At 35.4% G+C, this 72,089-nt stretch overlaps 1 protein-coding gene across 1 annotated transcript; it reads left to right on the top strand.

Moving 5' to 3' along the window:
- Nucleotides 14,654–58,614, top strand: ZPLD1 (zona pellucida like domain containing 1). Its single transcript, XM_021070499.1, has 10 exons — nucleotides 14,654–17,094; nucleotides 32,590–32,810; nucleotides 35,947–36,128; nucleotides 38,487–38,559; nucleotides 42,590–42,687; nucleotides 43,589–43,669; nucleotides 47,653–47,824; nucleotides 49,037–49,145; nucleotides 56,214–56,243; nucleotides 56,642–58,614. The coding sequence occupies exons 1-10, from the start codon at nucleotides 16,878–16,880 to the stop codon at nucleotides 56,815–56,817; spliced, it is 1,359 nt and encodes a 452-aa protein (XP_020926158.1). The 5' UTR covers nucleotides 14,654–16,877; the 3' UTR covers nucleotides 56,818–58,614.

Here is a 72,089-nt window from a genome sequence, read left to right as displayed (position 1 = left end):
TCTGCGATCAGTTGGTTCCTGTGGCTGGTGAGCATGGTGCAATGAAGGCAGGATGAGGAGTTTGATCTTCTCATGCTTACTGCCTGGGGGTTTTCTTGCTAAAGTGTTACAGAAGATTGTACTGTGCTGCTCTGATTGTATTGCCATGAATTCATCCCTGTAAAGAGTAACTAAAAAGTCAGCCCTAATCTTTTGTTTACTCAAAAAATAAGTTACTAATTATCTGTTCTCTGCAAAAGGATGCCTTTTTTTCATCAATCAGGAAATACAAAGAAAAAGAGAAGAAAGTTTCAGTCTTCATTTCCATGGATTATTTATAACATGGTACCAGGGAGCAAGAGAAAACACTATTTTTATAAATCATTTTCTCTCAAGCCTCTTGAATATTTTTCCTTGCATTTCTCTTTAGTGTTAGGGTTCCCTTTGTGAAAAAATTTCCTCTGGGTACTAATTACTCTTTACCTACCTTCCTAATTTTCTCCTTAAATTCACAAATTTCTTCAAACAAGTATCTATTACCTCTACTTCCTTAATACATAATTTATAATAAACATCCTCTAAGACATAAATAGTCAATCAGACTCTATAAACCAGCTCTGAATCCTTCTTCAGAACATGGAATTATGTTTTCTCTCTTCATTGTTCTTGGGAGTAGTCCAGGCTGGGAATGCTGTTTTCCTTTTGCTTGCTTCTGTGAGGCCAGTCAAAACATGTTTGTGGGTAGGGAAATTCAGCCCATGTTACTACCTTGTTCTAAATTAGTGGGTTTCAAACTTGTGATTATAACTTGCAGTCACATATTTTATGTTGTGATATAGTATACACATATCTATTTGTAATGTAAAATGCACATATGCATTTTACAGAAATGGTCCATTCTATTCCATCTTTTACCACCCTCCTCTCTTCTATTTCATCAGAAATGCTGTTCTTGACCCAATAAACCAATATGTTAACCCAATAATCATTTCAAAATATTCTTCTAATCTAAACTCATGATTTTCAGGACAGCCTGTGGAGTACAGCATTTTCCTTAGGGGGTCAGTAAAACTCTCAAGGGGTGTGCAGATGGTTTGAAAATGAAGCTATTGTTTTTTCCATTGCTTTGATTTGTGTTTAGTGAAGAGAGTTAATTCATTTAGATTTTCAAATATCACATGTAGGAGAAAAAGAGATTATTTGATGTTTTTGAAAGATCTAATCCTGACTTTTCTTCAAATCCCATTTGTATTTTATCTTTTGCATGGAGTCATCCAGTGAATGGACCAAGCTAAACACCCATGGAAATTCACTCAGCAGTTAATTATGTATTGCTGGTAATTGTATGTAATTGTTGTGTAATTCTTTGGTTAGAGATGTTTATGTCAGGATGAGCTTTGGTTTTTCATACTGTTCTTGACAGACTGTTTACCAAAATAGCGTAAAATACACTCTTCTGAAAAGATGGGATCTCCATGCTTCTAAGGATTTATGTTTAACTTTGCCAAAGGTCCTGATGTGCTAGTTAAAATGCAACATTACCTGCAGTCTTAGCCACAGTGATACATTCTTCTGCTTACCTCCTTCCCTCTGCTCACCCTCCTCCCTCTGCTCACCTTTGTTTGAGATCCACTGTAAGGACAGTTTACCTTGCCTACTGTGGGCCACAGCCATCTCTAAAGCTTGCCTGGTGCTTCAGATCCCAGAGACCATTTTGGTTATGAGAGAAAGCTGAAAAGTTGTATCTAGAATTATGTCTTTCATTCCTAACCCTGGATATTGCAGGGTTATAATTTTGTTAGAATTATATTCATCCTCAGCTAAGACACAAAACTCATAGGCTGTCTTAAGAAGTGCTAGCTCTCCTCCCCTTTAGAATCCTCATTCCCCCAAATCTTGACGTCATTGATTTTCATCCTATAAATGCTAGGCTGATTGCTGCCCCTTTCTCCGAACTCTACTAGATAAAGGATGAAATGCCCCTTTTCAAGGTTCTGTAACCCAGTTATAATTAGCCACTTAGATCCTTATTTCACAGATAATATGGAAGTCCAAGAGAAGCAAGCGAGTTACTCAAGTTATCACAGTTAGAATAAGTTACCTATAGGAACCTTGACATGAGTTATGATAAATTACAAATATACAAAATACTGAAATTATAGCATAATCTTTAATATTTTTCCATATTTCTTACACACAATTTTTTTTGATGAGTCATTTTAAAACAAATAGTACTGCTCCTTAAAAGTTAGGATTAATGCTTAATTTTTAACTGTTAATTACTGATTTTCAGAGTAAGAATTTGATATAATGATAAATTCCAGTGATCTATAAGTAATCTTTTAAATTCATAAAATAGAAACAAGTAATATTGTACTTTTTGAAATGTTTAAATACAAGGATTTAAATTTTAAGTTCTCCTTGACTTCAGCATCAGTTCTTGAGGAATGCTTTTGTGTGTATATGTTATTTGATCCAACTGGGTAAAACTTTGGTGGACCTTATTTCATCATGACCCAAAGAGTTGTGCTTTGTGGATGCAATTCTGTTAGCAAACAGCTGAGTTAGAGATACTAGATTTTTTTTTTTTTTATTTTGGGAGCTGCTTTTATTTACATCCTTTCATATTATCTATTACAAGCGTACACTACCTGGAAAAAATATTTAGCCACCTGGCATTAATTCCCACATCTAAAAAATAAAGGCAGCTCTGTTTGCTTCAATATATTCCTCAGAGTGATGTCATGTATGTTAATATTACATCCCCCTAAACAGTGCAACATGACAAAAAAATTATGAATGTTAATGAGAACAGGGTTAAAAATGTATTTGAGACAGAACAAAGTACTGTTATAAATCACCAGCAGCCTGTTTTATTTTTGTGATTATTGCTTCCTCAAGGCTTTTGAAATTTTTGAGAAGCAAACAAATATGTGGATGCAAGGAGAAATAAATAAAAGTATGCAACCAATAGCAAAGTATTTATATTTTTTCATTTAATTTTCATTTTACCATTTTTGTCTGTGGAAGGACAGAGCTGTTCAAAAGTGAAAGGGCTACTACCTTTTCTCAACACTGTCGAGATTAGGCTGTAAGAACTCTTACTCATTTTATTTCTTATAGAATGACAAGAGGTAGATATGAGGGCATTCTAGATGCAGCATTTGCTACCTCATTGATTGTCATAGAGTGAGAAGACAGTAGAAGATCTCTAAGTCCTCCATATAGTAAAGTCTATCTGATAAGGGAGATGACTTTAGAAAGAAGGCACTGGGGAATTTATCACCATTGTCCCCCGTGGTTGTTAAAATGTCATGGATTCATTAGCTTTTTATAACTGGGACTCCTCTCAGTCATCTTCTGGTCAGATACTTCATTTCACACCTGAGATAACTGAGAGTAAGACACTTTATGTGACTTCTGCAAGACACAGACTCTGATGAAATGAGGACCAGAGCCTAAGCCTATGGTAATATTTATTCAAAGGTATGTTAGTGTATGTTTCATAAATGTCACAATATATGAATTAATGGGCAACACGAAGACAAAAATATTTCAGTAAGCCTCTGGGACAAAATTGTTCAGATGCCCAGCCTATAATTTATGATCCCCCCAAAATTTTTCCCCTAAGAAATCTTTCATTACCCCAAAGTCATAAAGATATTCCCCTAAATTAATCTCTAGAAGTTTTAATGTTGGTAATATAATTAATATAGAGCTGAAGTGTTGCCCTTTTAATTAAAAACTTTTGGAGGGCAGAAGCACGTATTCATAAATGCATACCCTGTGCTTTTAGTGAAGTTGCCTCAAGCGGGCATGTATCATCAAAAAATTCAACTATATAATCTTGGGGGAGAAAAGAGCAATGCAATTAATTTAAATAGCATATGCAGTCTACCTTTATTCCAGTAAGTAAATTTGTTTATGACTCCATGTAAATATGAGCTGGACACCCTCACTGATATCTTCAGCTGGCCTTAGTTCCTCTGTAACTCTGAGTGTTTAGATCTCAACATGCGGTAATTGATTTCAGCATTTTAAGATGTGATTCTATCTTGGCTTTTATTAAGGCTTCCAAAAAATAAAACCAATCATTTATTCTGTGTTTAGTGTGAGAGGTGTTTTTTGATGCTCTGTATTGAGTAATTGAGAAATATATTCTGGGATTTATAATGGTTAGTATTCAATTAAAACTGTAATTGAGACCTAGCAATTATTGAAGACACTAAGCTCAAGTTCTGACTATTTATGTGTATGTAAGTATAAGTAGCCTTTAACAATCATTTTTAACAGGTCTTTGAACAATATTTGATTTTATATATAAAAGTAGTTAATTGATGTACAGAATAGGAAATTAGATGTACCAAATTTTAAAAGGCAGTTTAATATGTTGAAAGGAGTTTAATAGTGTGCTATAATAAACCATCTAAAGTATTTACCTAGTGCTGAAAAATAGATTTTGCAATTTTTTCAACCCTACATTTTCTTAAATATCTCAACATATATTTAATCTTTGTAGAGTGTCAATTTTGTATAAAAAAATCTAGATTGTTTCCTCAGTTATACATCTCAAATCAAAATAAAAGGACTAACCTCTTAATTAAATACGTCAAATTCTCAAATACATTTGAATTACTGAAAATACCATCATGCATAGATTGTATGACATAAGAAAATGATTCTCTAATTTTTGATTATGTTAAATTCTTTGTGCCTACATTTTCCTAGGGTGAAGAGATGCTTATCCACTTGGAAAGGAATTCTCTTCTAAGCTATCTGCAATTGTTTATTAGTGAGAGGTTTTGACTGGGGCAATGGATATATTCTTATTAGTAACCATCATCAACATAACCTTTTTTATAACCTATACAAAAACTTGATAAACTAGAGAAGTTAGTCTTACTGTTGTTATATCCTCCATGACTCATCCAGTCCATGTAATCCACATTTCTAATGTTCTTTAGATTCATGTTCATATCACTCAGTGTTTCTCTCTCTAATCTCAACCATATAGCTCTTATTATTTGATTAAATTTTGCATTTATTGATTTTAAATATTTAAATGAATTTCATCCAGCTTTAAATATTTCTGGTTTTGACGGACTCTTCCATTTTCTCACATTCTTCTGTGCTGGTGGGACTATAGAATTTTTAAGAATGTAAAATGCTATCAGAGCAGGCAGATTTTCTATATCACAAGAAACTAAAGGGATTTAGCAACTTAATGCAGTGCATGCAACTTTGCATTTAGTGTATTAGCTCTTTGGTCTCTATTTTTGGATCCTGAATTAGGGAAAAAATAGGTATAAAATACACTTTTTGGTGAATTGGGTAAATTGAATGTGGAATTGGTATTGGATACTATTATGAATTAATTATAATCTTTTTAAGTTTGGTAATGGTATTGTGGTTATTTGGAGAGGGTCCTTTTTTTCTAAGAGATGTGTGCTAAAATACTGAGGATTGAAATGTCTGAAACTTAATAGCAAATGATTCAACAATCACCATCACCACATCACCACAACAACAGATAGATGGACAGAAGGTTGGAAAGAGAAAGTAGAACAAAGCTAGGGGAAGATAGTATCTATTTGGAAGCTTCACATCTCGAGGGTGTGTTAGATTTCATGTGGCCTGAGCTTCTGAGAATGTGACCCTGATAATATAGATTTCATCTCCAAAGATAGTAATCTACTCAGTTGGAGAGGGAAAAGTAGCTATGAAGAGCTCATGGATAATGTATACTTCTGTGCAGTGTTTTGTGTATAAAATTCATTTGTATCTTGAATACATTCAAACGAAGTAATGTATATGTATTTGTGGCTGGGTCACTATGCTGTGCAGCAGAAACTGACACAACATTGTAGATCAACTGTACTGTAATAAAAAAGTGAAGGTTTATTATTTCTCTTTAAGTGAACTCAAATTATGCAAGAGACTGATTTTTGTCCACGACAGGAAACACTTAACCTTACCATTTCAAGATAACTTTGGTTAAAAATTTAGTTTCTTTAGGGTTAACCATTTATAGTCAATATTCTCCTCATCCCCTTCTTAACCTCCTCATGTTTTTCCCATGGAAAGGGTGGGTAGGGAGACAGTATAGTGCAGGTTTAAGAGCACTGGTGCTGGAGCTGGATAACCTGGGTTCAGATTCCATCCTTACAACCTCCTAGGTAAGTGACTCTGCACTTCACTTTCCTCACCTGGAAAATGGGGACAATTATAGTACTTATCGCATAAGTTTGCATTGAGAAGTAAAAGGTAATTTTGATAAATAGTATTGAATAACTATTAAACAATAGTTATCAATAGTAATTACATAAATAAATAAATGATAAAAATGTATAAAGGATCTGATGAACAAGTAATTGCCTGGGTAGCCTCTTAGGGTTATGGGGAAAGCTGCCAGAGTGAAAAATTAGCAAATGTGCGATCCAGCATTACTAACTACTTAAAGAATTTTAGGCGAATTAAGATCATAAATGCAGGTGTTAGAGAAATGATCTCTAAGGAATTTTCCAGCCCTAATGTTTTATGATGTTACAGGAGAGATGTAAGTTCCAAATGAATGGACAAATACCAAAGCCCTTTGAATAGTATAATGGATATGATAAATTAATGTTACACAAATCATCCCATGACATACACTCATAATATGCTGAAAGGAACAGGCTCCTGGGAGGAAAAAGACCAGAAATGTTGCTGCTTGCTGGCATCATTTTCCCTTTGGCCTTTGGCATTCAACCTGCTCAGCCATACTCATTGCTTATCTTGCACCCTTATCCTTTCCAAACATGGGAGATTAATCTCAATGCTAAGGTCTCAAGTGGCCATAGGGCTCTGTCACCATAGAGACAGAAGAGGAGGTTTTTGACAAATCACCTGCAACAGTGGAGATTGCAGAGCCATCCTGAGATTGATTTGCTTTTTCAAGACAAAACTGGAAATTGAAATATTATGTCACAGGCACTGTGTCTCCAGGTCACTACACACCCCACCTTGTTCCTTGCTATCTCTGATTTGCCTGTTATTTCCATCATAATGGAGCAAGCCTAGCAATGTGGGAATGGAACCAGCTCCTATTGCTGTCTGATGCTCCAATGGGATTTCGATGTATGTACATGTTGAGAAGATATTTAAATGATATTTGCGTCCTGCACAGTCAGAGAAACAACATTTCCATACTGGTTTCTTTGATCTCTTAAAAACCAGTTATCATAATGCAAGCAGATGTTTGAATGAGTATAAATAAATCCAGGTGTCTCCAGCCTACCCTACGGGGCCTCATGTGGCTCCACTGGCTTATCCAGGTTTGCCATTCTCCTGATCTTATGGGCACAGTTATCACATTTCAAGTACCCTTGGTTTCCAACCACAAAATTAAAACAAACAAATAATATACCCTTTCTACTCTGATGGTAAGGGATCAGTGTTAGAGTAAGGGGGAAAAAAAGGCAAGGAGAATCACAGTTTCTCCTACTGGAAAAATCAAGAAGTTTATATGCCATGGGTTATTAGAAGCTCTGGGGCAAAACAAAAGACATGCTTGACTTTAAACCAAATGCCAATGTCAAAATGCAGATAGCAACACGTTGTAAATAATTAGTAGGTTGCCAAATATATTTGAAGCAAATTGGAAGTGGGGGCAATTCAAGAGGGAGCCAGAATCAGAAAAAACTTCACAAAGGAGACATTTGACCTGGAGAAGAAGAGCATTTGAGTAGAGGAGAGTCCATATGAGAAAAAACGAACAAAAGTGTGTTGCATTCTGGAAGTTGTGATAAGAACATGCTAGAACATGTATTGAATGAGGTGGGGGTGGATGAGGAAGAGGTGAAATAAACTAGCAGGGATTGCTTTAGAGTCATATTGAAAATAAAGATGCCAATGTGGATACAAATGACAGGTATGAAGCATTTGATATCTACGTGAGGGGTAGGATCGGTAGAGCTTGAGCTACAAATAACTGTAAAAACTCTAGCTGAAACGTAGGGTTAAAATATAGGAAAAAAACATGATTTGATGAAAAGTTAAGTTTTGTGTATATTGTGTTAGGTAAACCTGTAGGACTTGGATATGGAATATTTAGGCTGGAAATAAAGATCTGGATGTGAGGAGAGAGAAGAGAGCTGAAAATCTGATGACAAGAGGGGTGCAGGGACTGGAACTTTAAATTTGTATAGTTTAAACAGAGTTGGGAGGTTCCAAGGAGAGAAAGATGAGGCAAGTGATCAGTGTGGTAGGAAATGAACAATTAATAAATGAAGGAGAGTGTGCAGGGCATGAATACTAGGACAGGAAAGCATTTCCCAGAGTGCGTAAACAAGATTGAAAACATCACAAAGAATTCCAGCAGTGAGAGAAACTAAGAAGGTTGTTGGATTTGGTCATTAGAAGATTACTAGTACAAACAGAAGAGAAATTTCAGGACAAAGATAGGCAAAAGCAAAATCCCTGGGGGAGAGTGGACGAAATTTAATGAACTAGAGATTTAGAATATATTCATCTTTAAAACACGTTTCAAAGTAAAGACAAGAGAAACATGGTAATACCTTTGTAGACTGAGGAGATTATAGGTGAGGGAAGGTAGCCAAGTGAAAGGAAAACTTGAAGTGTATAAGTGTCAGTTCTAACCACCAAGCCTTTGATGAGCTCTTTGTAGAAATTTTGAAAGAGAAAGTTTCTCAGCTATTCTAGGTTGTTACCTTGGCTTCCATTTCTCCAATTATCACTTTAAGCTATTATGACCACCTAGGACCCTTGAGCACAATCCCCTTGATATGAGGCTGTAACCTCTATCCAGGCCTCAAGGAAGGGCATGCATTGTACTTTTCCACATGACCAAGGCCAAATAGGTAAAGCAGTCTATTAACATGTTGGAGTAACTAAAGAAAAAAAATTGTAAATAAAAATAGTTATTATTTTATATGTTAGCTACTTAAAAAATTCTTCTTTTGGCATTGGCAAGGGTATTTAGTCCATTATCATCATAAGGTCCTAACTGGCATTCACGAGAATTCTCACCTGTTTAGACAGCATCACTGCCCTTGCTATGCCAACCGCGGCTGGCATAGCTCCCAATTTCTTTGTGGATTTTAGTACAAACTTTAGGCCCAGTTTTCCAACTCTGATTCTTAAAGCCCAGATGTTTGAGAACCAAAATATTCTTTGTTTCTACCAGTCAAAAACCATGGATTTTCATGGCCATTTCCTTTACTTTGAGTTAAAATAATGCTGTTTGGGAGTCAGAATTGAGTAATATTTTTCTTTTAGTGTAGGTTCTGTTCTCATTTTCCTAAAAGAATCAAGAGAGGGGGACAATGGAAGAGCTCAGGAAGAAACTCATTCAAAATATTGCTATATGACTCAAGAATCCTGCATAAAGTTGAGGAATTTTAGGAATTTCAGGGGTAATTTTGACTATGTGAGGTAGCTGTAGATCCTAACTGCCCAATGAAAAGCTATCCCTCTGTATGTGTTAGAAATAGTCTCCTGTCAGTACATATTATACTTTCTTGAGGCACCCTTTTCTTTCATAGCACTTACCAAATATATTTTTAAAAATGTTTTTATGTATGTAATTATTGACCTTTTTCTCCTCTCTTGTTTGTAAACTCCATGAGGGTAAGGACTATGTTTGTTTTGCTCACCACTAGACTGGTTTCCAGAGCCCTGAGTCTGATACTTAGTAACTGCTCATAAAAATTTGTGGAATGAATAAATAAATGAATGAATTACCTGAGGAGTATGAAATAATAGAGTACTAATAGAAAGGGGGCCTTTTGTTCTTAGGCAAGAATTGACTAAAGTATGAAGTTACCTTTATTGTTGTTGGTATCCATGAAAATATCTTTGATTTTTTTGGAAGCGGAATGATATTCAACCAGAATATAGCATCATAGTGTCCCTTCTGATTGCCTGATTCCTGTGTTATTCTTGCTCATATATATTTTATATGTCATCTCTTTTGAGAAATATTTTCATTCCGCAATGATCACACTAATAGTTGTTTAATTAATTTGATAGAAATCAGCATTTAGGATAAATGGTTAAGTTATCACTTTATTAATCTCTTGTTATTCTATTTGATGAAAGGATGAAGGAAATCAACATACTAACATATCACCAAAGCTATTTCAGAAGAATAAAATGTACACATATCTTGAAAATGAATGTGGTGAATTATTTAAAAAAGCTTTTATAGTGACTTAGTTCAATCTGTTAGTACCCCAAAAACTAAGGTGCTAGAATAAATGTTTTAAACTAAACACTGTAGATCATTTTAATGCAATAGATTACTCAAGAAAACCCTCAGCAGAAAGACAAATGAGAGAGGTGGGAAAAGGGAAATAAATGAATGTTCACTGTGTATCAGAGAAAATTGAAGTAGGTTTTACTTCTAGGAACAGCCTTTAGCATTCATATTTCCTCATGGTATACATTAGCATCTTCAGGGTCATAAAACTTCTGAATGTTTTCTCGATGACATTTTCCTGTTTCCTTCTTTGTTTGAGGCACTGTTCTGAAATTACACACTGTGTTTTATTCTTTGTTTAGAAAGACAGGATATTCTATGTTAAAGAATGTATATGTACATAATAATAGATGTTTCTGATGAAAGATTTATATTTTCATTTTCCTTTAAATATATACGTTGCCTCTAGTGTTCCAGTGCAACATAGAAATAAATAGAACATAGAGCTTCCGTCTAGACACCTGATCAGAAAACATGTTTCTTCATTAAATAGTCATGGTCTCCAGCACATTAAAACTGGTGATTTTAGAGGGTGAACAAATATGTCTTTTTCTTAGAGGCAAGAACATATAACACCATGAGACCTGACTGAGCAGGACAGTACAACTTCAGTGGCTCTTTGCCCCAGATCTTATCTGAGTCCTGTAAGTTGCTTTGAAGGCTGAAGTAGGGTTTTATTCCTTTAACTTCAGCTTTGATCTCTTAAAATGATCTTTCTCATGCATTACTTACTTCTCTCCTTTCTTGAGAACTCTTCAAATATTTCTAGTCATTTAAAGCTTAATGTATTGTTTCTGATCTTTTCTGAGGAGTAGGCTTGGGTGGGTCATACAGAAGCACAAGGAAAGAGCTAAAGCCTCCCTTCGGGGACAATGTCTATCAGAGCAGCTGGTCAATAAATGCAGAGGAAGGCTGAGAATGAGAGGTTTGGGGTAATTACCAATGCCTAAAAGCCCATTTCATATTTCTGTGACTCTGTATGATAAAGCAATTCACTTTGGTTTACTACAAAAAATGTCTTAGATTAATGATTAAACATTTGTAGAAATGATTTTTGGTTTGAATTTCTATTTTCTTTTCCAACTAGAAAAGTATTATACAGAGTGGCCCATATGAAGGCAATAAAATTAAGGAAGTATGAAACTTTGATAAATTGTTTCTGCAAAAGTTATTTCTCAAGAGTAGATAAAAGCACTTTCAAACATGTTCACTTTTTCTCTGGTCACAGAAGTGCATTAATAAATTACTTTTCTTGGGTGCTAAGAGCTACCTTTATTCATCTGAAAAGGTTAATGCAGCTGTTCAAAGTGTCCAAGGTATTCCCAGCGAATAATTTACCCACTAAAAGTCTGTTTTATTTGGGAAATGCTTAAAGAGAAAAAAAAAAGTGCAGACAAATTACACAGATAGATTTGGTAGTTCATAACTGAAGTTGTTTTTTCCCCTGAGCTTCATTTATCAGGATTGGTTCATATCCCTGATCAATTAAAATTTCAAAACCCCTTCTCTTCTACCCCAGAACTTCCTACCATTCCTTTTACTTAATTTTTCTCCATAATGCCTATTGTAAATATACTTTACAGTTCACTTACAGATTTTGTTTTCTTCTGACTTCCCTCACTAGAATATAAGTTCTATGCAAATAAAATACTTTCTAATTTCATTACCTCAGCTCCTCTGTACTATACCAGGAACATGTAAGCATTCAATAGTATTTGATAAATGAATGCAGGAATACATCGATGTTGATCAAATTGACTAAGTAATTGCCACATTTCCATTTGACATACTCTTATGAGGATCATTTTCTGGATGGCGGTGCCACATAATAGTTGAAGGTGGTTTCTGGAGTCATCGTGCATTGAATCTTGGTTCTCGCACTGGTTGTCTGTTTAACCTTGAGCAAATTACTTCATATTTCTGTGCCTTGGTTTTTTCATCCTCAGAATAAGGAGAATAATTTACCTGTTTCATGCTTAGAAAATAAGCTTAGAAAAAATGGTTGGAAAGTGCTCAAAAAAACATTCTGGTACATAGCCCTTAAAACTCACTAGTTAATTAAATCAATATGTGAGAAGAAAAATATTCTTTATACACTCATTGCCTAAGTGAAATAGAGTCATGACAATTATGTAGATATTAAAAATATTTTGCTTCAATCATCTGAATCATTTAGTTCAAAGCATATTTTAAAAATACATTATTAATATAATTTACTTTCTGAAAATTGGCAAGACATTAATTTTATTTATTTGACAAACTCTAATTAAGTCAAAATATTACAATAATTCCAAAGATCAAGCTTGGTTTGAATTCTGCTCTGCCATTTACTAGGTCCGTGACCCTAGGCAAGTCAATTAAAAATCTCAGGCTTCAGTTTCCACATTTGTAACATGGGTAAAAATTAAAACCATGTTAGTAGTTGAATATTAAATATAGCACAGTATCTGACACATAACAGATCTCAATAAAAGGAGGGTCAAAAAATTATTAAATATATAAAATCTAGACAACAGTATATGTGACAGAACTATATCAATTTATTTAAAATTGAGTGAGAACTAATTGGAATGGATAAGCAATGGTATCCTGTTGTATAGCACTAGAAATGATATCTAGTCACTTATTATGGAGCATGATGGAGGATAATGTGAGAAAAAGAATGTATATATGCATGTGTGACTGTGTCACTTTGCCGTGCAGTATAAAATTGACAGAACACTGTAAACCATTCATAATGGAAAAAATAAAGTATCATTAAAAATAAATAAATTATATTTTTTGAACTCCAACCTTAAGCAAATAAACTAGAGATCCATATTTTGGAAGAAATTGTCATTTTAAAAAAGAGAATTTAGTATGAGAAATAGTGACTTTTGACAGCAAATGCCTTAGCATATGGCTTCCTTTGTATCACTCAGTATAAAACACAGAGCTTTGTAGTATCAGTTTAAGACATGTAAGCCTCTTAAAAACACCATTTCTGAATTCCTTAAGATTTAAAGTTATACATAACAATCCTCTCCCTTCCTTATCCCAGTCAATTTAAATTTATGAAGTTACTGAGTTAAGAAATTTGTAAAAAAACCTTATGATACACATCTTCAAGGTTATTGATATATAAGAATGTGTTACTAATGTTTTGTAACATTGGCCATGTTAGGCCATCTTGTATATCACTGTTAGCACTAAAATAGAGGCATTGATTAATGCACTTCATTATGGTGGAGAAGATGGGAAATTCTTCTGCTCAGTTTCTCTAATCAGAGTTTGCTGGAGCCATAACAGGACAGCAAGCACTTCAGGGCACTCCAGGGTGGACCACAGACATATCAAGGCTGGAGTATACACATCTATGATTACACCTGCTTAGGAGCTTGGGAGGCTGAACAAAGAGGACATTATTCTTCAAAGAGTGTAGAGAGTATCTACATAGTCTCCAAATTCCAAGCAGTCCCATTTCAGAAAAGAATTTTGAGAACTATGACGAGAAACATCTCTAAGCCTGCTACTGTGAGTTGATGCTCAGGTTTTCTATCTTAAAATGCTGGAGATAAGATTGAGGACAGGGAGTGTACAAGTTAATAGTTCATCATTTTGTCTTAACTTCCAGATATAATAGAAAGAGCCTTCCAAAGTCTTTAAAATGCCATGAGTACTGCAAATGTTATATGTGGATATAGCCTATTTAAGTGATGTGGGGGTACTCTAGAATTCCCTGCTTAATGTACCTTAATATTAAAACACCAGTAATGTAACATTGTAATATACTAATGTGATTCAACTCATAGAGACTGTTACTAGCCTATGGGACACCTTTATGTCATGCAGTCTAGTTCCAGAGCACCTGGCTTAGCTGAAGGAGCAGAGGCCTTGTCATCATCCCTTTCCATTGGATTGAGAGTGCCTTATGCATGTCCACACTATGCTATGTTCTTTATGTACTTGTAGTTTATATAGTCTTATGATCAGCATCTTGGTTTTCAAATGTCAAATCTAGAGAATGACTGAGGGGGGATTTGAATTTCTATCTGATGATATCAGAATCAATTGATTTTCTATTAAAGCAAGCTGCCTTCTACCTCTACTTTCTTCTTGACAAAAAAAAAAAAAAAAAAGTTTTTGTTAAGGTTTTAATTTCTATGGTGGAGCTGTAGATTTTGTTTAAAGCGTAGAGATCTGGAGTTCCTGTCGTGGCTCATCAGTGAACGAAGCCGAATAGCATCCATGAGGATGTGGGTTTGATCCCTGGCCTCATTCAGTGGGTTAAAGATCCGGTGGTGCCATGTGCTGTGGTGTAGGTCACAGACGCGGCTTGGATCTGGTGTTGCTGTGGCTGTGGTGTAGGCCAGCGGCTACAGCTCTGATTGGACCCCTAGCCTGGGAACCTCCATATGCCACGGGTGCAGCCCTAAAAAGACAAAAAACAAATAAACAAACAAAAAATTCAAAGTGTGGAGATGTGTCTTTTGGAAAACCTTAGATCTAAAGATGTAAAGTAGAGGCTTTACCATTGTGATTACGTGCTGTTTCAAGTAGCACGTTTCTTAACTATTTTTGGTAAACATAGATGTGTCCAGTTCCTTTTGTAATGATAATTCTCACTGTTTTCACAATGAGGACCGCCTCTCCCTTTTTAAAAAACAATTTTCTCCCTCACATTATCCATATTATCCAATACATCCCTTAAGCAAACTGCATTCACTATGTAAGAATTTGTTTTTCCATTTTTATTTGAAAAGATCTATTAAAGGGGACACAATTTTAAAAGCTAAGACAAACTAATGATAAATGGCACCCAAATAACACTAAATTTGTTTAATAACAAATTATGATATTTTGGAAGCTTGTGCAGCACACTATCATCAGAAAGAACTGGAGATGACTTCTAGTTCCTCCACTTGTTTTCCATGTCACTTAAACATCCTGAGACTTATTTTTCTTTTTTAATACGTGGAGTAGTAGTTTCAATATCATCCAGTGTTTGTAAGGATATGAATGAGACACTAGAAGTAAATGACCTGGCACACAATGCCTTCTTGGTGCAGTGTTCACTCAGTAAGTGTTATTTTTCTCCTTTGAGAGAATGTAAAAGCTAGAAAATGTTTCTGAATAAAAAAATAGCTCACCAATGGAAATTCCTGACTAAATCCCTGGGGATGGGAGACCTCTCTAGACTGAAAGACAACAGTATGGTACTAGAGTCTCCAGTGCCATCCAGGATTAATGGCACCCATCATGAGAAGGGAGTGGCGGGGCAGAGCATCACTGCATGGGGTCGGGTGTGCCCTGCAGAGACACGCTGCTGTCTTAACCTATCAGTCTTTCAAAGACCCCAAAAGAGCAAGGCTGTCTTAGTCTATTTGAAGTGTGCTGAGGAGCTAGACATAGGCGTGGCCAAGATAGCACAGGGTCTAGGTGAATCTTTTGTTTATGGAGTGTCCAAGGGAATCAGAACTAACCAGACATGTGGTTGTACTTCCAAAAGTTATTAGGTTTGTGCCTGACTGGTATGCTATTCTGACAAAGGAAGGAAGCTCCTGCTGAATTAATATTTTTTTCTGTCTATTTTGGAGAGGAAACTCATGCTTTCCTTTCCCACATCCTTACCAAAATGACTCTGTTCACCATAAACATGTTGTACTAAAATGATGATTCAAAAGCAAGATGTATTTCCTTCCTTTTGCTAAAGACTTGATTGATTATCTAAGGGCAGATCTTTAAGGACAGCTAAAACATCATTTTCCCCCCAAACCAAAGCTTTAAAAATGCAGTAAATTATTTGAGAAAACTATTTACAATCTTTTTTTTTGTTTTTTATGCACAGACCAAAACCGCCAACCCCAAAGATTTTTTTTTCCAGTGTACAAACTCTGCTTTGAGAATAAGTTGGGCACTTCTGGAAGATATTTTAGCTTTATCAGGCCAGTAAAAGGCCATCTAGGGAAAAAAAAATAAACACTACACTGATTAGTGTTTAAGTATTAAAGTCAATTTATATTTATTTGTTCAACACACACTGACAACCTAAAAAATCACCTTCCATTACATTCTCTAGAAATACAAGTTTTTCATATCTATGTATTGGTTGTTATCATCCAATAAAGAGCAGTCATTGGAAGAAGCATAATATCATTTCACACATAGTATTTTTCTGATCTCCCTTTTGCTTTATTCCTGTGTTTCCTTAAAAAAAAAGATATACAAACTGTTGATTTTTGAGATGTAGGACTATCCTGGAATTCCTTTGTTGAGAGGAAATTTTTCTTGATTTTATTTGGTCATTAAGAATATTGAGAATTCTCTGAAAATCAACTATTGACTGTTAAATCTCTTGACTATGGATATTGGTACTTTAGAGTGTTATGTTGTCTCCAGATTGGTCAGTCTGCCTGACTATGCTATTCTAATCTGTGAAATACTTGGTTTGAGTTCTTCCTATTTATAATAAAAAATATTTCTTTGGCAAATTTTATGATTTCTGTCTTATTTCTTCTACTACAAAAGCCTAGCTTTCTCACCCTAAACAAACTGGAGTGAAAGAGTGAAATTTTTGAAGTATTTTAACTAAAGCCTCTGCCTCCTTGTTGATAATGATTTCTGATAATCATTATGCTTTTAATGAGTTTTGCCTGCATGGATGTGGACTGCCTGCCTATCTACCAGTGAGTTGAGATCAGCCTCAATTTTCAGAGAAAGTAAGAGTGAAGGTGATATCCACATGAAAAGTAATTCTTTTTTAGGTTTTGCAATGGAACGGATATGGTTGCTGTTGTTTCTAACAATTAGAGTGCTTCCAGGATCTGCTCAGTTCAATGGCTACAACTGTGACGCCAACCTCCACAGTAGATTTCCTGGTAAGTCTGACACAGTCTTTCTCTAATTGTATTTGGAAAGAGTGATTGTATTTGAATAGTAAATCATTTAAATACATATGGAAAATGAGGGGAATATTCATCTATATTAAGTGGATATTAACAAATGGCAAATGACAAAAGACATTTTTCTGAAGTTGTAATTTGTAACTACATTAACATACAAAGTGTTCATTGTAGTTTATATTAGTATAGCGGCTGCTCACAGATCTGAAAAAATGTTGGCTAATGGTTGATCAAACTGGGAGAGGCTAATTTCATTCAGACTTTGCCTGATGATTTTTTTTTCCTCATAAGTTAATTTGAACTTTAAAAACTGCCCTTATATGTTAATAAATTTGTTTGAGACTAATACTTAAGAAATGGACTGTGAAATATTATGCAATACCCAAAAAAATACTATTTCACTGAAATGTTAGCCAGCTTTAGAATGCATCAGTATTGTGGCAGATCTGATATTTTGACCATATTGATAGATGTGTCCTTACTGGTTCCTAAAATCTGCACATTTTAGAGGTAATTTAAAGATTCGTTTAAGTATTCATCTTTTACAGCACCTAAAGTTATAGAACCAGTGTTGAATATTTACAAAAGATTAGACTCTTTGAAACCTACTTCTCTGTGTATGCATTGCAAACTGAAATACCTTCTGCCGTGTTTAACATTCTCCCGACTTGCCAGTACTCATGTGTGTTTGGAACATGCCAGGGCAAGGACACGCTTGCACAGAGCAGTAGTTATATAGCTGATGTGAGGTTTCTAGTTTATTTGAAGAGAGGTATTTTGGCTTGTTCCATAATAAAGACAAGAGTATGTAGGAATGTCTTCATGAGCTCAGACCTATCATGCAAGTATTGCTCACAGTAAGTAAAATAAGGAGGCCAGGATGGGCAGTGTCTAAGAGTAAGTCTAGAATGTCATGTTAAGGTAGGGCTCTAAATGATTTTGAATACCACAAACGTTAGTGGTTTCTTTTCTTTTCTTTTCTTTCTTTTTTTTTTTTTTTTACTTTTTTATTGTGGAAATTTTCAAATATATGTGAAAGTACAGATGAGTAAAAAGTCCTAGTAGTAATCATTCAGATTTGTTAACTGTTAATGTCGATAAGTTGTGTTTCATCTCTCCTTCTTACTGCCCCATCTATGAAATATTTTAAAATAAATTCATTATTCATGTTTCATTTTGTCTATATACCTATATATCCAACTGAAAAGAACTTAAAAAAATCATTACACTTGTTTATCTAATAAACTTAACAATAATTCGTTAATATCACTTAATACCCTACCAAGTTGCCTCTAAAATACACACATGGCGCATTTGTTGATGTGTCCTAAGTCTGTTTTAATTTATAGCCGTCCCTTGTTTTTCTAAAATGACATTTCTATCTTTAAATAATTTGGTGATTTGTTTTGTAGAATCCTGACACTCTGGATTGGTTGACTGTAACTCTTATGTGACATTTAACACACTTCTCTTTTTCTGTATTATCTGCCAACTAATTAGACCTAGAGGTTTGAATAAATTCAGGTTCAGTTGTTTTGGCAAGGATACTTTGTGTATTATTTGTGTAACGAAAGTGTTTTGTCTTTATTTTGAAGGCAATGACGAGCCATTGTTATCTTTTTAAATGCACCTCTTAAAGGATTTTTTGTGGTCCCATCTGTTTTAGAAAACAGAGATTGGGGAAAGTATGCAAGACAGAATCAGGTTAGACTAGAGGCAGGGAGAAATGCACCATGGCAGCAGCAGAGGGAGCAGGGGAAGGAGATGGCTGTTATAAGATACAGTATTTTGTGGTGGGTTCACCAGAACTTGAGAACTGATTTGATTTGGGAGGTAAGAGAAAGAGAAGACCATAGGATGTTTTGAACTTGGATAACTGGATGTTGGTACTTTTAACTGCCACCAAAACTATAGAACATTTGCATGTATTAGAAAGAAAATTTGCATTTGAAAATAATCACTCTGAGCTGCTTGTAGAATGTAGAGGGGTGGCCTTTTCCCAGAAGGAGGAAATGTGCACTTAGGCCTGAGAAGAAAGGTTGAAACCAAAAATAGCTGTGTGAGAGTTAATCCCTGTGCAGTGAGTGAGCAATGAATGAGGCACAGGAAAAGAAAAGGTGTGGAAATAGACTACTATGTCAACTCTGGTGGTGAAGGAAAGAGAAAGCCAGCAATTTAAGTGAGAAAGAGGCATTTTTGGATTAAAGGATTAGAGATTCCTAATATACATGATCAGAGGCAAAGTATTCAGAGACTGGAAATACTAACAAGGAAATAATTGATGGAAACAGGAAAGAAAATATGGAAGACATCAAAGGTACAGGTGGAGGAGTTAACCTTGGAAAAGTAGATGCTGTTTCTTTGATTCAGGAGAGAGGAGAAGTAAAAGACACAAACAGAGAAGTTGAGAGATGCGAATTGTGTTCATTTCCTCAGTAAAGGGTAGGCAGAGGCCCTCAGAGAGTGAGGGGCCCAAGGCCCAGCTGGTGTCTGGGATTGGTGGATGGAAAAGAAAGACAAATTGTAAGAGGCTTGCTTTGCAGAAAGGATCTGGCTGATGCTGTAGTTATTATACTCATACAGGTAAATAAAACATGTAAATGAGCCAAGGAGTGACAAGGACAACAAGAGGAAGTATTTTTCATATGGTAAATTTTAAAAAATTATGTTAAGACTTCCATTTACAATGGTGCCCACTGACCACCAGTGTCAAAATCACCTGAGGTAGTTGTTAAGTGGACTCTACTGCTTCACCTCAGATGTATAGTGTCAGAATTTCTGAATACATGCTGAATATCTGTATTTTAAACCCTACAGATGAGTCTCATTATGGTTGAGAAAAACTGACAGCATATTCTATTATTTTCTTGAGTCCATTATTCCAGTTAACAGTATAGTCATATGTTGGGGAACCATAACTATAGAAACAAAATCTTCTTTCCACAAAGACAGTAGAGTTTATCATTGAATAAACATTAAACCAAAGTGCGATACTCAGCCTGGGCAATCCACTAAGACACTGCAAAGACAGAAGGGAGCCTCACTCTTTTATAAAGTCAAGCAGAGGGAACCCATTACATACATGTTTTCAAAATAATAACTAGTCCCTAAGTAAGAAGAACTGACAGCATCATTTGCCACATATAATTCATCCTAAATTTACCTGGTGATTGGGGTGACCATTTGTGTTAGTGTATTAACTTTATCCAGAGGAAAACTAAAATTCTCCTATCTTTATTAAAGGAGGTAATTTTGTAATTTGGAGAAAGGCTCCTACAGAAGTTAGGCTCCCGCATTTCCCAGACTATGAGATAAGGGTTCTATTTTTCTTGATGTTTACATCTCTAAGAGAGGGTTCCCAGGTCCTTCAGAAAGACATCCCTGAATCATAAAGCAGACAAAATTTCTACCTAATTTTCAAAAGGATTTATTTTCATTTCAAGGAGAAGAGAAAGCACTTACAAGTTTTCTGCTATACAGTCTCTTCCTTTATTACAACAGGGAGAATTAGCCTATTATTTTAATTTGTATTCGTCCCTACATGTGTTAGCACTTTCAGTAGTCTTGGGCTTAGACAACAAATATCCAGACTTTCCAAACCTACACATAAATACACATAAATGCACATACACATTATTGCAATTTAAAATTTATATTTAAAAAATATCTAAAATTCAGATAAATCAAAATTCCAGGAGAGGCTTTAAGTTTATATGGTATACTTTTCAAGTAAGGTTATTTCTTGCAGGTTGTTTGCAAAAACAGACTAGGGTGAGTAAATAAAGCCTAAAGGTTAATTGCTCACTTCCCTCTTGACTTGTGGCTTCTTTTCCACATCAAGATCACCCTTGATGTCATCTGAAGCTCTACAAGCTGCTCAGATACTAAGCAATGGACTAGAATGAGAATGTGTCTGGCAAAGGAGAGGAGCTATCTAAATGCAAAGTAATGTTAATAATGGGATGAGAGTAATCATCTCACCCTATCTGACCTTTGCTCTTTCATGACATTAGAATTATTTTCTTTAATTTCCATGGCATTTATCCTTGAGCCAAGGGGACCACCATGGTCTAATTCATTTTAAATTTAAAGGGATACCATTTAATTTTGAAGGTAGTTAACTCTTGGCTATCCAAACTAATAGAGGGAGTAAACTCATGCCCCACTGACATTGTAATTATGCTTTTCTCAGAATATAACAGAAGCTGATGGCTTTTAGAGTACAAAAGAATTATTTGGCCAAAGTGAAACATACAGATAAATGAATTGGGCCTCTGCAACTAATGGATACCTTCGGGAACTAGCCCCCTTTTTGGAGGATGGCAGTATATGAGGGTCTGCTTAAACTTTCAAGCCTCCAAAGAAATCTTTAATGGTAAAGGTATAATCAAGGAGAGATAAGGTTTATGACACCAGAAACTTTGTGGCCTGATTGTTTTATGGTGAACTAACTAGTCATGAGAAACTGAATGTAAGTCAGTGTTATATAACTTGTCATTTTGTATTCTATTTGAAATAACACTAATAAGGAATAAATTCCATATTCAAAATGCTAGGCACATTATATAATTCTCTTTTATTTCATACCTATATCTTACAAAACTTATTAATTTTCATTTATGATACAGAAATTGAGGTTTAGAATTTGTCTAATATCGCAAAACCAGCAATTGACAGAAATATAAAACTAGAACTCTTTCCATCAAACCAGGATGCTTAAAGTGAATTTCAAATACTATTTTAAAAAAAAATGATGTATCCAGAAAATCAAATAATCCAATTAAAAATGGGCAAAAAATCCTGAATAGACATTTTTTAAAGAAGACACAAGGATGGCCAATGGGTACTTGAAAAGATGACCAACATCACTAATCCTCAAAGAAATACAAATCAAAACCACAATGAGATGTCACCTTAGACCTATTAGAAAGGCTATCATCAAGGCAAGAGGAAACAAATGCTGATAAGAATGTGGGCAAAGAGAACCCCTGTGCACTACTGCTAGGGATGTAAATTGGTGTAGCCACCATGGAGAACAGTACAAAGATTCCTCAAAAAATAAAAAGAGAACTACCATAAATCCAGCAATTCTATTTCTGGGTATTTATATGAAGGGAACAAAATCATCATGTCAAAGAGACATCTGCACCCTTGTGTTCATCACAGCATGATTTGCAACAGCCAAGACATTGAAACAACCAAAGTGTTTATCAACAGATGAATGGGAAAAAAGGTGTGAGATACACACACTCACTCACACACTCACACACAGACACACACATTCACAATGCAATATGATTCACTTATAGAAAAGAAGGAAATCCTGCCATTTGTGACAACATGGATGGACCTTATGTTAAATGAAATGACATATAGAGAAAGACAAATATTGTATGATGTCATTTATATGTGAAACATAGAAGAAAACAATACAAAAACAAAAACTCGTAGAAAATGAGAATAGATTTGTGGTTACCAGATTCAGGGGTGGTGACATAGGAGAATGGATAAAAGTGATCAAAAGGTACACACTTCCTGTTATAAGATAAATAAATACTGGGGATATAATGTAAAACGATAATCGTAGTTAACACTGCTGTTACGGTATATTTAAAATATATTAAAATTTACTAAGAGTGTAAATCTCAATGTTCTCATCACAAGGAAGCATTTTTTTTCTTTTTTCCCCTTTTTTTTGTGTCTGTAGGAAATGGTGGACATTAATTAAACTTGTGGAATCATTTTATAATAAATGTTAAGTCATTATGCTGTACACTTTAAGCTTATATAGTGCTGTATGTCAATTGTATATCAAAAAACTGAAATTTAAAAATGATATATAAATGGAGAACCACAATAGAAACTGCCACAGTAAAGAATTTGAAGAATTATATGTTAGGGAAATTGTTTAAATTTTTCAGGACTAGCTTGACTAAGGAAATCTTTTTTTTTCTAGTAATATTTATTAATATTTCAGTGAATATCAATGTTCCACAGGAAATAAAATAATCACCTATTTCCTTTATAGAATTCATGGATGGGTCAAGAAAAACGAGCTGTCTAATTTTATGTTAGGCTTTGCTTAACCATTGCATTGTTCTGTGCCCACAGTCAAATTAAGAGTGGATAATGGAATAGTTATCCCAGGGGATATGTTCTGGCACTCTGTGTAGATAAGAAAGGCCAATTCTCCTGTCTTCCTACACAGTTGTAGCGCTTTGGTCTCCAAGTTATGAGGAGGATGCCCGCTTCACTTTGCACCTGTAACTGCAATTATTATACCAGATGAGGCAGAAGAACTGATCCAGGCAGCGATTGCTGATCACATCCTGATTAATCTTCAATGCTCAGTCATAAAATGTAGTGGAGAGAAGAGGAATTAGTTGTCAAGTTCAGGCCTGACTCTTTATTTTAATAACAAAGTTCTTTATTGAATGGAGTGTTCACTTCCTCTGCTTGTATAAGTAAAACTTACATGTTTTTTTTTCTGCTTGAAAAGATGGACAAACTCTTCTGGTCCAAAAGAATGTGGAGCACCAAGTATGAATAGAAGTCTGCAAAGTTCGCCTGGGACTGAGTGTGCATTTCCTATAGCCCTGGAAATAAGAGCTTGAGTTTACTAATGAGAAACACATGTGGAAAACTGAGGTGGTCAGGAAACTCTTTAATCAGAGAGGAAACCTGAATTATTATTATTATTATTATTTTGTCTTTTTGCCATTTCTTGGGCCACTCCCATGGCATATGGAGGTTCCCAGGATAGGAGTCTAATCGGAGCTGTAGCTGCCAGCCTATGCCAGAGCCACAGCAACACAGGACCCGAGCCACGTCTGCAACCTACAACACAGCTCACGGCAATGCCAGATCCTTAACCCACTGAGCAAGGGCAGGGATTGAACCTGCAACCTCATGGTTCCTAGTCAGATTTGTTAACCACTGCGCCATGACGGGAACTCCTGAATTATTAATCCACTTTAAATTCTTCATCAACTATCTGTATTTTGTGTAGATGAAACACTAATACTTGTTTTAAACATCTTGCTTTTTTAGTAACAAAACCTCAATATTATACAAAAACTCAAGAGGAAAAGTAATTTTTTTAAATGAGTTAACACAACAAATATAGCATCTGTTTTCTAAGCAATTTTAAGTTTATGTATGCCCAAATATTGCTACTCTCATTTTATATAGATAGAAATGGAAATGATATATAAATTACTTTTATAATCTGCTAAAATTATATCATTTTGGAATATCTATTGGAGTCTAGTAAATAAATTAAAGTTGACCCTTCATACCCACAGGTTCCACAAATTCAACCAACCTCAGGTTGAAAATATTTGGAAAAAAATGCCAGAAAGTTCCAAAAGACAAAACTTGAATTTACTGCATGGCAAATATTTACATAGCATATATTTTATATTTACAACTATTTATATTACATTATATTAGGTGTTATAAGTAATCTAAAGATGATTTAATGTATGCAGGAGGGTGTGAGTAGGTTATTGCAAATACTGTCTATGCCATTTTATGTAAGGAATCTGAGCATCCACAGATTGCTTTTTAATTTTGGTATCCGGAGGTAGTCCTAGAATCAATCTCCCATGAATACTGAGGAATGACTATCCTATATTTCCAGGTGAGATTTCTATAGTACCACAAAGTAATGCACCCTTCAGCAGACAGAAAAGGCTCCTCCTGTTATATTTAGTAGGTTTGGGTTCATAGGATCAGTTTTAAACCAATATGCTACCTTTAAGTGTATATAAGCCAGCCCATAGATACAGGTGTGATCGTATTCACAGGAATACCTGTGTCTGAACTGCACTGAGCCTTCATCTGCTCACAACAGACTCACCCACACCCATCCCATGTCTCTTTCAATTGATTCAGAGGGTGCCCAAAGCATAGTTGCCATTAGAGGTGACTGTCCTGCTCCTCTTTAAAACTGTTGTGGTTTGTGGAATGGGTAGTGGTGAGGTAGGAGAAGACTGAACCTCCTCCCAATTTTATTTCACATATTGCCACTTGAGCACTATTTATCATAGATTTATGTGGACTCAGTCTTACAAAGCCTTTCATGAGCCCTCATTCATTGTAATTCAAAACCACTTAGTTCCTCAAAAAAGAAGGGAATCAGACACACACTCATCCCCTTCATGATTACTCTCTCTCTCTCCTGTCCATTTTTCATTCAAACCTCTTCCTCCTGTAAGCATATAAACCATACAATTTGATGGGTGTTCTTAATCCTGCCAGATGGATTAAGGATTAGCTTCTGCCCAGTGAAAATGTATATAATTGTGACTTAGCAACCCGATTGGTTAAGAGACTTGTTTAGGGGAGGAAACAATTTCCCTGTATACTTCTAGGTCCTTGGCTGTGACCTCCTCTAATAAACAATAGATGCAGTAGAAAAATGAATAGAAGTTTGATAACATGTAAACCTCCTACATTTATGGGTGATACCCAGAAAAACTGAGTGACCCCCTGAAATGGCCCAAGTCACCACCTTAAATACCACCTCCAGATGCAGACAAGAGATGTTGGTGGGGTGGTGGAGGGGAAGCCAGTTATGGGAGATTATCAGGCAAAGCACTGTAAACAAGTATATTGTTGTTATGCAGATTTAAGTCAGTAGCCTCTTATTTGTAAGAGTTTCTGGTATGGAGAGGGAGGCACACTTAGTAATGGAGATTTCCCTTATAAATATAAATTCTCTTTCAGAAGGGTAACTTCCACCTGTTTTCAGAAATTCTCCTATATCTACTATTTCTTAAAAATAATCAAGTTAAGTTAATCCTTATGCCAAAGAGACATATTTTGGAGTGGCAAATTTTGCTCTACTTTACTTGCAACATCACATCACCTGGAAACTTATAAAAAAATGCAAAAAACACGTCCCATCACAGATCTACTGACTCAGAATCCGCATTTTAACAAGATGCTCTGTAATACATATTCATAAGAAGTGCTGATTGGAGAGTAATATGTTGTTATATAACCACAGTGTTTATGCCAACCCGAGCTGGCTGTCATGTACTTGCTTGGTATTAATGACAATAGTATCAACAAATCTATTGACATTAAGGAGAAATGACTTTAAAAATTCATTATTAATAATAAATCAAAGTAATTAATTGCCAAGGCTAAGGCTAAATACCTAAACAAATAGCAAAAATCCATTAATTTGATACTATTTAATGTGTTGAATAAGAAATTATCTGACAGTTATCATTTTAATGTTCATCTAAAACTCTGAAAACAGGAATTGTCTCAGGCAGTTGGCAGCATACTGAGAGGAAATATGAGTTCTGGATAAGCAGTTGAGATGAACTGCTATCATTGTGCCTGTATTTTCCTCGTGAATCTTGACAATTTATTTTAAAAAGTTAGGAGCCATGCATGCTGTTTGTGAAAGAGTTTAATTAAATATATTTTAATAAACATTTGCTGAGTATTAAGCACTCTGGGAAAACCCAGAGCTTTCAATGATTTCATAATCTACTGGGAAAACAAATAGCTACTCCCAGGTATGAAGTAAGTGAGATAGTAGACTCACAGTTAAGGTGATGTGGCATAGAGCAAAAGAAGATGATTATATTTCATTGAAAAAATGAGGAAAAGTCTTATAAAAGGACACCTTAGAAATTATTTTTTATTCTCAGCCCATTTCTCTTTCCATTTCTCAATATATATTTCATCTATTGCTGCTATTTATAGTGGACGTACTGAGTACTGGTGATTATCAAATTTATAGTTCTTACTCTTTTCTCTCCTCCAAATATTAGACTCTTCCAGTTGCCTTTTGTATATTTCTGCTTGAATGTCACGTATGTACTTCAGCCTCTGAAAAACTGAGCCCGTCATTTTTTTCCTTCCTCTATCTCTTACCTCAGTAAAAATGATGCTCAGGTTTCTAAGCATTAGTGAAACCTGAGCATCATTTTCACATCCCCTTCTCCTCATGCCATCACCTGGCCAATTTCTTATAAAATTTAGCCAGTTGGAATTATTTCATTTCTTTCCAACAATCCCTTCCAAACAACTCTGCCCAAGACGTGACTGTATATAACATGGAATTAAAACTTCTATCATATCATTTTCAGGCTGCATTGTAATCGTTTGCTTTTTGTCTGCTTTTTCTCTTTCTCCTTTATCCAACCATGAGTTCCTTGAAGTAAAGGAGTCTTATTAATGTCTCTATATTCAAAATCCAGCACAGAAACTAACACATAATATGTATACGATAAATGTTTTGGGGGGATGTTTTGTTGACATGCAATGTCATGCAGTTTAGATCTTGAAAATAAATAAGACCAAATAGCTTCTAGCTTGTATAAAATTAATGGCATTGATTTTGTCTTCAACCCCCTTTTAAACTTTATACACTGACCCACAGAATTGCTTTTCATACAGATTTTTACTTTTTCAGATCAATTGGTGAAGGAACATTTTGAGCCACTGCACTGAAGTTCTGAGTACAGTTCAGTTTTGAGGTGTTGCCAGGCAAATTATTTGAATACTTACATTGATCCGTGCCCTTATTATGCCAGGAAATATTTAGCCCCATCTGGATGCCATTGGATATAAGCCAGTTGAATATGGAATTGCTGAGAAAAAGAATAGAGTTATATAGACTTGTTAGATATGTGAATGATATGCTGAAAATATATTGTCATGTAGGGTAATTAGGAAAAGTGTAATTAGGTGTTCTAGGAATGGAACTTTATTGGAGATAAAGAAGTAGAGTGATATTTTTATTCACTAATATAGAATTGTATCCATCCCCTCTTTACTCCCTTTTAGATAATAACCATATTCTATGAACTCCAAATCAGGGTACATCTTTATATATGGTGAGGTAGATGGTAACAGGATGTTTAGTGTGACAGGATACTTTAATTTGCATAGTTTTAGAAAATCTGAGACAAATTCATTGCTTGATTGATAGGTGATAGGAGTGTAGAACATTTATTTTTATCTGAATTCAGTTGAATACTTCATTTTTTATTACCATGAAAAGCTTATCTTGGTTAAATATCTTGGTTAAAAATCACCCTTTTTTGGCAGCATAACTGCACATAAAATCTATGTGTAGGCCTGCCATTTTAAACATATTTAATCTCTTTAGACATAGAAATTGAAAACCAAACATGTGAAGGTATTTATTCCTGATTATTTCTGCCATTAGCTTGTATTCCTTGGATCGTTTAATAGTTAAGTATTGTTCAAAGGGATGTTGCAATTCAGGCTAGGGATTGGAAAATAAAAAGCTAAAAAAAAATTAGTTGTTGAGAGCAACTGTTGTTTAGTAACTCTGAAAAAAATTCTCTACTTTTGGCAAAAATTGCCCTTTGGTAACTTGATGTAGCATTTTTTTCCCCTTAAAGCCTCACAAATGGAAAAGTTGGGCTGAATAGGTGTCTTTAGTATCTACAACCAGGGAAAAATGTTCCTGGGAAGGGATAGTGAAAAGTGTTTAGAAAACTGGTTGAGAATGGATTTGAACAGATCTCTTTTCTTAGAAAGACTTTCATGTGTTAGCATTTCCCCAAGTGGGGTGAGCTTGTAGCAAATTATATTGCAGGGGTTACAAATCTCCAGTTATAAAGTAGAAAACACTAGAGAGCTCTATGTTTGGACAAAGCAATCAGTGCCATTGTAAATCTAGTATAGGCATCAATTAATTCCTTTCAAAAAAACAGTGAAGATAAAATCTTTAGCTGGTTTAAATTAAAGGAATGATACCTCTTTTTGCAACATTTAGCAATAAGTATTCACTTTGATACATTTATGGTATGCCAAGTTATACAGTGATATTTGTTCTCTTTTTCACTAGGCATAGCGTTCTTAGTGAAAGGTCTAGTATTTGAGAATTTGATTTCACTTTCAAGAAGACATTTTGTTACATTAAGGAGACCACTTTGTATGTGAAGGTTTGTGCTGGTCTTGCCTGTGCGCTCACCGCTTGGCCTCATTTCCCTCCATTTCCTCCTTTGCTTTTTAAATTTAAATGGAAATGAAACAGTCCAGCTCCTAAACAGCCTGAGAATGTTTGTTTCACACTTGTCATGATTCATGATGTCTCCTTTGTGTTATGAATTTCCCACTCTTTTATGTAGCAAACTCCTGCTGATACTTCAAAACCCAGATCAATGCTATCTTCTCCAGGAAGCTGTTCTAATTATCTGATCTCTTTCGATGCCCAATCTTTCTGTAAATGTGGGCCACATCTATCTCTTCCTGTGGACTGTAATCTACCTGAGAAAAAGGACTACTACTTTGAATGTCCTCAGAGCAATCTACTACTCCATACTTTATGTGATTTATTAGTTAATTACTCACTGGAGTACATCAGTGAATATCAAAACTTTCTGCTGTCTAGGACTTTTAATTTATTAAGAAGACAATTACACAAATGCATACATGATTCTAAGTCAACACATAGTGTAAAACAGTAGCACAATTTAGATTTGGGATCAGGAAAGTCTTTGGGGAAAAGACAGTGAAATTCGAGACCTGAAGGTTGAGTAGGAGTTACTCAGACAAAGATTGGGGATAGAGAAGCATCCTCAGCAGAGGAAAAAAACACCCATTTGAGGCCTTGTATAAACCTGTATTAGGCTTTTTAAAATGCTTGTAGCATTTTATTGAGGGGCAAATTTATATAAAATAAGATGTACCAGTTTTTAGAGTGCAGCTTGAAATTTTAACATATGTATACACTCATGTTATATACAACACGATTGAGATAGAAAACAATTTTAACACACTCCAAGCTTTCCTTTTTTCCCATATACCAGGCAGTTCTCCCACAGACGTAACTGCTGTTCTAGCTTCTATCAGTGTGATACTTTTAAATAACTGGGAAAAAAAAAAAAAAAAAGCTCAGTGAGGCAGATGTAGGGAGCAAGGGAGATGGCAGAGAGAAGATGAGAGCAGAGGTAGGCAGGTCATGGGTCACAGATAGTCTTGAGGACCTGATCCAAGACATGGACTTTTGGTCCAAATGAAACAAACAACTGTTGAAGATCTGAGCAAAGAGGTGATCTGACTGGATTCACATTTTAACAGCTGTACTAACCAGAGGACATTGAGGGTAGAAATAAGAAACCAATTAGGAAGTTAATGTAAAATTCTAGGGGAAAAGATAATGATGGCAAAGCCCAAGGAATAGCATATAGATGGAGAAAAGGCAATAAATTTAAGATGAAATTTGAAGTTTGCAGACAAACATTTGTCAAAATGAACTCATTCTTTTAGGAAAGCATCATTTGAAAATGATAGTTGCATTTAAACAGCTAATGTTGAAAGCTAATAGAGATATGTTCCCAATTTGAAGTGGTATTTGTTATCTTCTGTGTTGACACAGTGTATTTTATAATGAATTCATTTTATTTTCCACCTACAAAGGGAATATTGCTTGGAGTTTTCCATAATAACTAGCCTCATATTTGCCTTTTGGCAATGACAAAGATTTTCCATCTTTCTATCTTTGGCTATGAACAGACTTTTTTCTTTGTTGTATTGAGTGTAAAACCATAATCATACATAGGAAGTTATATTTTGATTTATTCATATCCTCAAACTATGACTCACTTTGCCAACAGAAAGCCAGTGTAGAAAGTAAATACTTCAAAGAAATATGCTATTGAACACTTTTACCCATAGATTAGAATTGATGTATTTAAGCAAATCAACTTTATGCCAAAAAATCATGAATAACATTTATGTATTACTTAGATGACTATCCTGTCATTTACCAAAAAATTTTTTTGGCTTGTTTTTCCTTTTTTGAACAATAAAGACAATGTCTCCAAACAGCCTAATCAGTTTTACTTTGTTTTTCAATTTTTGAGAACCAAATGTATGTTTTAGATTCCTTATCTCAGTGATAAATGCAAGAGTGTTAAAAGAGTGGTAAGGTTACTGTCTTAATTTCTTAAGTTTGCTGTAACAAAGTTCCACAAATAGAGTGACTTAAAACAACATAAATTTATTTCCTCATAATTGCTGAGGCCAGATCAAAATCAAGGTGTCCGTAGGGCTGAGTTCCCTCTGAGGCTCTGCCCAGCTTATGGCGGTTTGCTGGCAGGCTTTGCTGTTCCTTGGCTTGTAGGTATATCACTTCAATTTTGTCTTCACATGGCATTCTTCCTGTGTCTCTGTCCCTTCACATGACATTCCTTTTGTAAGAACACCAGTCAAATTGGATTCGAGCCCCACCCTACTCCAGTATGACCACCTCTAAACTAAAGGGAGGGATACAATTCAACCTGTAATAGTGACCAAAAGCAGTAAAAGCTTCTATCACTAGGGAATTACTCAGTGTCAGCCAAACTCTCCATTTTCTATGTATATTTTCTTTTTCTTTCTTTCTTTCTTTCTTTCTTTCTTTCTTTGGTCTTTTTGCCTTTTCTAGGGCCACTCCTACGGCATATGGAGATTTCCCAGGCTAGGGGTCTCATTGGAGCTGTAGCTGCCAGCCTACACCAGAGCCACAGCAACACGGGATCCTAGCCATGTCTGCGACCTACACCATAGCTCACAGCAATGCCGGATGCTTAACTCACTGAGCAAGGCCAGGGATCGAACCTGCAACCTCGTGGTTCCTAGTTGGATTCGTTAACCACTGCCCCAAGACGGGAACTCCCTTCTACATATATTTTCTTTGGTACATGTAGAAAAATAACTAAATAGAGATATGAAAATGTGTGTGAGTGTGTGTGCATGTATGTGTGTGACTCTTTACCTGATAGACCTGGAATGGATCCCATCACTGATAACTCATGAATCATGGAAAACTGCTGATTATGTTTTATGTCTCCATGCCTAGTTCATTGTTTTTATTGAGACATAGTCATTGGCAAAATTTTCTTATGGTAGGCCATGCATTTCTGACTGTAATGTCAGTAGATTAGTTTTCATCCTCTTCCTCTCTGGTACAATAAGATAAAGTGGAATCTGTATGGATGGCTTTTGTTTCTACATCCTGGGTAAGACAGGTTACAAAATACTAAAGTGCTCACCAGTTTGGCTTAGGATGGATTTTTAACTACTCCTTCCTTAAACTTGGGAAAATGCATCATTTGAAGTGAGGCTTACCACAATAGACAACTGATTTAAATAATTCAGTCACCCTCTTGTGAATTTCCTCCATGACCTATTTTTTCACTCAATTCTCCAATCATTTGACGCTACTTAACCAACATTTAATGTGTATCCACTGTATACCAGGCACAAGAAACAGAGATGAACTGTCATCTCTATGCTCAAAGATCTCTTCCTAAATAACCAAATCAAAGACTCTTTTTCACGGTTATTTTTCTTAATACTTTCACATTGGATTAGGGTATATTCAAGTACAGGAATGAGTTAAACAGATCAAGGGGATGCAAATGCATAAGTTTATTCTTGGACCCTGTACTGTGTTTTTATGACTTTTTTTAATATTTTTTATTTCAGCGGAAAGAGACATCAATGTCTACTGTGGGGTGCAGGCCATTACAATGAAGATTAATTTTTGCACAGTACTTTTCTCCGGTTATTCTGAAACAGACCTGGCACTGAACGGAAGGCATGGGGATTCCCACTGCAGGGGGTTCATCAATAATAACACCTTTCCTGCAGTGGTCATTTTCATCATCAATCTCAGCACCTTGGAAGGCTGTGGAAACAATTTAGTGGTAAGATTAAGTGTGAAATTGTGTGCTAGGTTTGGGGATCATAACTAAAAAAATCTCCCCATTTCATGAAATAATCAGAAGTCCAAATAATCTTTTGAGAAAAAAGTTCTAATAAAAGTGAATGAATCACTTCCCATTGCCTATATGAGGCTTCTGCTCCCAAACACACAATTTTATTTTCCAGTAGTGGTCCTATTTATTGTAGCTGGCTGTTGAGGGAACGAAGACTGCCTAGAGTATTATATTGTGTAACTGACATTGAGGAATATTTCTCTACAGTTTATCATTAGCTACGTTCCTCAGGTTTTTATGGAAGTATCTTCTCATACAAAAATAGTTTGCTCCAATGAGTTTGGCAGTGAATCATTTGGCTTATTGCTTCTTTCTGATCTCATTCAGAAAGAAAGATTAAATATAGGAGTTCCTGCTGTGGCTCATTGAGTTAAGAACCCAACATAGATTTTGTGAGGATGTTCGATCCCTGGCCTTGCTCAGTGTGTTAAAGATCTGGTGTTACCAGAAGCTGCAGCTTAGGTCACAGATGTGGCTCAGATCCCACCTTGCTGTAGCTGTGATGTAGGCCAGCAGCTCCGATTCAACCCCTAGCCTGGGAACTTCCATATGCCACAGGAGCTGCCCTAAAAAAGAAAAAAGAGAGAAAAAAAGAAAAAGAGAAAAAAAAAAAAAGAAAGATGAATATAGAATGGGAAACTTAGAATTTTCTAGGAATCATATTTACCATTGAATGACCCACACACTGTTTTGTAGAAGAGAACTATCAGCATTTCCAGTGTAAAATTCTTCATTGTGTGGGACTATCCTTTGAATTTCAAAATATTTATCAGACCCAGTTTTACCCACAAAATCCCAGTAGCATGCTCTCATCAGTCATTGCAAAAATCAAAAGACCACTTCAAGTATTTCCACCTTGAATCAGAACTAGTAGTCTATACTGTTCATTTATTTCTTCATGCATGGAATACCAAAAATAGAATTGAAAGAAGCATTCATTCACTCTCCTGAGAATTAAAATTAATTGAAACAAAAATATTGTGATTTAAGTGGTGTTACACTGAAATTCATTGAGCACTATTTTTCTTTTGTTTGTTTAAATATAGTCTTATGGGTAAATCCCAGCAAAAACAAAAAGGAGATTCAATGAGAATGACTACTTAGCCCAGAGAAGGAGAGTCTGGCTTTTCCTCTTGGATAAATTACTGTTTGGGATTAAGGGAGAAGGCTTGATTATTCTAAGGGCAAGGCTTTTAAGACTTGGTGGGAGATGGGAGACAGGAAAAAGAGATTTCTTTGAATCTCTTTTATCTTTTCCCCAAGGGCAGTTCTCTCTAAGTCGACAGCTTGAGTATTGTTGACTCTTTTTTATTAAAAACGTTTATTCATCTCTCTGAGTTGTGTGCAGAGAGGTTATGAAGGGGACCTGAGGGAGACTGAGGAAGAGCGTTGGAGGTGGATTATTATTACCTGGCTGAGCTTCCTCATCGAGGGAGGGCCCCAGGTAGAGAGGGGCAGGTCACCTCCTCCCTAGTAGCCCAAGGCCTCTCCTTCAAGGAGCTTTCTACTTTGGATTCACTTTGCCCTGCTGCTGAGAAAGCAATTCAGGAGAAATGCCAAGGCAAGCATCTGTGTGTGTGTGTGTGTACATATGCATGTTCCTTTTCTTTCTTTCTTTTTTTAAAGAGCTGATACAAAAACTCTGGTATAAAAATTGATATATATATATATATACACATATATACACACACACACATATATACACACATACATATATATATATATATATTTTTTTTTTTTTTTCACAGACACGTGTATGTTTAGCTGCCCAGTCAGGCAGGCAATCAATGAATTGAGGGGATTTACTTATTTTTAATTTTTGCCTTAGATGCCACCAGCTTTAGGATCTGCTTCAAGAATAGTTGGATATGAGAAACATTAAGTAGACTATTAAGTCCTTTGGATTAGAATCAAAATGTTTTCATTTGTAATGACTCTGGGTCTCTTCATGAATCAGTTAGACAATTGCTTCAACTTTGCCCTTGTGCTCCTAGTTTCACGTATAAAGGGCTTCTCTTGTTGAAAATTAAGTGTTACAGGTCTCCATAATATTTGCTAAAATGTTTATTGAGAATAATACTGTATTTGACGTGGTGGGAGAAGTTGTATTCCTGTACGGTATTACTAAGGTCAATAACATTACTGATTAATCCTGAAATGGTGGTTCTTAAATTTTAGTAGGGTTGGAGAATCCATTGAATGCTAATCAGTCCTAGGAAAATATACACATAGACAATATTATTATATCAATTCTAGGAGTTTGTGATTCCTCTGCAACTTATCTATGAACTATTGCCCTGGGGATGAGGATCTTCATGTACCACAGAGGAGCACCCTGAGAATAACCTTCAGAAAATTTGTAACCTTAACTCATTTGTTTGAAATTTATCTCAGGTGCCCCAAAATGCTCATGTCACTAAGCTATGTGGAAGGCACAGACACAAACAAGACCAAGAAGGTCCTCTGCCCTCCGAGAGCTCTAGTGATGGATGAGGACATGCTGAGTCAGACTGCTCAGGCACTGTGATTACTTTGGTGATGGAGACAGAAGCTGTGGGGGACTTGGGAGAAGTTTTCAGGGAGGATGAGATCCAGGGGAGAAGTAGGATGAGGTGGGGGAGAGAGGAAGCAGGAGGCATATGTGCAAAGGCTAGAGCAAGGGCCTTGGGGCTGGGGCATTATTAACTAGGAATGGGAGCCTGGAGATACAAAACTGACATGGAAAACAAGATTAACAGGGGTCTTTTAGGTCATGCCATGGGGTTTGGACTTTACCCAGGACTGTTTTCAGATTCCTATTGTAGCACTCTGAACATATAATCTCTCTTTTCTTATTTATGAAATATATATAATGTGTAAGTATCTTTCATAAATATGAAATTTTGTTTTAAAGACACATATGATCACTTATAAGTAGCACTATATGTATATAATTTCAAAACCATGCCATTATAGTTGAAATAGACCCTAGAAATGATCTAGTCTAGTGTTTTATTTTGCACATGAATTGCCTAGATTTATATGTAGCTATTTAATCACTATGCTTGATCAACCATTCTAACAGGTATCCACAATTCCTGGAGTCAGTGCTTATGGAAATGCAACTTCAGTACAAATAGGAAATATTTCAGGATATATTGATACTCCAGACCCACCTACGATCATCAGCTATCTACCTGGGCTTCTTTACAAATTTAGTTGTAGTTATCCATTGGAATACCTGGTTAATAATACCCAGCTTGCTTCGTAAGTCTCATTTTATTCTTGCTTTCTCATGTTGTTTTTATGTTTAAGTCATTTTTATTCTTTTTTTTTTTTTTTTGTCTTTTTGCTATTTCTTTGGGCCGCTCCCGTGGCATATGGAGGTTCCCAGGCTAGGGGTCTAATCGGAGCTGTAGCCACTGGCCTACGCCAGAGCCACAGCAATGTGGGATCCGAGCCGCATCTGCAACCTACACCACAGCTCACGGCAATGCCGGATTGTTAACCCACTGAGCAAGGGCAGGGACCGAACCCGCAACCTCATGGTTCCTAGTCGGATTCGTTAACCACTGCGCCACGACGGGAACTCCATAAATCATTTTTATTCTTAAGGGACTTACAAAGGTAGCAGAATTTGTTGAGAATATCAAAACTCAATCTAATGGAAACCATACTAGGTATCTATCTATCTATCTATCTATCTATCTATCTATCTATCTATCTATCTGTCTATCTATCTATCATCTGTCTTTCTGTCATCTATCTATCCATCTATCTGTTGTTTATCTATCATTTATCTATCAATACATCTATAATTGTTATTGTTATTACCTATAGCAAGAGCTCAGTTTTAATTTCGCTCCCCCCAAATTAAAACAGGCTCAAACTAGTCAGGTGTCTGCCTTGGATTCTCCTACTTCAGAACTAAGAATCCAAGAATTCTTTTCTGTGGAAAGGTTCATTTGTGCCATATATTAGATTCCAGATGTGTGATATCATATGATATTTGTCTTTCTCTTTCTGACTTACTTCACTTAACATGAGAGTCTCTAGTTCCATCCATGCTGCTGCAAATGGCATTATTTTGTTCTTTATGGCTGAGTAGTATTCCACTGTGTATATATACCTCATCTTCTTAATCCAATCATCTGTTGATGGACATGGAGAATAGACTTATGATTGCCAAGGGGGACAGGGAGGGAGTAGGATGGACTGGGAATTTGGGATTAATAGATGCAAACTATTGCCTTTGGAATGGATAAGCAATGAAATCCTGCTGTATAGCACTGGGAACTATATGTAGTCACTTGTGATGGAGCATGATGGAGGATAATATGAGAAAAGAGAATGTATACATGTATGTGTGACTGGGTCACCTTGCTGTACAGCAGAAAATTGTCATAACACTGTAAACCAGCTATAATGGCAAAAATAAAAATCAATATAAAAAAATAAATCAAATTAAAAAATTTATGCAACTGATTAAAAAAAAAGGAATCCAAAAATCTCGATGCTTATGCAGTCCTGAAGGACCTGTCATGTTTCCTGTTTGTAGATCATTTGGTCACTACATTGTTGGGTCCCATTTGCCTTCAGTCCCTGCCTTATGCTTTCTCTCTTGGACTCTGGTGCCCCAGAATCTTAGGCTTCCTTGCCTCCTGCTGAAGTATTACCTGAACAAATGCTGATGATTCCCAGGAAAGGTGGTATCACATAGAGCCAAAGAACTTCGTACATGGACTGAGGCCATTGCCTTTTGTTTATGGTCATGTATCTACTCATGACTCCCAAAACACATACTCCAAGACAGGTTTACATCCACATTACAACAGAGTCACATGGATTTGCCAAATATTTTTAATTAAATGTGGTGATTGTGTAAAAACTTTCCCTCTTGAATTCTAGAGTTTTCTATCACTATGGTAAAGTTATTATTTTTTCCTAGTCACAAGGGACTGGGGGTGTAACATTCTGCTTCAGTTGAACAATATTTTTAAATGATTTAATGGCACAGTGATGATAAACAACTTGGTCAAAAGCCAGATTTTGATGTAGAAAAACAAGAATAGAAAAGCCTTGAGTCAGGAGGCTACAGGTACAGAGGGAAATAGGTCAGAGTCTTTCATTCTGCTTCCCTCATCTTCCCACTAAACACATTTCTAAATTTCAATGCACATGATCATTTATTTGTTTATTAAATACATATTTATTATAAATGTACCATGCATCATGCAATGTGTTTCAGCAGTGAACAAAGTAAAACAAAATCCCTGATCTCATTAAACTTCTATTGTAATGGAATAGATGAAAATGTATTTGTATCAAATTCAACATTTTTTTGCAGATGTTTTTCTGCAAAAAGTCTCACATGTGTAATAAAAAATGGAAAACAAAGATTCCTTTATAAATAAAAAGAACATAAAGAACAGCTTTTCTTGGTCCCTCTTGCTTTTTGATTATTTACCTGTTCAGTGATTTAAACAGTATGTACACTCCACGCCTAGTTAAAAGTATGTCAGTATTGCTCAAGAGCTTTGATGTCTTAAATCTAACATTAAGGTGTAACTGAAATTTTAGCTTTAAAATCTTACCTGTGCTTTCCTTTTCCTCAATCTGTTTTAGGTCCTCAGCTGCTATTTCTGTGAGGGAGAACAATGGTACATTTGTCAGCACTTTGAATCTGCTCCTTTATAATGTAAGTTGATGGGTGAAGGTTGTTATTTTCTTTCTCACTGTTCTGAGGAGCCATTTATGTGAGTAACTTTTATATATAAATCCACCAAAAGCCACATTAACCCCGTTATACTTTGGTAACATTTATTCATCTTTACTACTATTTTAATATATCTTAGCAATAAAGGTATATTAAAAACATTATTTTCTAGAAGTTGATACATGATTTAATTTTTTTTATAAATGTGAATCTGCAGAGTTACTCCACGTGTTCATCTACTTTCATAAGTATATATGTATTTATATGTGTGTGTGTGTAGCCATAGTCAGGGGTCAAGTTTTGGGAATAATGTATTTGTGATACAAAGATAGGAAAAGTCCAAATGATATTTTGCATGAAGGAATGATGTTTGGTGATGAATGTGCTAATATTTCTAGTATGGGTTTTTGCTATTGTCAGTTCTGTCACATCTGACATAATTTGGGTTGACTACATGGTATTGTCTAAACTTTTGTCATGTAAATATCGACAGTGGCAGCAAAATGTGAAAAATACATGAATTTCTATTTATAACTCTAACATTAATCCTCCAAATTATATTTTCATGTTGATTAAAAATTTTTATTCATACATTTTAAATGCCTGATTTAAATATCAATTTTTCAATCTATCAACCAACATTTTTGTAAATTATGAATCTGATTTTTACATTATTATTCAAGTCATCATGGCACTGAGTTATAATTCATGCAACTGATTTAAAAGTCAGTGCTTTATACTTTGAATATAATGAGCTATAAATATTGCAGTAGGACATTTTCCAAAGGCATTTAGAAAAATCATGTTTATAAGTTTGTAGTCTGACACCACAGAGTTCTAAACAACAAATTAAAATGTGTTGGAATGAAGATTGCCTTTCTGTCATTTCTAAACTTTTTTGTGTAAGGAGAAGCTGCCAAGACGCTTGGTTTTACAATACTCAGCAAATTGTGCCAATATTCCTTTCCAGTATGGGCAGATATTTATTATTGTTGTGGGCAATAATTCTAAAGTGGAAAGTTTCTATCTGTTAATTTAAATGTGTAAGCTCTCTGATGTAGAATTGTGGTGACTGGTTTGGTTTAATATTATTTGTTAGAACTGAGTGAAACAAAGATAAGACTTCCTGATCTTAAAAAAGTGAAAAAGATACCTATATGACATTTAGAAATACCATTCTTTCCTGTAAAATTAAACTGTTTTCTCACTAGAAAAGCAGAGAATCAAAATTTAGAAGTGTGGATTTGAGGAGAGCTTTGCTGTTAAGCCCTTTCCTTTATCATTAGAAAAAGTATTATAGTCCTGTTACTAACTAGACCTAATCCTTCAAAGGATTTCCAGAATCTTAATGCCAAATAAAAGCCTATAATTTAACGATAACCTTAAGAGTTTAATTCTATGGTAAAAAGGTAATTGTTTGAAATCAGACTGTAAATGAAACACATCCTAAAATCCTTTTTGTTTTTAACCAATTTGCAATGAAACTGTTACTAGTGATTAAATTAATAAATTAAAATTTAAAGGTTATCTACTAACCAGTTATTTAATAAAATTTAACCTCTTCAAGACAAACTAGATTTTTATTTTTTGTAAAGTAGTAGACTTTGGGTTTTTTTAGAACAGTTTTAATATTATAGAAAACTAGATTTAAAAGTATGGAGAGTCCTAAAGATGTCCAGTGCCTGCCTATGATTTCCTCTGTTATCTTCACTATGTTTTATGGGACATGCGGCATACTTTTTACAATTGATGGACCAATATTTATATATTAATAACTAAGGTCCATAGTTTACATTTAGGTTAACACTTCATGTTGTATATTCCATGGGTTTTGACAAATGCATATGACATGAATCCATCATTACTGGGTCATACAGAAGGGTTTTACTAGTTTTTTGTTTTGTTTTTTTAACATGGCACCATTACAGTATTTTGTCATCTTGCAGTACATTAAAAAACTAGTAATTTACAATGAAAAAAAAATGGTGTGTTTTAATTAATCCAAAACCATATTTATTATCTACTTGGAACACTAACATTTAGCTGCCCAAATGTGATTTTATTGTAGTATTTCAAACTAAGTATTATTTCACAACCATTAGGGGCCATACATTCGTATTTCACATGCAGAGTTCTTTATTTGTAACTCTAGAAATGATGAAAACATTATATACCTACTACTCTTATCCTATGGTTAGTTCTTTGGAAAGGAAATGTATACTCAGTTTGGATTCAGTGCAATTGTTTATTTCTATGTGTTCTGTGATTCGGTAAATATAGAAGGACAATTTTTCTTGTTAAAAACAATTCCTGGTATTGATTATGTGATTTCAATATATGTAGGTTTTTTCCACTTGAACTGTAACCTTATTTTTGCACAACATAAATAGATCAGTTTCCTGCTTTGTGGAATTAAAAGGGAGAATGACTGTGTGAATTTGAATTGCAGCTAAAAAAATAGTTTCTTTGGAGCAGATACTGAAACGGTAAATCTGAATTTGAGTTATGGTAATTATGAATGCTTTTTAAAAAGTTGAAGAAAAATTTTAAATAAATTAATTGATTTTAGGGACAATGTTGTACCAATAGGAATAAGCAACTATAGAAAATAAAGTCAAAAGTTCATCTTTTAGAAGAATTTTAGGAGAAAAATTTGATGATTCAATATTAAACCACAGCTGAGTCATATCATTTTCAAATGACTTTGTAGTATAATGCTTATTAAAATGTAAGCATTCTTCTGGACATTATTGATGCGAGTACAAGATGAAAGAGCTGTATAGTTAATGAAGTGTGGATAACTTGGAGAAGTTGGAAAGGGGAGCCAGGAAGATTTAACTAAAAATACAACCTATAAGAAATGGTTAGTAGAAGTAATATAATTTATCACAGAAATACAGAAAAAAAGTACAGCATATAATCCCTCATTTATCAGGCTTTATTTAGGAATGAAATGTTCCATGTGAATGTAACTTTTTCAATAGTGAAGCATTCATACTATTATTATTTTAATTTAAAAAATTCAATATCTGTTGTTTTCTTCTTGGCCTTCTTAAAGAGAGTGAGTATGCTCTGTATTTTGACTTTGCTTGATGATGATGAGATTTCATAATGAACATTAAAAATACCCTTTTTCTGCACAATAGCATTATCTTCAGAGTTATTAAATTTGGAGGAAACAAATTGTCTCAATGCTAAATGTTTTGATAGCTTATGTTTTAGAAGTTTCTTTTTTATTCTGCATCTTTTCTGTTTTTCTTTACTATCCAATTAAAGCTGTCACTTCTCAATTTCTAATATGCTGCTTTAATCTACATAGAATGGGTATAAGTAAGCGATATAAGTAAGCTCTCCAGAATTGGTCTAAAATAAGAGTTAAAGGTAGAAATGAAGTCATAAGACACCCTTCTGTAAGTACTTACTACCTAAGTTAGTGCAGGAATTCTATGGCACCCATTTTGGCAACCCAGAGAATATATAGTGACCTTTATTTTGGATTTCTATAAAATGCAAGTAATTTCAAACTGCCAGATAAGAGACTTAGGGTAAATGAAAGATTATCAAGAGTATAAAGATTTAACAACTCTAAGGGCAAAGGGCTTAAACTGAAGCAGATATAATTTAAATAAGCTGAATATTAGCCAATAGTATAATTTAAATAAATGGAATATTAATTTAAATAAACTGAATATTGAAAATAAAATATTAGACAAACTAAATACTAAGCTCTGGCTAGTAACCATTGCATATAATTTAAATACACTGAGCATTAAGCACAATATATGGTAAACTACGGAAACAAAAAGATTTATGCATGAAAATGAATTGGTTATGGTTTAGGGACAGTCTAACAAGAACTAGAGGATTAACAAGGTCCTTTTTGGAGTTGCTTCTATAAATTTATGTTGATTTGTCCCCTATTCTTTTTTATAGGACATCATTATTTTAAGTAAATATTTTGTTTTTAGGAAGGCAATGATGGATTAATTGCTTATTTTTTTTTCATCATTAGGATTCAACCTACAGTCAGCAGCTAATTATCCCAAGTATAGGATTACCTTTGAAAACCAAAGTATTTGCAGCTGTACAAGCAACTAATCTGGATGGCAGGTATTTTCACACTCTTATCTTTTGTTGGCTAAAACATTTTGGCTATCTAAAGCCTCAGGAATCATAAAGTTAGTTCATTTCATTTTTAATTAAAAAATATTGTCCTTGTGACACCATTTAGGGATGCTAATAGATAGAAGTAACAAGTTACAAAGATTAAAGAGTGACACTCACTTTATGTCATTAATTGGACAATAATAATTCTCCCATAAAGGAGGAGGGGTAATGACTGTGGCTGGAAGAGAGCATGGGAGATCTGGAAGACCAGGATATTCTGTTTTTTCATCTGAAAGAGGGTTAATCAGATTCAGTCATTTTGTGAACACCTGTGATTTGTGCACTTTTCTATGTGTATGTTACTATTCAATAAAAGTTTATTAAAAAAACAAGAACTCTCACCATAGGGATCTGGGCCAAAATTATATAAAACAACCCCAGAAACCTTTCTGGGAAAAAAATTAATCAAATTTCATTTGATACTTAGAAAATCCAGAATGATAAAAGATCAGAAATCAAAAGTAAAGATCTATTTCTATCCTAATAAAAAAATTGTTACATGTAAATGGTTAATTTGGGGTTTCTCATATGTTATTACTTAAACTCTGCATCCTGAAGAGATTAGTATACTCTAGAAATTTGGCTCTATTTTGCCTTCTCGTTATGTCTTTGTGGCATTTCTATTCTTGGATATATGCGATTCTGGATGTGTGATGGCAGTTCGTTTCAGACTTTTTAAACACTCTGTGTTTAGGAGAACATTTTTAACAAATAAATCTCCACAAATAACTAATAAAAAATGTATTTCATGGGGTAGGATATTTGTCAATATTTACTTACCTTGGATTAGTAACTAATATCCAAAAAGAGATTCCGACTAGATTATTCTTACCTCTTTCTGCAGATGGAATGTCTTAATGGATTATTGCTACACCACCCCTTCAGGAAACCCAAATGATGATATTCGATATGACCTCTTCCTTAGGTAAGTGTCTAAGTCTTGTATTTTTAGCAATGACTCAATTGTAAATAACTGAAATAGAAAGATCTAAGTCAGATAAACAAATTACAGGCCACTTGCATAGCTTTAAATTTCAAGTTTTATGTTTTGAACTTTTAGTCCTCATAAAGTTGGAGTATAAAAGTGGAGAATAGTTGTCAACATGAAATGCTGATAAGGCTGTTGTTGAATTAGAGTTGCAAGTTTGGTCCATCAAAGATATTTTATTCATCTTTAGTACATGTGGGAATATTTCACTGTCTTGGGAAAAGCAATAGTTAGGGTACTGGCAATAAGAGAAAGGCAGTGAGAGGGTAGTATTTATCTGAAGCTAGCCTCTCATGGTATGTCAAAAGAAGAGTAAAATTAAGGTAATACTTTAGGTAATTTAGACCCCTAAATGCTTTACTTCATTCATCAGTATATAATATGGAAGTATAATACAGTCTACCACTCCTTTTTTATTAGCGTCAATACTTCAACTTCATTCCCCAATAGACAGTGATAGAATGAATGTAATCTACATTTAAGGAAAGGGACATTGATCATAAAAACATTCAATCACCCCAGTTCCCTTTCAGCCTTTTTATCTGACATAACATACTTGAGAGTCAAGCAAGTATGATGAGAGACTACTCATCATGTTATAAAATGCTTTTGGCACTGATCACTGCCACTTATTGACACTTGATGGGAGTAATATGATGGGAATCCAACAAAATAAATTTTATTGGCTAATTAAGGTTAAGATGATACTCAGAGGGTATGATCAAACTGACACTTTTATCTCCCATTGCTGGAAGTGTTAATTAGGGCAACATTTTTTGGAAACAATGTCAGTATGTATCAAAAAACCTTAAAAGACTTTGTAACCTTTTATTCTATGTTTGTGAATCAGGAAGAATATTCTAAAATATTTATGATTTTCATGTCTGTCTGTTATTTAAAATAGTAAAACATGGGAACAAACTGCATTTTCAGCAGTACGGAAATGGTTAAGTGAATATTGCAGAGAACCAGTAAGTTGAGAGCTCACGCAGAAACTATAATCTTATAAAGTTATTTATAAAATAGAAGAAAAACCATTGGTTCATTTTATCTCTTCCCCTTCTGTCTTCTTGATTATTTCTATCTTTATAAATATGTACTTCCTTAAAATTTAAATGTATTAAAATATGACATGAAAGAATCAGCATATACAATTGTTTGTACAGTTGACCTCATTTATATAATATCAGAAAAGACTGTAAGAAAATACATCAAAAAGAATGAATATATGTATGTGTGACTGGGTCACTTTGCTGTACAGTAGAAAATTGAGGAGTACCCATCGTGGATCAGTGGTTAACGAATTTGACTAGGAACCATGAGGTTGCGAGTTCGATCCCTGACCTTGCTCAGTGGGTTAAGGATCTGGCATTGCTGTGAGTTGTGGTGTAGATTGCAGATGTGGCTCAGATCCCGAGTTGCTGTGGCTCTGGTGTAGGCAGGTGGCTACAGCTCTGATTAGACCCTAGCCTGGCAAACGCCACATGCCACAGGTGCAGCCCTAGAAAAGACAAAAACAAACAAACAAACAAACAAACAAAAAAAGAAAATTGAAAGAACAGTGGAAACCAGCTATAATGGAAAAAAATAAAAATTATTAAAAAGAAGTTTCCCAGTGGTTATTTTGTATGTGGTAAGATTGCAGATCATTTGGTTTTGATATTTTTCTTATTTCCCAAAATGTCTATAATGGTTGCATAATAATAACCTGGACTATGATCTCAGACTTGTAGCGTGATTATGGATTCAGCTCAGTTCTCCTTTCAGTTTTCCTCTTGGAAGATTGAAATGAGTAACTAAAAAAACTCCTCCAAATGCCATTTTCAGTGAGGCTAGGAGGAAAAGAAAACTAGAAATTCCTAAATATGTGTTGGTGCAGGAAGCAATGTGGAGAGAGGTGGCAGGAGAAGCAGGGAAGAAAAGTGAATGCTGAGGGTCTCAGCCTCAAAGATCCCAGAAATGGCCAGGATAATTTCACCCCTACAACAACAGAGAATCACAAGCTAACTGAATTGGGAAAAGGGGATAGAGGAAAAAAACCCATAAAATACCAAAGAAAGAGGGACATCATCAAGAAAATGAGAAGGGTATGGCTCTAGCATATGTTACAGTTAATAGAAGCTGTAAACTTTTTAAAGGAATATAATGTGAGATTAGACACATAGGCAAACTTTGTAATAGTGAGTTGAAAAATAGATCCAAAGCATGGGAATTTACTATACAATAGATTGTGATAACATGCAAATCAGTGAAATTAACACAGATTTTAAAAATAGTGCTGAATAGGAGTTCCTGTCACGGCTCAATGGTTAACAAAACTGACTAGGAACCATGAGGTTGCAGGTTTGATCCCTGGCCTTGCTCAGTGCGTTAAGGATCCGGCATTGACATGAGCTGTGGTGTAGGTTGCAGACGTGGCTCGGATCCTGCGTTGCTGTGGCTCTGGTGTAGGCTGGCAGCTACGGCTCCAGTTCGACCCCTAGCCTGGGAACCTCCATATGCCTCGGGAGTGGCCCAAAAAAATGGCAAAAGGCCAAAAAAAAAATTGTGCTGAATAGTAGACAATCAAAAAATAGCACAGGATCTGTACTTTACTCAATATACTATGATAAACTTTAGATTATTAATTTTAATTTAAAGACTACATCTTTGAAAATGGTGAAAGAAAACATAAAAATACATTTAGAACTTTGGAGTAAGGAAAATTGTCTTTAGCCCATATACTAGAAGCCATAAAATAAAATATTTAAAATTAAATTACAATAAAATAAAATTTCTGTACATGTGCGTGCACATACACACAGAGTGAAGATGTGCAAAGCCAAACAACAAAGTAAAACAATTTGTGATTTATGTAACAAACAAAAGACCATTATTCTTAAGAATAAAGAATTTATAGGAATCAAAAGTAAAAGATTAACAATACAATAAAAAATTGGGGTAAGGAACACAAACAATTTTCAGAAAAGAAACCCAAATGACTTAATATATATAAAAATGCACATAATCATTCACACCACTAAAAGACAAATTAAATCTATATGGTGATAGTTTATTGTTCCTATCAAATAGGGAACTATCCCAAATTCTATGCATATAGTTTGTTAATGTGGTTCTGAGGGGAATAAGTTTTTTTTAATACATTGCTGGGGCAGTACAAAATGCAACAATGTTTATAGAGGGCAGTATGGCAAAATCTATTGAATGATCCTGCAGATATATTTTCTAGATAACCTTGCACATGTTCAAAATGATGTATTATAAAGCTATTCATTATTTTGTAAAATGCAGAAGATTTGAAACAATGCAAGTGTACATAAATGGGACACTGGTTAAATAAATCTCGCACATGTGCATGATGGAATAGTATACAGCTGTGAACAAAGACTGAGGGGGCTCTCTAAATAGTGGTATGGAAAGATCTCTAAGCTGCATAGCTAAATTTACAAAAGGAAAGGTACAAGTCAACATATGTGGTGTGCTATCATTTGTTTAAGAAGGGAGGAGCATTGAGAATGTATTGCTCCTGCTTCTATTTGCATATGCCCTTTGAGGAGGCACTAATATGCAAGATCACCTTGGGCAGGTTTGCATGTGAATGGGGCATGGAAAGATGAATAGAGAAACTTTCTGCTATATTTATTTTGTACTGTTTGGATTTTTGAACTGTATGGAAGTATATAGTTCCTTTAAAAATTCACAGTAAAATTATAATCAGAAACTGACCTGTTTAAATTTCATGATACAGGTCACTCATATATCTGTTGAGTTAGCTTGTTCTCTTATTAAATATCTAACATGACATGATTTCGTTAGCTCTTGATGTAATAGGATACTCTTAATACTGCAGAAATTAATTTACAAATCACAGTGGGTTGGTGATTTCCAGTAATATCGTTTTCGCATTGTCTAAAATGTAGCTGTGACAAAGATCCTCAGACCACCGTCATTGAAAACGGCAGAAGCCAGCGGGGCCGCTTTTCCTTTGAAGTGTTCCGATTTGTGAAACACAAGAATCAGAAAATGTCCACCGTTTTCCTGCACTGTGTTACCAAGCTCTGCAGAGCTGATGACTGCCCCTTCCTTATGCCAGTATGTTTTTAGCAATTTTATTTTTTACTATTGACTTGATCTAAACTGAAGATTATCAACTATTAGGGACTAATTTCTACATAGAAAGTGGATATGCATCAGGTGAGATAGGTTGAGGAAGGATTTTTTCATTAATCTAGTAAAGATTTTTTGAATGCCTACTTTGAGCTAAGCATTATACTGGGGATACAGAGAAATGTGCATGAGGTCTGAATTCACTTAATTTATCCTTTAGGTACTGGAGATAGTCATGGAAGTTTCAGAAATAAGACAAAAATGTTATGGTGCAAAGGCAGACATGCATATGGATTGTAGTAAGAGCATTATTTACCATTGTGAGGGAAATGAAACAGGAGGGGTTAGGAGGTTCAGTGGAAGAGATGTGACTTTGAAGACAGATGAACCCCAAAGGGAGAAAATCAAGAGTGTGACAGATACTCCATACCAAAGGATGGTCAAAGTCACAGACACATGAAATGGAATAACAATTCCTTCAGCAGGGCTATGGAGCAAAGTAGAGGATGACGGAATGACAGGAAAACCTGGGGAGGGGAAGACTGGTGCTAGAAATGTAGATGGAGCCAGATGACTTGGGAAAGCTGTGAAAGGTATGGATCTGAATTCTATACAGCTGCCACTAAAATATAAACCCATTTATTCATGAAGAAAAAAAAAATCTATTTCTGACAGACCCCCTTAGGGTCATATCAATATTAACCTGAGAAAAATGCAGTCACATTATTTGATTTGGAATAGCTTTAATATGTTTAGGCATATGCTCAAATTCATGCATTTCTTCACAATAATCGACTGCTTTAGTCCTAACTAGCTATATCAGATGGGATTAAATGGAGAGTCCTCATTTCCTTGGCTCTGTGCTGACCAACATTTCAGGAAAAGATTTATTAAAAGCTTGAGAAAAATAAAAGTAGAAATGTTTGATAAACACAGCTCTTTTTCAAGAGATCTACTGAGCTATGTAAATTAATGAGGCAAGGCACAATTACCACAGGAGGAAATAAGAAATGCGGCCCAAGCCAGGATGAGAAACACTGTAGCAGTTATAAGCAAAGTAATTAAATAAATGCACAGAAGTAAATGAATAAAATTAAACATGTAGTATCTCTTCCAAAAGAATCTGCTTTCCAAATGGCCATAAAGAAACAATTTTGTGCCGGTGTGGAATTTCATTTGTTTCCATTATCTCCTTAGATTTGTGGCCACAGAGAAAGGCGGGATTCCAGGAGAAGGGCCACTTGGAGCCCCCAGAGCACTTCTGGAAACGCCGTCCTCTCGGCGGGTCCCATCATTACTCGGAGTGGTAAGAGAGCTCCTCCTTTTGTGTGTAATAATAGACGGTTCCAAAATGGCTTGTTTCTGGGCTTCTAAGGGGAACTTAAGGTGGTTCCTAAAGAGTACTAATTAACTGTGAGACAGATCAGCTGCTAGACACTTTAATTTCACGGTGGTTTCCTGTTTATTCAACTTTATACAAAGGGCGATACTGTCTTTACCACATTCCTCTAAACACACACACACACACACACACACACGCACAAGTATATGGTGCTAGATATGTTACATTTGCCCTTCTGGGTCCACTCGGTCCTTCCCTGGCCCCTCTCTGAGCTTGAAGTTTGGCCTATGTGAACTCCTTGCACTGGCTGCCTTGTTGGTTAGTTTCTGGTTGGGCTTGGCCAATAGGTGGCACTGTCAGAAGACAGGCCTTAAATTCACACAGCTCCAGCCAGACAGCTCTCTCCTTTTATAACCACTCTCTCAGAGTTCTGGAAACCCTCCCTTAAACCCAGAGTCCAGTAAACTTGAATTTCTCTTGTGAATTCCCTCCATCTTTATAAATAGTCCTATTAAATCTCCTTAAATTGCCAGTTTGAATACCATTTGCTTCCTCACAGGATCCTGAATAGCATGTGAATATCCAGACCAGTGCACTCATTCATGGTCATGAATCTAAAGAATACAACTGCTTATACACATACATTCTCATGTATGCTAATATTTGTGCATGCATTGTCATACCTGTACACACACACTCTCCAAAGGGATGATGCTTTAGGAGGATGAACCCAGAGACATTCAGAATCAATTGGATAAAACAGACATCTGTATTGTAAACAATACACACTGAAGTCTGAAAGACTGGTTCTAGTTCCAGCTTTTGTTCTAATAAGCTGTGGACTTGGGATTTTATTTCACTTCTCTGGGAAAATGTTTCTTCATTTTTAAAATAAAGGGTTTGAAAAAGTGGCCTTTCAGATTCTTTCTAACTCTACAGTTTTAAATTTGTCTAAGGAGAAAAGCAGAATTCTGATTTGGATTATATGCTAATAATTTTCCCCTATTTTATATTAGCCATAGGCTATCATTATGTTTCAATTTGATTATCTTTACCTTTTTTCCCACATCTCCTGTCCCATAATGAAAAGAAACTTTTGCCTAAAAGAGGCAATTAAGCGAAAACTAGTTTGGGCCTAAAAAATCCAGACAATTGCATTAATGATTCACTCATTCTTTGTTTAGACATAATAGTATTTATTTAAAAAAAAAAACCTAATAGGCTTCTTAAATAATGCAGGAATTTTTTGAACATAAAATTTCAAAATTAGTCTATTCTCCCTGAGGGTTTGGTATGCTTTGAATGGTTTGAAAATGACTAGTGTGTGGTTTGTCAAAGGCCAAATTTTATCTATCCCTAGCTGTCAGAAGTAGCTCAAAGAATTAATCTGCATGGAAACTCAGCTTTTGTTGCCAGTAATTAGGAATGTTTTTGGATAGGCACAGTAAAAAGCATTCTCATTTCTATGGAGCATATCTGGAGTCAGTTTGCTGTAAGCAAAGAACCTTGAAAGTGTCATCTCTCTAAACATGTTGGGTAGATGACTTTCCTCCTTCTTAACTTTCTTCTTACCTAGACCAAATTAAATTTAAATATTACAAATTTGAAATAATTTGCTAGTGTAAGATAATTTTAAAACAGACCCAAATTACTGAGACCCCCAAAATCCCAGTAAAGATTACTACATATACCCTTCTAATCTTACCATAGCTAACCAGCTATCCAGAGGTTTCACCCACACCATGTCTTGTCATCCAAAATATCTATGCTGAAACCTCAAAGAGTTAATGTCTTTAATAACAGTGCCTCTGATATCATGCCTGAATTTCTTCCTTTATTTATTTCCCAGTTGCATTGTATCTTTATCATCTTGGTCTTCTGCTAGCAAAGCCTCCAAAGGATGTTTACATCTTCAGATTCCTATCATTCTTCTCTCACTCTCTGTGGATTGATTTCTTGCAATTTTGATAAATAGCAGCAGGATGGTCCTGATTTATGGATCTCATGGTGGCTTCAGTGCCTAGAAGACCATGTATAACAATGTTTACATTATAACATTGAAATACCCAGCAAAAATTTTTATATTAAATTCCATATAAACACAACTCAGAAATCAAGCTAAATCCATCCACAGGCAAATTCTATTTTTTTAAGATTTTTATTTTCTCTATAATGGTTGATTTACAATGTTCTATCAATTTCTGCTATACAGCAAAGTGACCCAGTGCACTCTCTCTCTTTCTCTCTCTCCACATATATGTGTGTGTGTGTATATATATATATATATATATATATATATACATATATATGTGTATATACATTGTTTTTCTAGCATTATCCTCCATCATGTTCTATCACAAGTGACTAGATGTAGTTCCCTGTGCTATAGAGCAAGATATTGCTTATCTACTCCATATGCAATAGTTTATATCTACTAATCCCCAAATCCCAGTCCATCCCACTCCCTCCCTCTTCCTCTTGGCAACCAAAAGTCTGTTCTCCAAGTCTATGAGTTAATTTATTTTCTTTAGATAGCTTCATTTGTGCCATTTATTAGATTCCAGATATAAGTGATATCATATGGTATTTGTCTTTCTCTTTATGACTTACTTCACTTAATATGGAGTCTCTAGTTCCATCCATGTTGCTGCAAATGGCATTATTTTGTTCTTTTTTATGGCTGAGTATTATTCCATTGTGTATATGTATGTCATCTTCTTAATCCATTCATATGTCAATGGATATTTAGGTTGTTTCCATGTCTTGGCTATTGTAAATAGTGCTGCAATAAACATAATGATGCATGTATCTTTTTCAATGAAATTTTTGTCCAGATATATGGCCAGGAGCGGGATTGCTGAGTTATATAATAAGTTCTATATGTAGTTTTCTGAGGTACTTCCATACTGTTTTCCATAGTGGTTGTACCAGTTTACATTCCCACCAACAGTGGAGGCAGGTACCCTTTTCTCCACATCCTCTCTGGCATTTATTTGTTGACTTATTAATGATGACCATTCTGACTGGTGTGAGGTTGTGTTTCATAGTAGTTTTGATTTGCATTTCTCTATAATTAGTGATGTTGAATATTCTTTCATGTGCCCATTGGTCATTTGTATATCTTCTTTAGAGAAATGTCAATCCAGGTCTTCTGCCCCTTTTTCAATTGGGTTTTTGGGTTTTTAGGTTTTTTGCTACTCAGTTATATAAGTTGTTTCAGACAATATTACAAAGCTACAGTAATCAAGATAGTGTGGTACTGCTACCAAAATAGACATACAGACCAATGGAACAGAGTAGAGAACCCAGAAATTAACCCAGATACATATGGTCAATTAATCTTCAACAAAGGAAACAAGAATATAAAATGGGAAAAATGCGGCTTTTCAGCAAGTGATGCTGGGAAAACTGCATATAAATCAATGAAACTAGAACACATCCTCACACCATGCACAAAAATAATCTCAAAATGGATTAAAAACTTAATCGTAAAACAGACACCATCAAACTCAGAAGAGAATATAGGCAAAACATTCTCTGATATCATCCGTACAAATGTTTTCTTAGGTGGTCTCCCAAGGCAACAGAAATAAAAACAAAAATAAAAACCAGTGGGACCTAATCAAACTGACAAGCTTTTGCACAGCAAAGGAAACCATAAAAAAAAAAAAAAAAAAACCAAAAAGATGATCTACTGATCAGGAGAAAATAGTTTCAAATGATGCAACTGACAAGGGTTTATTCTCTAAAATATACAACACAAGCAAATTCTGTATAAATTTAATGTCCATCTTGAAGACTGAGGCTACCTTCTACCCTTGGTTTCTCTTTATTTTTACTTTAGTTCAGCTTGAATTTATCTCTGCAGTTCCTGTGACTGATTTTCATCGACAAGTCCAATTTTAGGCTGATTTGCTCTCTTTAAAGCTCTCCAACACATGTAATTCTTGCCCTGTTTACTCATTGAACCACTCCTTCCCCTAGACATCTGGTTTGGGTCAAGTTTAATAAGCTGTTAAACCTCATAACTTATGTCTTGTTTTGTTTCACTCTAGTGAAATAAAATCCATTCTGGTTATTTTTAGCCAAAATTGTTAATCCTTATATTAATTGATTTAGGAAAATAATCATATCCTTAAAATTGAAAATCCTGAAAATTCATTAGGTGTTCTTATTTTAAGCTCTGAGGTGTTAAAACCATTTGCTAGGTAAATGCTTATCATTGGGTACAATTCTGTAAGTTTGAAGGCATAATCGCTGGAAAATAGTAGTACCTAATTTTTTTTTCTTTATAAATTCCTATGGAGAAGTTCAAGCCAAACCTTTTCCCAATTAGTATAATTGAGTTCTATGGGTAGCTAATTATTCTTTCTAGCACATTTATTTACAGGGGATAACTGCTCTTCTAGGAACTGGGAGTGTAATAGAGAAAGGGCCACAACGTTTGTCCTCGGTGATCTTAGAGTTCAAAAGTAGAGATAGACTATTAATGGCCATAACACAGTGGAGGGTAAAAAGTTCTGAGGTTCTCAACTTGAAATATGTGTCTCATTTCACTATGTAGGTAATAAAAGACTTAAAAAATAGTTTGCTTGTGCTGAGAAAAGAAAAATATTCACTTTGCAAATATCTTTGCATATGTTTCTTTTTCCATTTATTTCAGCTACTTAGAGAAAAGCAGAGAATGGCAATATATCTGTCACTTCTGACTTTCAGACAGTATTGCTACTATTGCTTTTCTCCTATGGGTCCTCAGCTATCTTTATGTTTTTTAGAGTTCACCAAGTTTAGAATTCCAGTCTGTTCAAATTCCAGAAGGTGTCTTTTAGCATATATGTATATAAGACCAACTCAGTGAGAGAAAAACAGAAGTGAATGGTGACAAAATGCTCATGGGAAAATCTACCCCTTTCTAGACAGTGCTTTGATTGCCTTTGAATGTTGATGATCCTAAAACTGCAGGATATCAGGAACAGCAGAAAACAGATAACAGATAAAGTTATTCTCCTTACTATTATTCGCTATCAAATACAATCCCAAAGAGCATTCAAACATTATATGCTCTGCTTTCAGTTATCTGCCAAAGATAGGATGCTTTCAGTTTGTTTGTTTGTTTTTGTTTTAGGGCCTCACTTGCAGGAGGTTCCCAGGCTAGGGGTCAAATCAGAGCTGCTGCTACCAGCTTACATTTCAACCCTGGATCATTAACCCACTGAGTGAGGCCAGGGATCGAACCCATATCCTCATGGCTACTAGTTGGGTTCATTACCGCTGAGCCACAATAGGAATTCTAGGATGCTCTCTGTTTTTCACAGTCCTGCACTTGCAGCTGGTATGGCTTTTGGCATTTTTGTCCCCACATACAGATTTTGTCCACAGCCAAGTCCTTGTGGGTGACGGCCAGAAGTGTTGGTGGTAATATAAGAGAGAAGGGGATATTCTGATTTTGTTTATTAGCGTGATATTGCAGAAAATAGTCTGTATACCCAGTCATGGAACTTTTGCTTAATTTGGGATAAGGAGGCAGCTTTCTATTCTTTAATAGGATTTTTTTTTTTTAAAAAGCAAATAAATGTGATTTCTAAACAAAGAATAACTTTAGAAAGGCATTTGAGAGCATCATATATCCTCCTCCATGTTCTAGTGGGCAGTTTGTTTTGGGAATTTTTTGATGAATTCATCACAATGGATGTGTCTCAGTTATTTCCATGAGAAGGAATTATCTATATAAAATGATGTTGGTTGGAGGTTAGGATTTTCCCAAGGATGTCCTATAACGAAAATTTATGGTTTTCCTTTTGTATTATAGTAAAGAATTCTATGAATGGGCACTTTTTTTTTTTTTTTTGACATTGTAATTCAGGATCAAATAGCAGAACCATCATTTCTGCCAAAACTCATATGTCTGAAAAGAAATGTCATCAGATATCTTATAAATATCTCACCAGGTTCTCACATCAATTGTTTTAAATACTAATCCTGGGAGTTTTGTAGCTTGAGATATTCATCTCTTTTACTAAAAAAATGTTTCCCATACATGGCTAGTTTATATTATTTTAGAAAAAGGACTCTGAAACTGAGCTTTTATATAAGCATAGGTCTACTTTATCAAAGTTTCTTCATCTGTAAAATGGGGGTAGTGATAATATACAAACTATATGGCAATTATGAGAATTAAATGTGATAACATATGAAACAGCACTTTGTAAACTGTGTGGCAGTACATACACATTAATTGTAATAATATTTATACTCCAGAATCAGTCAAATGCATTTTATGGTTCAAATAAACCCTCACAGACATATAAACACCCACATACTTAAACACAAATATAAAATCCACTCGTTGCATAAGCTCAAGGGTTAATTTGCTATGTGATGCCAAAATGGCTAACAAAAATTGGGAAACCAAGTGAATTGAATTTATTATGTTTGCAAAGGAAAAGTGAAAAATCAACTGCTTCAGTCTTTTACTCAACAGTTGCAAATAAACTACAGCTCAAGCTCCAGAGTCATGTTTTCCTCTCATTTAGTTATTAAGTGTGAATTTATCTTCTTGGAACTTAAAATGTTGTTTTTGCAGATTATGATGGGCAAATTGGCATCACTTAAAATAGACTGGCACTAAATAATGAATATTTCTCTATAACAGAATAACAAATGGCAGGTTATAGGGCTCTGATAAATGTAATAGCTATTAACAATTACTGCCCCCACTAACCTGATTGGAGAGACAATGATGAAGCAAAATTGGCAGGAAAGAAGGCAGCACAGTATGCTTTGTGATTATATTTGTGTGCCCAGGGTAGTGGCAGGGTGTGGGCTTGGGGGAATGGATAAATGATGAAATCTCAGACGTGTGGAACAGGAAATAGGAAAGCAGATTGTTTAGGGGGACTTTCATTATTGCCCTCCCCAGTAAGCTTGTGGACGAAGGTGAAAGGACATGTAGGTAAAAAGTATTATAGAATTATAATAAATATAGGTAAATATTTACAATATTGATTTTCTTTTCCTTTCTCCGCACTCTAGATGAGACTCCAACCAACAATTCACAGCTTGGTAAGACAATTAACATGTATTGAAAGTGAAAGAAAACTTTAAATGTTTAAATGTTTAAAAAATGTTAAGTATTTTTTCAGGATTAGTCGCAAAACTGTGGTCATTGAAATGCAATGAGCTCCGGTTTTACATGTTTTTTACATTTTAAATAACAGTTTGTGGAGGATTTCTGAACTCCTATGCAAACTGTTGGTCAATTTTTTTTGGGGGGGGGTGATGCCCAGAGTATGCCAGGCCTCCAAATCATATAATCCTTTGGGTGTTGAAATTATAGTCAAATAAGTGGCACATCGTCTTCTCTGCAAGATACTGATAACATGCTTTGCAGATATAAACTGGGACAAGCTGAGATAAACTCTGACATTGAACCTGTCCACTATGTGTATTATTACTTGCAGGTTCTCCAAATGAACCTCCTTTCCAGTTAAATGCTGTCACCAGTGCACTGATATCAGGAATGGTCATTCTGGGAGTCATGAGCTTTTCGCTTCTCACGTGCTCACTGGTCCTTCTGCACAGGAAGGTGCCCACCAGCTTGGCGTTGAATGGGGTACAAAACCCAGTCTTTGACTGACTGTAACAGGTCCCTGCTCTCTGGAGAAAGCTTCACTGACTCCGCTGTGTGACTGTGGTCAGTGCTCTGTCTACATTGAATGCCAGTCAGCATTTTATATTTGTAGGTTTGATAGATTTCACAGTGTAGCTTGTCAGCATGACAATAGTGAAAGAATTCTGATAATATTGCTCTTGTCACATATCTGCGGTCAGCCCGATTTGGATGGCACCTATGGGTACACTGACAATAAGCTAACAATATTCAGGACTTAGATCTTACAGGATCAGTTATGATTTCATTTTATTTCATTTTCCTTTTGACGATTAGTTTTAGAGATAAAAGGTAGCCATAGAAAAAAATTAATTTGTTGCATTTTACCTGCTAAGCATTAAAACCCATTGCGATGGCATTTAGATTTGCATGTGTGGTCCTGATATGAAAGTTGCTTTTAGTTTAATTCCAGATAATTGCAGCTTGGAGCTATGGTTTAATTGGACTGGCCAATTTGGACACCTGAGATTTAATTTCTGATTCTATGACCTTCTGTGTTTTGGACTGATTTCCATGTCTGATGACATTCATTTAACAACAACAACAACAAAAAGCAAAACCAAAAAACCCAAGTAAGCTCTTGGGAAATGTATAGTGTATCCTAACCCGGAGGAGCACCCATTTGTGTGGCACACTGTAAAAATACTCAGTAAACTCCAAAGGATACTAAGTGACCCCAGATCATTATTCATTTGATAGAAGTGGCTGTGATTAGTTTTCTCCTTCTGGCTCAAGTGAGAACATCAGCACATGTTCACTCTGCTCTGAGGTAAACCAGTCAGCTGCTGTTGCAGCTGTGTTTCCAGTAGTGTAAAAACTGCAAAGATTATTCTTAATTCAAGAACCATTATGTGAGAAAACAAACAGTGTTTGTGGGAAGACATTATCCCTACACACAAGCATAATGTTCCTATGTAGCTTTTTTTTTTTTTTTAGCAACCTAAGTTCCTGACCCCACCCCCGTCACTCCCAGAACAAAGGTGGAACAGGCTAAATGTGTTTTGCAGAACTTTGCTGGAGTCCCCATGAAAAAAAAAATAAAAAATGTTGCTTTTCTTTCAGATTTCTGATGCAAAGTATATAGTCTGAAGGTCTAATTTTTCAGGTGTTTTCTTGAAGGTGTCATGATTGCCATGGGATAAACAGTATTTTCCTCTAACAGTAAACTGCAAGAAACATTTATTCTTTATCAGTTTTGAAAAAAAATTAAAAAGCTAATGTTTAAGCAGCCTATATTCTTACAAAAAAATCAACTTTCCCTTTTTCACTCTATCCACACAATGGAACAGATAAAACAATTCAATGACAAACACCAGAACTTAGCATGTGCAGCTACTAGAAGTGCTATTTTTAACTATAAAAACTGCTATACAGACTAATTTCTATTCAACATTTGTGACCTAGTATTCTGGGCTTAATTTTACTATACTACATGCAAATCACTCTGCGATTTTAGATTTGTTTCAAATGAAGTGCCTATGCTCTGATGTTAATAATTAAATCAATCATCAAATCAAAAAACACCTTTTCTCCAATTTGGCTGAATAGTTCAGAAGAAACTATTTGTATTACAATAATTAGCTATATAATTGCTTCGGCTTTCTCTTTTAAGCTATACACACAATCAGAAGGAAATCAGATCTGAAAAATCTCTGGATAACACCTTTACCGTAACAAGGTCTAACACGCAGAAAGCCAGTCTAGGAGTTCCTGTCATGGCTCAGTGGAAACAAACCTGAGTAGTATTCATTAGGATGGGGATTTGATGCCTGGCCCTGCTCAGTGGGTTAAGGATCTGGCGTTGCCTTGAGCTATGGTGTAGGTAGCGGATGTGGCTCAGATCTGGCGTTGCTGTGATATAGGCCAGCAGCTGCAGCTCCAATTCAGCCCCTAGCCTGGGAACTTCCATATGCTACAGGTGTGGCCCTAAAAAAAAAAAAAAAAAAAAAAGCCAATCTCCTCTTCCTTGTGTTACTTCACATTTTGAAGTGACCATTCTGAATTTTATCTGCATTGGCAAACTTTATCTGTATTAAAGGAAAAATCCTACAGAAAAAAATATAGACCCTGCTATTTATATGATCCTCTCTGTACATGGATAGTATTGACATATTCTGGTAAATGAATTTCAAATACTTTAAGTGAATTGCCATTGATCTGAGAATTAAATCCTATGAATAGGACATTATATCATTGAAACCAGTTTGTCAGTTTGATTTTTGTGCTTTGGAGATAGCTACTGTTTCAGCTGTTGACTTGTGAAATTCTGTATACCATTTTATAAAACTGAATAATGGACATATCATTTTGAAAGCAACTTAAATCTAATTATTTTTTTTACCACTCTTACATCATAAATTGGAGATCCAAAGCTATAATGAGACAAACCAGGTTGCCCTATATATCTTTGTTCTTATAAACCTGCAGTTATATGTAGTAATTAGTTATACTAAATGTCCAGTTGTGATAGTATGAAAACCTTACAAAATATGTGCAAATGTTCCTTCAGTTTTAATACCTCAAACTGTTTTTTTGCACTTCAGGGGTAAGGTTTGATGACATGTAAAAGATGATTGTTTAATAAAATAACTGTAAATGAATATCTTTAAAACAGAGACTTTTTTGTTTGTTTTTGTTTGGGCTTTGGCTTTAAGATATATCTCCTTCCTACTCTCAACCATCTATTCCTATTTTCACAAACATTAAGAAAGATTAGAACTTAAGCTGCGTTGGAGTTCTCTTGTGGCTCAGTGGGATAAGGATCTGGCATTGTCATTGCAGTGGCTCAGGTTGCTGCTGTGGCTTGGGTTTGATTTCTGGCCAGGGAACTTCTGAATGCTGTGGATATGGCAATAAATAAATAAATGAATAAATAAATAAAGTCAAATAAAATGAGGCATAGCTTGAAGAATTCCCAGCACACTTAAAAAGAGAGAACTGTAACAGTATGGAGAGCCTTCTGTCAAGACTGGGGGGGGCTATTAGGCTAGCACACATTTGCCTTCATTTTCTATTTATAGGAAAAATAGCAAGCTGACCATAGATCAATTGCTTTTGGAAATGAGCTTCCTCAATTATTTACAAGAGGAGAGACATTTAATCTAAAACAATCCATATTTATAATTTAGAAAAAAATATGCTTGGGTAGTAAACAAAACAAATACCAGCATTAGCTGGTGTATTAGTCAGGGTTCTCCAGAGAAAAAGAACTAATAGGATGTGTATACACACACACACACACACACACACACACACACACACACACACACGCAGAAGAGATTTGTTTTATGGGATTGGCTTCCGTGATTAGGGAGGCTGACAAGTCCCCAGATCTGCAGTGGGCAAATTGGACACCCAGGAGAGCTGGTGAGATATTTCCAGTCTGAAAGCCAGAGGGCTCAGGAACCCAGAATAACCATTGTTTCATTTTTTGTCCAAAGGAGGGAATAAACCAGTGTCCCAGTTAGAAAAGTAGTGAGGCAGGAGGAATTCCCTCTTATTTAGGAAGGGTTTTGGCTTTTTGCTCTATTTAGATTTCAACGGATTGAATAGGGTCCACTCACATTAGGGAGGACAATCTGCTTTACTTATTTATTAAAACATTAGATTTCTTCCAGAAACATCCCACAGACATACTTAGAATAATGTTTGACCAAATATTTAGACAAATGGTGGCCCAGTCAGGTTGACATGAAATGACCCATCATAGCTGAGAAACTTGCAAACACACCACCCATATGTATCACACCTCTATTATTAAATTTTTTTTCATTTTTATTTTTTCTGTTATATCTGGTTTATAGTGTTCTGTCAATTTTACACTACACAGCAAGGTGACCCAGCCACACATACATGCATATATTATTTTTTCTTACATAATCATGCTACATCAGAAGTGACCAGACATAGTTCCGAGTGCTGTACAGCAGGATCCATTGCTTATCCACTGCAAAGGCAATAGTTTGCATGTATTAACCCCAAATGCCCAGTCCATCCTACTCCCTCCCCACCACCTTGTCAATCACAAGTCTGTTCTCCATGTCCATGATTTTCTCCTCTGTGGAAAGGTTCAAATGCACCATATATTACATTCCAGATATAAGTGATATCATATGGTATTTTTCCATTTCTTTCTGACTTACTTCACCCAGTATGAGCGTCTCTAGTTCCATCCATGTTGCTGCAAATGGCATTATTTTGTTCTTTTTTATGACTGAGTAGTATTCCATTGTGTATGTGTATCATGACTTCAATTTTTTTATTACTCAGATGAATTTATCACATCTATAGTTGTATAATGAGCATGACAATCCAATTTCACAGGATTTCCATCCTATAACCAAAGCTCATCCTGCCACCCTACAAACTGTCTCCTCCAGAGGCCGTAAGTTTTTCAAAGTCTGTGAGTCAGCATCTGTTCTGCAAAGAAGTTCCGTCTGTCCTTTTTACAGACCCCACATGTAAGTGATAGCATTTGATGTTGCTGTCTCATTGTATGGCTGACTTCACGTAGCATGATAGTTTCTAGGTCCATCCATGTGGCTAAAAATGCCGATTATTTCGTTCTTTTTAGTGTCTGAGTAATATTCCATTGTGAACATGTACCACCTCTTCTTGATCCACTCCTCTGTCGATGGACAGTTAGGTTGTTTCCATGTCTTGGTTATTGAAAATAGTGCTGCAATGAACATTGGAGTACATGTGTCTTTGCAAGTCATGGTTTTCTCTGGATAGATGCCCAGGAGTGGGATTGCTGGATCAAATAGTAGTTCTATGTTTAGTTTTCTGAGGGATCTCCATACTGTTTTCCACAGTGGTTGCACCAACTTACATTCCCACCAACAGTGTACTAGGGTTCCTTTTTCTCCACACCCTCTCCAGCACTTATTGTTTGTGGACTTTGTGATGCTGGCCATTCTGGCTGGTATAAGGTGGTACCTCATAGTGGCTTTGATGTGCATTTCTCTAATAATGAGTGATGTTGAACATCTTTGCCATCTGTATGTCTTCTTTGGAGAATTGTCTGTTTAGATCTTCTGCCCATTTTTTGATGGAGTTGTTTGTTTTTTTGGTATGGAGCTGCAGAAGGTGTTTATAAATTTTGGAGATGAATCCCTTGTCAGTTGATTCACTTGCAAAGATTTTCTCCCATTCTGTGGGTTGTCTTTTTGTGTTGTTTAGGGTTTCCTTTGCTGTGCAGAAACCTTTAAGTTTGATTTGTTTATTTTTGTTTTTATCGTCAATACTCTAAGAGGTGGATCTGAGAAGATGTTGCTGTGTTTAGTCAGAGAGTGTTTGGCCTATGTTTTCTTCTAAGAGTTTGATAGTGGCTGGTCTTCTATCTAGGTCTTTAATCCATTTGGAGTTGATTTTTGTGTATGGTGTTAGGGAGTGTTCTCATTTCATTCTTTTCCATGTGGCTGTTGCGTTTTCCCAGCACCACTTATTGAATAAGCTGTCTTTTCTCCCATTGTATATTCTTACATACTTTGTCATAGATGAGTTGGCTGTAGGTGCACGGGTTTAATTCTGGGCTTTCTAATCTAATCTATATTTCTGTCTTTGTGCCAGTACCATATGGTTTTGATGATTGTTGCTTTGTTGTATCTTCTGATGTCAAGGAGCCTGATTCCTCCAGCGACATTTTTCTTTTTCAGGATGTCTTTGGCTATTCTGGGTCTTTTGTGCTTCCAAACTTTGTACTATTTTGATCGAGTTCTGTGAAGAATGTCCTTGGTAATTTGATAGGGATTGCATTGAATCTGTAGATTGCCTTGGGTAGTATAGTCATTTTGATAATACTGACTCTTCCAATGCAAGGACATGGTATGTCTTTCCATCCATTTGTGTCATCTTTGATTTCTTTCATCAGTTTCTTATAGTTTTCAGAGTACAGGTCTTTTGTCTCTTTATGTAGGTACAGGTCTTTTGTTTTCCTAGGTATTTTATTCTTTTGGATGTGATGTTAAGCAGGATTGCTTCCCTAATTTCTCTTTCTGCTTTTCATTGTTAGTATGTTGAAATGCAGTCATATTTGTGTATTAATTTTGTATCCTGTGACTTTGCCAAATTCATTGATAAGCTCTAACAGTTTTCTGATAGAGTCTTTAGGATTCTTAGGTATAGTATCATGTCAGCTGCTTTCCAATTTGGATTCCTTTTATTTCTTTTACTTCTCTGATTACTGTGGCTAGGACTTCCAGAACTATGTTGAAGAGTAGTGCTGAGAGTGGACAGCCTTGTCTTGTTCCTGATCTCAGTGGGAATTCTTTCAGCTTTTCACCATTGAGAATGATGTTTGCTGTGGGTTTGTCATATATGGTCTTTATTATGTTGAGGTAGGTTCCTGCTTTGCCCACTTTCTGAAGGGTTTTTATCAGAAATGGGTGATGGATTTTGTCAAAGGCTTTTTCTGTGTCTATTGAGAGGATCATATGGTTTTTATTCTTCAGTTTGTTAATGTGGTGTATCACACTGATGGATTTGTAGATATTGAAGAACACTTGCATCCCTGGGATAAATCCCACTTGACCATGATGTACAATCCTTTTGATGTATTGTTGGATGCAGTTTGCTAGTATTTTGTTTAGAATTTTTGCATCTATGTTCATCAGTAAAATTTGCCTGTAGTTTTCTTTTTTTGTGGTATCTTTGTCTGGTTTTGGTATTAGGGTGATTGCGGCCTCATAGAATGTGTTTGGGAGTATCTCTTCCTCTGCACTTTTTTGAAATTGTTTCAGAAGGATAGGTGTTAGCTCTTCTCTAAATGTTTAATAGAATTCGCCTGGGAAGCCATCTGTTCCTGGGCTTTTGTTTGTTGGAAGTTTTTTAATCACATTTTGAATTTCAGTTCTTTCATTCATCTTTTCTATTTCATCTTGGTTAGTCTTTGAAGATGGTACCTTTCTAAGAATTTGTCCGTTTCTTGTAGGTTTTCCATTTTTTTGGCATATAGTTGCATATAATAATCTCTTTTGATCCTTTGTATTTATGTGATGTTACTTCTCCTTTTTCTTTTCTAATTTTATTGATTTGAGTCCTTCCTCTTTTTTGCTTGATAGGTCTGGCTAGGGGTTTATCAATTTTGTTGCTCTTTTCAAAGAACCAGCTTTTTGTTTCATTGATCTTTTTTATGGTTTTCTTTGTTTCTAGTTCATTGATTTCTGCTCTGATCTTTGTGATTTCTTTCCTTTTACTATCTTTAGGTCTTGTCTGTTCTTCTCTCTCGAGCTGCTTTAGATGTAAAGTTTATCACTCGCAATTTTTTTTCTCATACTTCACTGCCTAAAACTCAGTAACATTAGTCAAAACACCAGCAAGGATGTTTTGAAATGTACTGTGGGTCCATGTGCTCAGTATCACCAGGGGACCTGAGAAACCTATGTTACTCAAATGATGTCATCATTAACTCACAGCTTTAACATATTAGATACATTGATTCATGTACAAAGATGTTTATCACTGTATTACTTTATATAAATAATATTTTTATTAGATGCCATTTAAATGTTCCTAAATACGGAATTCTTAGTTGTATTATGGTACTTTTCTGGGTATAATAATATGTAAATACTGAAATCAGTTATTAAAAAAACTTTTACCCAGATGGAAAATGCTTATGCTATAATAAGAAAAGAAAAAAAGCAAAATATAGAACTGTGTATATAGTATGAGATCACACAGAAAAAAGAGAGGAAGGAAATTGATAGAAAGTTTAATTATAGTCAGTTTGGAACAGTAATTGGTCTTGATAATAGTCTTTTTTTAAGAATAATTTTTATTCTTTCCATTATAGTTGGTTTGCAGTGTTCTGTCAATTTTCTATAGTTCCCTGTTTGATACAGCAAATATTAGTCCTCTTATACTACCACTTTCTGGTATGTATTCTTTCTTTTTCTTCTTCTTTTTTTTTTGTTGTTGTTGAGTAAATTTTCAGAAAATTTAAACCAGAAAGGAATTTTAGTGGTCCGGTAATTTAGAAATTGAGGTAAGTGTTTTGTCTATATTATTGAGATAGTTGCATCAGTTTTCAACTTTATTTCATCTACTGGAAAAAAAAATTTTCTGTACTTTATCTAATGAAGAGGAAGAAAACAAAAATCCAAACCTTTGAGAGACAGTGAAAATGCAACTGCTCTATTTATTCCTAAATGATTCTAACATATTATTTGACATGCTAATGATTGCAGTACACTTCGGATTATACAATGACAGACACTAAGCAGATCTGAGGGAACCCTGGATTCTACTGACAGCAATGAATGGGCTGTCTGACCCATATTCTTCACTTGTGCATTTGTTTTTCCCATATCTCTAGCATTCGTTATGGTTCTACAGCCAGGCTCACACTGAAGCTGAGTTTATGCTCTGGGAAATAGCTGAAAAGCATCATCATCTTCATTATGTCAACAATGAAAATTATATTTGCCCAAGCTCTCTGGAGTTGATGGCTGGGATGTTTGAAAACAACATCCGGGCATGTTTCCTCTCACCCTGAGGGGAAAAAAAATGCATGCCAACATTATTTTTTTTATTTTACTAATAATCTGTTTTCTTCTTGCCCTTTAGAGCCGAGAAAGGCTGCAAGTAATGAATGCAATTTGTACATAAAGTCAATTTCCAGAGTAAGTATAATGGCACTGCCTGTCAATTCTCGAGAGAAATGGCATATGAAACAGATACGGAAATTCTCCAGATTATCCCTTTAGTTGAACACCCTCATATTTTGAAGTAAACAAATAGTCATTTTCTGTGCATTTTCACCTTATGCCATCAGAACAGTGATAACTGCTTAACCTACTGTTCACATTCCTTCCATGACCCACTAAATATCCCCTGGAATATGTGGCCATGACTCCATTGTATATACAATTTGAAGGTACAATTCCTGCAGATCTGAGGAACAAGGCTGCAGCAGCTTTCCTATGTTAACTCACAAACTCTTTGTGTTAATTTTTTTGCTCAAAAAAATATCTTTCCTCAAAATGGCAACTGGTGAATGTAACTTTTTATGCACCCAGAGGGTTGGAAATAATGCCTTGAAGACTGTGTGGTTTTTCCTAAATTGTCAGCTGTGGAGTTCAAAGGGATCACATTTTGCCTCAGTTTAAAATCAACATTTTTCTTTCTTTAGATGGGATTAAGAGAATAACAGAGCCAAGAAGAGCACATCAATGTGTATCTTTTGCTCTTCAGTTTAAATTACTTCCCTCAGTATCTAAACTGTGCTAACTCTAAATGGAAGGCAAGAAGCAAAGAATAATGTGCTGTTTTAAATGTAGATGGAAGATAAGATGTTGAGGCTAAATTTTAAAACCACACTAAGATATATTCATTCCACTCTCACATTTAAATAATGCTCACATTAAATAATTGTACCAAAGGAACTGTCAAAATGAAACAGTCAGTTATAGCTTTCCTTAGCTGAGCTCTGACAACTATAAAAGTCTAAGGCTCACACTGAAGCTATGAAAATAATTTTTTAAAAAACTCATTTGCAAAACATGAGCAAAACCTTATTTCTGTCTGATATTGGCAGAAAAATGAACAAGTTCTACAATATTGATTAGGTGAAGCTTTCTAGATTATATTGATTATGCAGGGCTAGCCTGAGGAATTGAAACCATGTAGGACAAAATTGAGTTTTGTGGACCTAGGCATGAATTGCAAAGGTGTAGGCATTATTGTTTTTAACCTTTATATTAGATACCATCTTTATCTGTGCTTTCTATGCTCAGGGAAAATGTGGAACTGACTATGAAATGCATAAGCTCTGAAAATTGGCCCTTAGAGCTGCCTGGGGGCCTTGCTTGAAGTCAGGGGATTGAGCTCTTTGCTTGTAAAGCACATTCCCCAAAGTTGACATCATAGTATGGCCATTATTGGTCTGGAGTAAGGAGAAATAAATTGGTAACTTGCAATAACTCTAGAACCCTCATATTTATGTATGGTTCTCTGACCCTCTCTGTCATTTTTACCTGGTAACTAGTTGGAAATACAACTTCTCAGACTCCAGTCTAGATCTATTCAGTCAGGAGCTCTAGGGGTGGAGCCCCGTACTTTCTAATTATCAAGCCCTCTGGTTGATTTTGCCTCATACTGGTTGGAGAAGCACTGCTCTGCAATAAGATTGAGGCAATTCCAGAATGCTGAAAAGAGATCATCTTAGACATGTAGCATCATTTGCATGCCCTCAAAGGGAAAGAGGTAACCATCCTACCTAGTGTCTAGAGCTGGAAATGCACCTCTATTATGGAATCAGTCTATTCTCTTCTGTACAGTGTTTTCACTTAAATGGTTACACTAAATCACCATTTATGAACATCAGGGCTGATTCAGGTCAGCTGACCTGGCTGGGTAGGAGTGTATGTTCTCCTTCATTTCTCTTTGTGTATAATCTATGCTTAATGTTTTATATGCTTAGTAAGAGGGGATGGCTATTCCAGACTGAGGAAGTCTGTTATTCTGTCAAAGACATCCATGTCCCTCAATTCCTCTGAACCATATTCCTTAAGGACTTGACATTACCAAGAGTACTTAAGGACATGGGGAATTTGTATTGCCTAGATTGTATAGATTTTTGTCTCTGGAAATATTCTATAATAGAAAAACTGTGCTTTGAAATCAGGCAGACCTGATTTATGTCAAGTTCTGTCACTTGTTAGCTGTAAGCCTTTGAGGAAGCCGTTGAGTTTCTTTGAACTTCAGCTTCTTTATCTAAGAACTGAAGATTCTTATACTGACTTTTCAGGTTAATTTGAGGTCTATCTATAATCTACATAAAGGCCTGGCACTTGGTATGTATTAGACCTCCCACTTTTCCTTATTTCCCCTTACTATTGCACCTACTCTTTGGCATGATTATGATTTCTGACTTTATTTGTTTCTACATAGGATGGTGGGAGGTTAAGGGCATAGTTTGTAGGTCAGCATACCTGAGTCTGAGTCCTAGCTCTGGAACCCAGCCTGTGTTTTCCTCATGTCTACTCACCATCACTAGTTGTTCTGTGGAATAAATGAGTAGAAGGTGCTTCTCAAATTACTGACACAACATAATTAATGTTAGCATGCCATTAATGTGAGCTATTACCATCATCTTCATTCCTCACCCTGTGTGACTTCACTTTTCTTTTTTATCCTGCTTGTACCCTAAAATAGTACCTTTGTGGAAAAAAATCATCTATTCACTCATTCATTCAGCAAATATTTTTTGAGGATCTACAATGTGAAAGGAATTGAGCACAGATAGATCTTCCTCTTAAGTTTTTTGAAGACAGATTTATACTCACCACTTCTCCAAATTAGTTTCCTAATCTGTAAAATAGGGCTAATAATAATTCTTTACATATCCATATTAGACTGTTGTAAATAAAATAAGGTAGTGAATGTGATTCCAAAAACTGAAATGAAAAGCTTCGTCTTCACACATATAATCAAACCACAAATACCTCCCCAGATAGCATAGCATCAAGGTAGAGGCCTAGGGCTCCTGTTCCTTCTTTCCAAACACACCTCCCAGTTTCCTATTTGTATTTTCTTCAGCAGCCTTATGCTCTTAGTAGGATGGATCATGTCTAAGTCTGTCCAAGGTTTGATTTCAAATTTTAGATGGTTGGCTTCTTCCAGGGGAACTAGTGCAGGCGAGTTCCTAACCATGCTTATTTTCATCTTGTTTCTCTTATACTATAATCTTCTGGGTAGTCTCAGACATTTACAGCTTGAATCATTTGGTTCAAGACAGGGAATCTTTTGAAGAGAAAAAGTCATTTCAAACTTCCCTAGACAGCAGTCTAAGAGACCCAGGCCATTCATATCAAAATTTCTAAGAAGGCAAGCAAAAATATTGTTAATTAAATGTTTAATCTTTATTGTAGCTAGCATATTAATTTTAAGTAGTTTTAATTTATAGTATAGTGCAATTTTATTTATGTGCAGCATGCAGCCTTTATAGGGTAGAGTGCCCTCTTCTATAGTTGTACATTTAGGATATTTATGCTCGTTTTATTGGAGTCTGAACATAATTTTAGTATTAAATACTTGGAAGAAATTTATGCTTGTTTTTACGACATTGTTGGCCTAAGCTAGCCTTCCTTTTATGCCAAGTCTCTTGCCAAGAACACAGCTCTCCATTTCAGTACTGTTTCTATGAGAAAAATACGTAAGGATACTGTCTTTCATGAACATCTGCTTGTCTATAATGTCAATAAAGCTAATGGATGGAGACCTAGGTTTTCTTCTTTCGGTTGGAACTTTTTCCTCCTTGTGCTTCCCTTTTGGAATGATGATTTCCCTTCAGGTTATGTGATTATGCAATGTGGTGGTAGAGCCTTTTACTATGAATGAAGCGCTTGCTTTGTTGAGATACAAAATTCACAGGTAATTAAAGCTCTTAAAAAGTGCAAGTATGTGTGTGAGGATGGAGGTGCATTTAATGTATAAATGCATTACAACCAAAAAAGAATTGTGAATTAAAAACAACTCCAGTTTCAAAAGAAAATTTTCAAATAGAAAATGAAAGATTCAATCCATGTCTGTCTTTTATTGTTAGTACTTTAACTAGGTGTATTTTAATTCACAGCCTTGTTCAGAGATCTGGATTTTATTTGGCCAGTGAAGCCTGAAAACCTCCTCCTGGTCATCTGGAATGAGATGATATCTGGCAGAGGCAGCTGCAGCGCATCATATCGTCAACAACACTGAACATCTGGTGGTTGGGAACTTAGTAAGTTGTAACCAGGGCCTTAGGTAAATGCAAGGCAGTAGGAACCAGTGGTATGTTAGAAAAAATGTTGAACAAAAAGTCAGGAGACCTACTAACTTTAGCAAATCTCTCTCGACTTCCATTAGATTCCTTATCATTGTGCTTTATTAATTTCCTGTAAGAAATGCAGTCAGCATTTCTTCTACTTCATGTATCCAACCACTTTAATATATTAACATTTTAGCAAAAATTCTATAATTACATGTAGAAACATATGCATTGCAACTTTAAGTTTTCTGTGCTTGGAGAGAGGATAACTATTAAGCCTAACCATGAAGACTTAGAGTAAGCTAGCAATAAATGTAATTTGATATTTTAAAATTGCATCTTCAGACTTTATATAATAAGCTATACGTGCTAGAATAATCAGATCTCATAAACAGCAAACACCTAATCATCTTTTGTTTGTCATTTAAGCTTTTAATTTTATGCCAGTTGTTGTCATTATGTATTATAAGATGCAAATCCTCCCAGCCATCTTTTTATACTAATGAAAAGTCATATAAATTTAGAAACTATTTCATTTCATCCATGCAATGTTCATTTTAATCCAGAGTAAGCAAACATTTCACATGCACACAGTGAATCTCTTATAGTCCCATTTTAAGGTTGTCAAGTATTCTGATTTCAATCCTATTCGACCAATTTAAATTGCAATTTAAATGGTTCAGTTCTACCATTAGATTTTAATTACCTTCAATTCTATCAGAGTGGGTTCCAACCTTTGTAACAAATTCGTTTCCTGATTAACCAAAAAGATAATACTCTTCCAACAGGCTCCTCCCTGCCTGTCAGCACCCCCCCCCCCCCAAGTGCTTTCTTTCTCTGGAAAGAAATAGTTTTAACAACACTGCAGTGCTTTCTTTCTCTGGAATATTTACTTTGTGGAGTTCCCATCTTGGCCCAGTGGAAATGAATCTGGCTAGGAACCATGAGGTTGCAGGTTTGATCCCTGGCCTTGCTCAGTGGGCTAAGGATCTGGTGTTGCCATGAGCTGTGGTATAGGATGCAGACACAGCTCGGATCCCATGTTGCTGTGGCTGTGGTGTAGATTGGCAGCTGTAGCTCTGATTAGACCCCTAGCCTGGGAGCCTCCATATGCTGTGGGTGCGGCCCCAAAAAAAGAAAAAAAAGAATATTTACTTTGTGAAAAAAGATGGCCATCCTTTCTTTAATGTGTGTGACTGAGTGGATTTGTCATTTTAACTTGGAACCATACATACTTGATAATATGACTCTGCACCTTTAACCTTTTTCCACATAAGTCATTTCAAAAGCAACCTCTCTATAGAGAATATAATTGTGTAATTAAATGAAGAACATAGAGAAAAAGAAATCCTCACTAGGTAGCCTATGATTTCAAGCACAGTATAACATAAAATCATAGAGAATCCATCTGAAGTGTACACATGTACATTTATATAAAATGCACTGTAGAAGATGTAGCAATAGAAAAGGTCACTCTTATTTTTGATTTAAGCCATCACCAGGCATTTCCAGGCAAGTCACTAATTGCTTTGTGTCACCAAGGGCCTACCTGCTTAATGGATTGAAGCAGTACCCTTCTAAGTGGTCCCACTGGCCAGAAAGATTTAAGTTAGGCTCCAGAAGAAGCCCACAATAGTTTATACAGGAGTGCTAACAGTCAGGCATACTAGAAGTGACTTTATGTCTCCACATAATAACTTCGGAATACAAATATTTCCATATGTGAATAGGTATTTAAAGGAAAATGATTTTCTTTCCTTGACACTTGAGGATTTTCCATGTAACTGATGTCTAAAAATGAAGGTGACTCTATTATGATGCTACAGCATCTTGGCAGAAAATATTCCTATTATTTGTGCACCATTTTAATCAAAATCCATTGTGGCAAGAAATGGCCAATTTCTTTAAATGGAATTGTTACCATTATAATCAAATCTGACAAGCTCGTGGCTCATGTTTAAAAGCAAGAACTGTTCATCTTTTTTTTTTTTTTTTTTTTTTTTTTTTTTGCCTTTTCTAGGGCCGCTCCGAGGCATATGGAGTTTCCCAGGCTAGGGGTTGAATCGGAGCTATAGCCACTGGCCTATACCACAACCACAGCAACGCAGGATCCGAGCCGTGTCTGTGATCTATACCACAGCTTACAGCAACACTGGATCCTTAACACACTGAGCAAGGCCAGGGATCGAACCTGCAACCCATGGTTCCTAGTCAGATTTGTTAACCACTGCGCCACAACGGGAACTCCAAGAGCTCTTTATCTTTGAATCAAATAATGAATAACCTAAAAAAAGTCAAATTAAATTTTTATAAGATCTGTATATCTTATGGGAGACATGCAGATATAAACAAAGAGTTTGCTTCCATGCCTGTCACTAACCAGTATTATGGAAGATACCATGAGTGAAAGTGGTTGACAACTTTGGATTCAGACAAGTCTTGGCACTGCCACTTGCCAACTATGTGATCTTGGTCTCAATTCTTAGTATCT

The sequence above is a fragment of the Sus scrofa genome, chromosome 13 (assembly GCF_000003025.6).
Source record: "Sus scrofa isolate TJ Tabasco breed Duroc chromosome 13, Sscrofa11.1, whole genome shotgun sequence".
Taxonomy (NCBI): Eukaryota; Metazoa; Chordata; class Mammalia; order Artiodactyla; family Suidae; genus Sus; species Sus scrofa.
The sequence above is the reverse complement of the archived record's forward strand: the minus strand, read 5'-3'. Positions and strand labels throughout refer to the sequence as shown.

What these genes read in the sequence shown, in the direction of transcription:
- ZPLD1 (XM_021070499.1), top strand. Translation starts at nt 16,878, where the DNA reads ATGTGGACTGCCTGCCTATCTACCAGTGAGTTGAGATCAGCCTCAATT. An exon ending in AATAATACCCAGCTTGCTTC is followed by an intron (nt 36,129 to 38,486) that starts GTAAGTCTCATT and finishes AATCTGTTTTAG; the next exon opens with GTCCTCAGCTGCTATTTCTG. An exon ending in TCCCATCATTACTCGGAGTG is followed by an intron (nt 49,146 to 56,213) that starts GTAAGAGAGCTC and finishes TCCGCACTCTAG; the next exon opens with ATGAGACTCCAACCAACAAT.